Below are 72,089 nucleotides of genomic sequence, written 5' to 3'. Positions count from 1 at the left end.
TTTAAGTAATTTTTAATAAAATTGAATTAATCCTAATAGCAGTTTGCTTTAGCAAAAGTTTACTTCCCAAAAGTTTCCTTGAATATTTCGTCAAATGTCTGTCAACTTCAGACTTTTCCGTTTTTGACGACAATTGCTATATAATTTTACGTAAATTTACTACCCGAGTTAGAATGCAAATTTACTTCAAAAGTTGACTAGAAAAAATTTGTAGTAAATTTTCAGGCAATTTTTTATGTCAATTTATTGTTAATTTGATTTGAAAAATTGTAAAGTATTTTTTTACCGTCAAATTGTAGACGTTTTTATTTATAAATTTGCTTACTTTCTGAAATGGTAAGAATGAACATTACCAATTTTTTTTCCTAGTAAAAAATTACCTTTAAATTGAGTAATAATTGACCGCAAATTTTTCTTTTCAATTTTTGCTGTTAAATTATCAGCAACCCATACAAAGTTTGGAAATCGGCCCTAGATCAGGCCATTACTAGGCCAAGAATGTCGATTAATGGCTCAGCAATGGCGATTTTTATTGGCCGATAAACGGCTTATAGCCGGAATGATAACGTCGGCCCATTAATGGCGCTCGACTATCAGCCGATTAATGGCAGCCAGCAATCGGCCAAGCAAGCAAATAAATTTAATTTTAAAAAATTGTTATTATTATTAACCTCGTAAAATTCATAATCATTAACGTTTAAATTATCTAAGGGAGGTAAATGATGTGAAAAAAACTTGGTGGAAATTCTGCTGGACCCGGGCGCGAACTGTCGTCCTTCTGATTGCTGGGTCTGAATGATAACTACTGGACGAACTTACCAATATTGAATTGATACTTTTATATGATCTACTTATCCATTCTGCTACAACCACTCGGTTTTATAAAATATATAGAGCAATTGAATTAATATTTTCAATCATTAAGAAAAAAAATTAATGATTTCGTACTATTTTGATTAAAATTTCATAATTTTTAAAGATAAAGCTTATTAAATTTAATTGATTATTTATCGAGAATCCAGTTGAATTATCTTACTCTACCACTATTATTTAAAATGACATTTTCTTTAACAATTTGCTATACTTATTTTTTAATTAAATTAATTTTTATAAGTAAAATGATAAAACTGCGGTTGTTGATTGCAAATGATAACAAACTAAAAAATATATTCATTGTTAGTTGTAAATAACTGTATTCGAAAAATTAAAATATTTATTAATTGAAACTTAGTTTAATTCAAAAATGAATAATTATTAATTAAAGGAAACTACAATAACTAGTTATTTGAATAATTGATAATTGATTGGTAGATTTTTTCATTTAACAAGAATCAATCATGGACCACTGATTCACCAACAGTAGCCCAAAGTTGCGAACCGATAATCGGCAAATCGTGTGTCTGGTGTTTCCTTTAAAGGGATTACGGGAAGTCATATTCTGATATGAAACCAGCAATGCCATTACATATACATTCAAAAATTTTAATAAAAATTCATTTCGATTTGACTACGCTATCATGATAAAAAATTAAATGGCTGCTGGTAATTAACCAGGTTTGGGCCATTACGAATTGCCAATGCTTGGTCGAGCGATGGCAGCTACACATCGGCCAACCTACGGCATTTTCTCCATTAACGGCAACTTTGTATGGGAAATTCGGGCAAAAAATTTCAGGCAATTTCAATGTCAAATTACTGTCAATTTCAAGCTAAAGTAGCTATCAGGGTGGTTTTAAGTTTTTACCAACTGTCAAAGACCCTGTCAACTGTCAAAACAGGTTACATGAGATAAGTTGGTTACACGCGAGTTTTCGTGTAAATAAATAATACATGAAATTGATAGAATACTAAATAAATAAAAGACACTTGAAACAGTTTATTTGTTTTGTATTTCGTAAATAATTACATGAATTTTTTTTTTTAGTTTTTGATTCAGAGATTTTAAGGAAAATTGAATGCAATATTCAAGCTCTAATTAAGGGCCAGTTTCTCAAACCGGATTTATTTTCAATCCGGGTTAAAATTATTATTGCTGGCATATCTATATATGATTAATTAATGTATACTAGCAACATTGACCCGGATAAAAATAAACCCGGTTTGAAGAACTGACCTTAAATTCCGAAAATAAAACCGATGAATCCTGATTAAAACCAATGAATTCCAGTTGCAAATCTTTCGGATTAAATCGGAACTCAGTGGCTTTAATCGGAATTTTGGATTAAAAATCTTTAATGTCATATGCCCAAGTTTATAAAATAAAAAACACAGAGTATGGAACTGAAGAAGAAAATCAAATTTTAAAGAAAAAAAAAAAGTATTTTTCTTTCGTTCGTAAATTTACAGATGAATATTTTTTTTACATTGTGTGATCGTAGCTCTTATAAGAAATACAATTGTCTACAAAATCAGCTGTTAGGATTATTTTCATACAATCTATCAAAAATGAATCATAGAACTCAAAATTTAAATAAAATAGAATCCTTGAAGACTTTTTTTTTTATTTTTATGTTTGTTTGTAACATTAAATTATTATATAATCTGTCTTCTCATGACCATTTAATGCAGCAGGTCATAACTTTTAAATCCTAATTTTTTTCTAGTTACTATATAAAAAAAACACAAAAAATCTGGAAACCGATTGACCCTACGGGCCAGCCCCGAAACTTCCCGCTGTTTTCGAGTTCCTTCAGCTCGAAAACATTATTGCCAATATAGGTTTAAGCTCTCCAAGCTTGTGAAGGCTGGGCCGCACCTAACGAAATCTCGAATTTAAGAATTCTAATTACTTTCGGAATATTTATGGTACTCGGATGATGAAAATCTTCCGAGGAAGTTCGTCTTTTGCTTTCAGTCGGAAACTAAGAAAATTGCTATTATGATAATTATTTAATTAATAATTAGAATTCTTAAATTCGAGATTTCGTTAGGTGCGGCCCAGCCTTAATACCTTCGGATACTTTTTTATTTTAGTAAGTGAATTGTTATTTTTAAAATTTTCCATTGCCGATATCATTCAAACTAATTTTTCAAGCCCAAAAGAGTTAAGTTGGGTGAACGCCGAATTCCCCTCGTGACAAAATCCTCTGAGCCGATTTCCCCATGTGACAAAATCCTCTAAGTCAAATTCCCTTCATGACAAAATCCTCTGAATCATAGTCCTCTCGTGACAAAATCCTCTGAGTCAAATTTCCTTCGTGACAAAATCCTTTGAGTCAAAGTCCCTTCGTGACAATATCCTCTGAGTAAAATTCCCCTCTTGACAAAATCTCTGCAATCAAAGTCCCCTTGTGACTAAATCCCCTCGGTCAAAATCCCCCTGTGACATAATTCTAAAATTCTCTGAATCAAAGGGTTAGATATCTGTAGAATGGTAAAAAAAACTTAATGGAAGTGAAAATAAACGTCAATGACATGGAATTTGTAATGTATACCTTATTAGACTGTTTCAAAGGAATCGACTATTTGTTTTTTTCTTAGATATATCGAAAATATTGTTGGAAATAACGAAAAAGAGATACTGTGAAGGTTACAGCTCTTAATATCAATACTAAGAGGTGCCGCATCACAAATTTAAAGTTTCTATTTTATTACCATGGTGAAAATTTTTTGTTACAATTTGGAATTTTTTAACTCATCAACGGATTGTCACATTTGTAAGACCGTAGAACATTCTTTAGGAAATTGAGCGCTCTACAAAAAAGGTTTTATGTAATTTTTCGACAAACATTCTCCTTCGAAAGTTATTTGGGGTTAAAGTTAGATTTATGATAGTTTCTAACATTTTTATAATTTTCTGACGAAACTATCAGTTTTATCAAAAAATGTAATCAGACCTTTTTTTAACTTCCCGCTAAGAAAATCGACGATTTTCGAAAAATTGGGAAGTTATTGTTTTCACCCCGATTTTCGAAAGTCGAGTTTTCATCAGATGTCGACGTTTTGAGGTCTTAGGAAGCTATTCTGACTATTTTCAGAATGATGTCCGAGTGTATGTATGTATGTCCGAGTGTATGTATGTATGTATGTATGTGTGTGTGTGTGTGTGTGTGTGTGTGTGTGTGTGTGTGTGTGTGTGTGTGTGTGTGTGTGTGTGTGTGTGTGTGTGTGTGTGTGTGTGTTCGCGTGTGTGTGTGTGTGTGTGTGTGTGTGTGTGTGTGTGTGTGTGTGTGTGTAAACTCTTTGTAACTTTTTAACTAATGAATCGATTTGGATGGTTGAGGTGGCAATCGAAAGAACTTGTTGGCCCGCAACTTTCCTGAAAATTTCAGATCATTTGATTAAGTAGACTCGAAAATATTGGCGAATTAATGAAAAAAAAAAATTTTTTTTTTTAGTTTTTTAGTGATTTCTAAGAAACGACTTGAACGATTGATTTCAAAATCTAATCAGCTCTAGAACTTTATAAGCCGCGTCGAATGCCACCTTAACCATCTCAATCGGTTAATTTGTTCGAGAGATATCGATGGCGAAAGAAATGGTAAAAAACGTTTTTTTTCGATTATCTTTGAAGTGACTCATCCGATCAATTTCAAAATCTAATCGGCCGTAGAGTTCAAGAAAACGCGCCGATCGCCACCTCAAACGTCAAAATCGGTTGATTAGTTCAAAAGATATCGGCGCTTAAAAGTTACAAAAATAACATAAAATGTTATTTTTTCCGGATAAATCAAAATATAATGTGCTAAAATGTGTCTGAAATCATACCAACTCTTTCTCTTTATAGTCTCTTTCGATTATCAGATAATGTCATATAACTTGTTCCTTAGTTTTAAAGATATCGTCAGCAAAAAATTGAAAAAAACCAGTCGTTAATGTTTTTCTCGGATATTCTATCTATTAGTGCTCTGACCTAAGTCAAAACTTATTCAAATCACGATTTTGATCACTGACATTGATTTCTGCCTCAATACGTTTATTTCAGAGAACATAATCAATAATAAAAATTTAAAAGCCGCTTCTTCATTAATGATTTTCGATTCTTAACATTTCAAACTCTAGCATAAAACGTAACTTGTTAGAGCTTAAAAGGCTCATAATAAAATATTGCATGTAACAGCATTTTCGAGCTCGAAGAGCTCGAAAATATATTCGCAGTGATGTTTTCAAGCTCCTTGAGCTTGAGAACAGCGGGAAGTTTTGGGGCTGGCCCGCAGGGCCAACCGACGCCCAGATTTTTTATGGATCATTTCATTTCCTTATGAGGATATATTGTGAATTTGTTCTAATTTTTTAAGAGTCGTGAAATATTTGCACTGATGTGAAATTTTACAAATTATTGATTTTTAGCTGATTATAAAATTATAATTATTCAATTTCAATAACTGAAAATTAAATTCGATCACTATATAATTAGTTGTCGAACTATCGACGTTCATTTATTTATACGAAAATATCAATTCTTATTATTAATTTGGGTCATTTCATGTCAAATCGATCAATGGTTCGAATTGATTACTTTCAATTTCAATGAAATTGATGAGAAATCGATGACAAAAAATTTCAAAAAAGGTGTTTTTTTCACATAACCCTTGTATGAAATGAAGACGGATCCAGGTTGGGTTAAAGATTGGTTTAAAACTTACTAATTTTGGGCCAATTGGCTTAAGCCAGAAATTGAAGCGTGGTCCAATCTTGTTTGAGTATCCGGATGATAACTTCATGTCAGGCCTGACACTCTATCCTGGTCCAATATCGAGTGCCAGTATTATGTCAAGTAAACTGTTGGTAAATAATAAAGCACCTAATAGTTATTAAAAAAAAATTGAAAAAAAAAAAAAAATAAAAAAGTTACATTGGTAATCATGTGCGTGATGGTAACATATGGAGGTAAATTTGGACATAGAGAAATCGAGTAGACTGATGGAAATAATTTTTTTTGCATTTGCTGGGTCTCGAACCTGATCCTTTATGGCTGCTAGGCAAGTTTGTTATCCACTCATATAACAATTTTTTTCAATTCTTGAGCAAGTCTGCTCTCAAGATCGATAGGTGCTAGTGTTTTTTTCTACGTATGTGTCTTGCTCTATACTTGTGACCAGACTTAAATTGTTAGCCTAGTGCAAGCCTTACACAAGAAATTCATGACAGATTATAACTCAATTCTGAGGAAGACTATAGTTTAAAATAGTTACGCATGGGTTGCTCAAGATCTGCTCAAGGCTCAAAATTGACCTTGAGCCCTGAGCAGATCTTGAGCAAGCCATGAGTAAAAACCTACTGTAAGTTAATGGTGCAAAAAATTCGTCAGATACTGTTTCATTGCACGTGTTCAAGATATCTTTAGTATTCTTGCGTACGATAGCATGAGCAAGACATACACAACTCTTGACATAGGTTATTTGATACACGGTCTTGCGAAAGACACATACGTAGAAAAAGACACTAGCAGCTAGGGGTCTTGCTCAAGATACTTACTCCAGAATCTTGCTCAAACGGGTGTTACTAGAGCACTAGGCTGTGAGGCTATTCATCGAAGCCGGAGGTTTTAAAGTACCATTTGTTATTTAGCTTTCTACTAATTATAAGATATGTGAAATTTTAAAATAATATAAGATCACGATATTTACCGCTTAAAGTTATTTAAACTAAAATAAAAATAAAATTCTTAGCAAACTCGAACAAATTTAAAAGAAAATTGACTTGTAGGCCGAGACTAGCAAACCCAGGCTCGGTCGTCAACGATTGTCTGGCTCTTGGGCCAAGGTTAGCAGCCCAAAGCTCGATCGTCAAAGATAGACCGACTCTTGTGCCAAGACTAGCAGCCCAAGTATCAGTAGTTGAAGATTGGCCAACTCCTGGGCCAAGACTAACAAACCGAGGCTCGGGAGTCAACGATTGTCTAGTTCTTGGGCCAAGACTTTTAAACTGAGGTTCAGTAGCCTAATATTGTGCCAACACAAGTCCTGTCGTAAACAATATTTTTCTTTGAAATGCCCCGTCAATGGCCACCGATCACGTCAAAATTGGTTGATCCGTTCGAAAGAATTCGGTGCCAAAAAATTTCAAAAAAATGGTTTTTTTGAAATAACTTCAATATTTTTGCTCGGATCGTTTTTGATGTAATGAATCAACTATTAGTGCTTAAAAAATTACGTTAAACGCCGCCAAGTTCGTCAAAATCGGTTGATTTGTTCGTGAGATATTCTATTTTAAAAAATTAAAAAAAAAACGTGGTTTTATAAAATAATTCATCAATTCTTTATAAGATCAGATTTCGTTCTGAGAATTTTACTTAAGCTCTCTTAACTACGCCAAATGCCGCCAAGCATATCAAAATTGGTTGATTTGCCTGAAAGTTATTGTGATCCAAAGATTTTTAAAAAAGTTTTTTACTGAATACAAAATAGCCTTGGACCCTGGTTAAAAAAGAGAATTAAAAAGGATTAAGCCATGTAACGTGGCCATTTAAGAGAGGATTGGCAGTATTAAAAAGGATTAAAAATGTTGAAAAATTAATTCTTTTTAATCCTTTTTAATTCACTTTTTTAACCAGGGGAGTTCGATGATCTCAAAAGCGTATAACAGTTCCATCTAAAGCTTGGAAAGCTCAAAATTATCGTAATAAGTGAAATTTGGAGCGCTTTGCATTTGAAATAAGCGGAAAGTTGCAGGGACAGCCTGTACACCGAAAGATTGGAACCCGACTGGTTACTGTTCTGCACCGTACTGAGTCGGGTGCAGAACAGTAACTAGTCGGGTTTCAATCTTTCCGTGTAGAATGAAGCGTCTTGCAAATTTTTTTAATAATAATCAATTAAATAATTTTTCGAAAAACAAAAAATATTTAATTTATTGACACAACGAACAATTAATAATTAACTAGAAACCTTTTTTCAGTATCCGTAAAAAAATTTTATGATATGGTTATATCGAAATTTCTAATATGTCTATATGTGGCCTGATATGCGCATATATAATTTTTCTCGCCTCCGGGCGGAATGCATCAACTTCGTTTTACAAAGCGTGAAGAAAGTTGACGCTTTCCACCCGGAGGCAAGAAAATAGTATACACTCCACGGAAAGTAAATAAGAAAGCCTCAGATCACATGTTTGTTGATCTCGGATTCGCCTCGGCCAACAATTACATGTCATCTGAGACATTTCATACTTTACTGTCCTAGGTGTGTAGTATATTATTATTTCGCCTCCGGGCGGAATGCATCAACTTCGTTTTGCAAAGTGGGACGAAAGTCGACGCTTTTCGCCTGGAGGCGAGAAAATAGTATACACTCCTCGGGAAGTAATTAAGAAAGCCTCAGATCACATGTTAGCTGATCTCGGATTCGCCTCGGCCAACAATTACATATGATCTGAGACATTTCTTACTTTACTGCTCTGGGTGTGTAATATACTATTTCATATGACCATATATGTCTTAATATGAAAATCGGCCATATTAGAACATATCAGGCCATATATGACCATATCAGGCTAAATAATACTGATATGACCATATGGTCTGATATGTGCATATATAATATTTGTATATGGCCAATATCAGGACATATATGGTCATATCTGAAAATTTTTTCACGGGTACTCTTTTTAACAAGAAAAAGAAATTTAGACCCTTCAGAAAGGTTTTACATAATTCATTATATATCATTAGGATCGATTCTCAAAGTGAACTCTTGGCTACCATACTCTTCATCTATTGTATATTCTTCGTCGGTGCATTGTGTTGTTTCATTTATTTTTTTATCTCCTCTGTACGATTCACGAACTACAAAATCCACCAAATTAGTAAACTCTTCATCACCTTCTATTTCTATTTCTTCTATCTCTCTTTCATTTTTATTTTCCGTCTCTTTTCTTCTTTCCTTTTTCTCTGTTTCTCCCTCGTCTATCACTTCACTTCTTTCATTCGTCTCATCTTTTTCTTCTGTTTCACTTTCCATAGAATCTGATTCGGAAATTTCATTGCCTTCTTTTTCTTTTTCCATAGTTATTTTTTCCTGGATCTCTTTTTCGAATTTAAACTCTGCATTGAAAAGAAAATTTGAGTTATAAAATCATTCATTAACCACTTACTACTCAAAAGATGAAATAAGGGAGCAATAAAAATTAAAAATTATTTTGTGATTTTTGACAGGCTGTATTGAAGTAGAAGATTTTCTGAGTTTTTCTCGTAAACAAATGGAAGTTATCAAAAAATTAAAGTGCACTAGTTTATCGAGTAAAGCATCGGGTCTGTGACTTTGTTTGCGTTTAGGGCTTTTATCTCAGAGAAAAGCTTGAACAAAATTATCTGAATACGGTTCTTAAGCGAAATTGTAGGCAGTAAGAAACTCTTTTGAATTACTGACAGTTAAATTATGTCAATTCATATATTTTTTGTGTATGCAAGTCACCAAAGTCAAATTTCTACAGAATGAACATGTTTTGCGCATTTTCCGGTAGAACGGTTGAAGTGCCATCAAAACTGTACATAAATTTACTTTAGAAAATTTCATTTAAAAAAAGCTCTTTTGTAATACACTTTAAACGTATCGTTTATAATATATAGAGCACTTTATAAAATACTTTGAGATATATTGATTAAGTGGTAAGTTGTATTAATTTCTGAAATGAATTTATAAAATGCTCCATATCATTTAAACGACGCGTTTTAGCGCTTTAATGCAAAGGTTCTGTTTTGTATCTTATTAAATTTTCTACACTAGACTCAAGATCAGTTGTTCTGTCACTCTAACCCAGAGAGGAAAGTACGGCGGGACGAGGCTTGGCCCAAGTATGTAGAACCTCGGCCCAAGCTTGTAAGTCAGTCTTGGCCCAGTCTTGGTAGAAGTCTGGAATGATAACACGGGGCCAGTCCTGGTTGCTAGACCTGGCCCATGCTTCGTTGCCAGACCTGGCTCATACATCGAGGAAACGAATAAATTTAATTAAATGCAATTCTTATTATTATTAACCTCGTAGAGTTCATATAATCATTAACGAATAAACTATCTAAGGGAGGTAAAAGATGTGAAAAAAACTCGGTGAAAATCCTGCTGGGCTCTAGGCGCGAACTGTCGCCCTTCTGAGTACTGAGTCCGAACGATAACTACTGGATGAACCTACTAATGCTGAACTGATACATTTATATGATCTTCCTATTAAACTATAGGTATAGCCAAACTTGGGTAATCCTACCTTGGCCCAAGTCTGGGTTGCCATTGGAGGGCCAAGGCAGGGGCACCCAGTCTTGGCCCAAGCCCGAGTAATTATTGTAATGGCCAGGACTGAGAACCCAATCTTGAGCCAAGCATGGGCCAATATAGTTGTGCCAAAGCTAGGTTCCCCAGTGCTGGGCTTTTCTCCAGAAAGTTACGAATAAATCAAAAGTTACAAAATTATAAATGAATTTCAATTATATATATTTACTTCGGGAAAAGTTCACGTAGTTCTTTACTAAATCCAAAAATTCCAATGGAGACAGCAATTTTTCATGCAACTGCCGATATAGTTCGATAAGTTTACTGCTTTTTTCCTTGTCAGCCGACCTGATTTTTTGAGTTACTTGATTTTTTTTAATTGAATCGAACTGTTTATAACAGCGATTTTGTAAAGCAATAAATTTCTCTGTAAGAATATATAGTTTTCAAATTAATGTATAAAATATTTGTTAAGATTTAAAATACTGTATGAATTCTTAAGACGTTCAGAACAGGGCCCTTATTGTTCATACCGAAAGTGCAACAAAGAAAATGAAAAGATATTAATATGAGAATAACATTTAATGATGGGAATTAGAGGGAAGCATAAGAAGAAATGATATCAGATCAATATTTTAAAATAGAGTGATGAAGATTAGTTCAAGAGAAACTAGAATGAAAACTTTATTTTTAGAAGTATCGCAAAGAATTCAAAGAAGTAAAAAATAAAAAAAAAAAGAATGAAGAACAAAAAATGGACGTAGAAAAGTTGTCAGCGAGTTGGGAAAAGAGAATGAGACAAATTTTGAAAAATAACAAGATCTAAAAAGGTGATGAAGCTGAAAGAAGTGATTTTAGGCCAGTTTAGTTTAGCAAAACCTGACAGTCTCAAATTAGCGTGATCATTTGCGAGCTGAAACAATTCAGTGCTTGAATAAATTATAGTATATTGTGTGACAAGGGATGAAACAAGATGATTTCAGACTAGGGTGAGGTTGGCTGCCCGAGCCGCAGTCAGAAATCGTGTTTTATCCTGAGTCACACACTATATTTTTCATGATTACCTGCATCGAAATTTCAAGATCCAGTGTCAGCAGCCAGTGAGAAACAAGTTAATTTCAAACCGATGATAAGGAGAACTGTTAGAGAATGAGAAATATGTGATTTACAGTCACTTGTTAAATAGTAAATAATACAAAAATATTATTTTCACTCATTTTTTATTAATTTTATTTGGTTAATTAAAACTGTCACTTAAAAAATGAAATGAGTAAACTGAAGTGACAAGTAAACAAATGAGAGTAATAAGGCTGCGAATGAACATTAAATATAACTAGCACAGGGCAGAAACAATTGTGTTTCTTCCCAAAAGAAGAAACACGCATGTTTCTGCCCGCTGTGAAGGGATTTGTGGATTACGAATTTGCTAGCAGTTGTTTGTAGCATCGGCTTGAAATTAGCTTGTTTCGACGGGCTGTAGAGACACTGAAACTTCAAGTTTCGATGCTGGTATCATGAAAACGTTATTTTCACTCTACTAATATCCATACTGTAATTTTAGTCATAATAAACTTCAATACAATTAACCGTGTTAGTATTATAAAGCTATTTTACCAGTAATAACCCATATAACAATCTTGTTCAAGGCTTGAGAAAGCCTGTTCTCAAATTCGATAGACGTTATAACACTATAGCGCCTTTTCCTACCTATATGTCTTGTTGCAAACACTTGTGGCTAGATTTCGATAGCAAGTCTAATGCAAGCCTTACACAAGAAATTTGTGCCAGATTATAGCTCTATTCTGGTGGGAGACTACACGGAAAGAAAAGTAGGCGCTGCAACAGGACGCAGTCCTGTGGGAGCAACAGAACAAAATCCGGTTGCAGCAACAGGCTTTTTCTTGTGGAATCAATAGGATGAGGAACAAGTTTCATGTACCAATTTTTTTTGGTCAGTATAATAAAATTTCAAAATTTGAAAAAAAAAATTCAAATTTTGAACGAAAATTCCAATTTTGAAAAAAAAAAATTAACTTCGAAAAAAAATTTTATTTTTTTTCCAAACTTTAAATTTTTTTTCAAATTTTGAAATTTTATTATATTGATCGAAAAAAATTGATACATGAAACTTGTTCCTCATCCTATTGATTCCACAGGAAAAATCCTGTTGCTGCAACAGGAATTTGTCCTGTTGCTCCCACAGGATTTGTCCTGTTGCTGTAACATGAAAATCCTGTTGCTGCAACAGGATTTTGTCCTGTTGCTCTCACAGGACTGCGTCCTGTTGCAGCACCTACTTTTTTCCGTGTATAATTGAAAATAGCTGCTTATGACTTGCTCAAAATCTGCTCAAGGTTCATAATTAACCTTGAGCCTTGAGCAGATCTTGAGCAAACCATGCGTAATACCTGTCGTAAGTTACTGGTGCAAGAAATACGCCAGAAACTTTTTAACTTCCCCTTATTGAAGATATCTTAAATATTCTTGTGTACAATATTCTAAACAAGTCATGTACAACTCTTCATCATGATTTCTTGCTACATGGTCTTGCGCAAGACCAATACGTAGAAAAATACACTAATGACTAGGGGTTTTGCTCAAGGCACTGGCACCAGAACCTTGCCCAAGCATGTGTTACTTGGGAATAGCCGTGTTTTAACCAACTGCAGATATGAAAATTTTGAGTTTTACACTGAGAGATAAATTATTATTCAGACACGGATTTCTTAGCTGATGAATTAGTTGAAATTAAATATTTACATTTATTAGTTTCATGATAGAAGAATATCAAACTTGCTTTCAATATGATATGTTAACTCACAAATTACTTTTTATCATTAATGCAATATAAGTACTATCTTAGTGCACGCTCTTTTGTTCGCCAAATAGCTGTTTGCCCATTCAACTGTTTCCACGACATTTGGGTGCGTTAAACGATTATCTGCGTGCGACAAGTAAATTTGAGTGCGAAAAGTAAACTCACTTCGTTCGTGCGCTCAACTTCGCTCTCGTGGGCAATCGACAACTTACCGCACTAGTTGTACAATATACTATTATTTAGACTAAGTAAAACCTGTCTTGATCAATTTCACCAATTCTTTAGACACGAAAATAAGCTCTTGACAATCATCAAGAAAATCGATTTTTGTGTAAAGGAAATTTTTTAATAGAAGTATTTGTTTTTTCTCAGTGCAGAACAAGTAGTACAAGATATGTATAGTTTCAAATTGAATGAAAAATATTTTTCTACGATAATCACGAGATAGCAATAGTTTATGGTGGTTATGGGGTCGTTCCGGTAGACGGATTCTTATGATGATTTTTTTCTACACTTCTCATAGTGTCTTTAAAAATCTGTAAAAATTACAGAGGGCACACGGAACTCGAAGTCATAGCTTTTAAGATTTTTCCACGAAAATCACGAGATAGCATTAGTTTATGGTGGTTATGGGGTCGTTTTAGCAAATGGATTCTTATGGGGATTTTTTTCTACACTTCTTATGTCGTTATTAAAAATCCCTGAAAGTTACAGAGGACACACGGAACTCGAAGTGGTTTTTTAAATTTTTTTTATGCGATAATCACTCGAAAGCATAAGTTTATGTTGGTTATGGGGGTGTTGTAGTGAATGGGCTACGCTGGTGATGAGTTTTAGATCAATTATATGAAAATATTTAATTCTAGGAGGGGATTTTTTTTTTTCATTTTAAAAAAATTGTTTCTCGTTGGATAGCTACGTTGAGAACATCAGGTTAATGTCGATGCAGAACAGTAACCAGTCGGGTTCCAATTTTTCCGAGCGTCTTACAATAAAGAATTATTTACCTATAAACTGCCAAGGATTAAGATGTCGACCAATAACTTTATTGACAACAGCATTGTGGGATTCCGCAGGGTTATTTGTTTTTCTTTTATTTTTAGCTTGGGACCATTCTTCGGGTTTTACTCTTTTGATCCACTGCCTTTCAAAATATTTGAAAAATTCTTGCATTTTTCTGTTGATATTATTGTCCTTTATCCTGTCTTTAATTTTTTTATACATTTCAGCTATGTATTCACCAGGCAAAAAAGCCAATGCCATTAACGTCTGCAAGATTGAAGAAAGTTTCTGTGCAATTTCTTTGGCTTCTGTTTCTTTGCTAGTTTTTTTATTTTTTGTAATTTTTTTTTTACAGTTTTTACCGAGAGCCTGTACAAAAAAAATATAATAAACTAAATTAATTCCCCGTAAGTAAATACGATTCACGGAATTTAATTAAATACACTGATAAAAAAAATAACTTGGGTTAACAAGAAAAAATTAGTAAAGCGGTTGACCCTACAGGCCATCCCTGCAACTTCCCGCTGATTTCAAATAAAAAAACTCCCCAAATTTCACCTTTCACGACGTTTTTGACCCCTCCAAGCTCCATGACAGACTTTTTTTACGCTTTTGAGCTCTTCGAGCTCAGAAGTTTAGTTTGTATTCAGTAAATTTCACGCATTTTTGATCTAGTTTGCAGCAGTTGGCGCAGTTGTCCAAGCACAAAGCGATTATCCATTGCTTGCTAAACGATTCAAGCAGAAATTTTAAAGTTACATGAGAAACTCACTTCTTCGGAATTTATCGACTGTTTTTGAGGTTAAGAGCCGATTAGATTTTGGAATTGATCGATACATTAGTTTAAAGGTTATCGCAAAAAAATATTTTTTTGAAAATTTTATTTTCGAGATTTCTCAAAATTTACCGTGCCAAAGTGATTCAAATTTACATGAAATCTACCCGACTATAATTTTTCATAAGGCCCTGACGAGGTCTTTATCAGGTTAACCTTATTTCAAATAAGATCTCGATCAGGATATCCTGATGAGGATCCTGATATGGATGTGACGCTTAAGACCCATGAGGTCCTTATCAGGATTGCCTCATCAGGACCTTAACAGGATACCCTCATCGAATCCTTATCAGGATTACTTTATTAGTAATTATTTAAAAAAAAAATATTAAATTGTAAAAAAAAATAAGAGTATTTTAATTCGGTCGAGAATGTTATCTATTGTATTGAGAGCATTAATTAGAGGAAGCAAACATATTTTTTATTGATAAAAAAATTCCCTTGAAAGTGTAAATATAATATCCATTATGATGTCAAAGAATAACTGATGAAGAAGTAAAAAATCTGTGCCACAATGATTGACGTGATTTTTATATAATATTCTTTTGTACTTTGTCTAATTTTTAGCCTATAAATAAAATATTTAAAGGGATAGGATAATTTTTTGTTTGAATAAGGATATCCTGATGAGGCCCTGACAAGGAACTCGTCAGGTTGACCCGATAGCAAATAATTTTTTTTTTTGAATAAGGATATCCTGATGAGGTCCTGACAAGGAACTTGCCAGGTTTGCCATAATAAGGCAAACCTTATATCAACCTGATAAGGTCCTTATGGTACTCTAAGCAAATCAGGAAGAAATTCTAGTCAGGTAATGGCGGAAAAACTCTTTCAAATGCTGTAAACCATATTTCAATCGGTCAAGCTGTTCAGAAGTTATAAGGAATTTACGCGCGCGCGCGCACACACACACACACACACACACACACACACACACACACACACACACACACACACACACACACACACACACACACACACACACACACACACACACACACACACACACAGATAGACGGACATCATTCTGAAAATAGTCAGAATAGCTTCGTAGGACCTTGAAGCATCGACATCTGATTGAACTTCGATTTTTTAAAATCGGGGTGAAAACAATAATTTCTCGAATTTTTCGAAAATCATCGATTTTTTTTAGCGGGAAGTCGAAAATCTTAAACCAAGACTACCATTTTGAAGAAAATAATTTTCTCGAGTCAAGGGAAAAAATTTCTTGGCTCGAGTGTAGAGCTTAAACATATGAATAAATTATAAATAAAGAGCTATGGGAATGGTCTGCAGTGTAAACCGTTTTTCAGATTCTTCCTATTTGTACAATATTATAAATAAAGACCTGAAAGTAGTGGAACATGCAAAATTGTATATTTGCATCAGGGAAAATTTGCAAAATTGCTTTTCGTTCAGCAAGTTCGAAATCAGTGTGAAAGGCAACTGATTCAAAATGGGTCAGTTCTGGGCAAATCATTAGAAAAATTTCTTCTAATACTTCCACATAAGCTTCCGTTGACTTTGATTCCATTAACGCATACGCGATTGGGATTGCCTACATTAAAAAGATAAAATTATTTGGAACGTCATAATTATAACTAAACAGTAACAAGTTTGTTTCGTAACAAAAAAAAAGCAATTAGTGAACGAGCTCCGACCGCTCGTTTTACTTCATTTAAAAAAAAAAAAATTTGAATTGTAAAATTCTATCAACACCTGATACCTAAAGTATTATTTAAATGAGTTTTTAATATTTAATGTTTGAAGTTAAATTCTAGTAGTGGTTTGTAACGGGGTAAAATTTATTTATCATCAAGGAAAATCGTAATTTTCCGCGGCTGGTCAGTTACCCGAGTCGTAACCCTTAAAGAGTATCCGTTTCAGTTTCTCCACTTGTCGCTGGGCGCGTTAATTAAAGAAGCTAAGACGTCAGTCCCAAATTTAATGAAGTGGGAAAGCCATTTTCAGTAAATGACAGAATTAATGATATATAAGTACAGGACAGAAGCTGAAAAGAGATGAGTCAGTTGAGCCGACAAGTTAGACAGATCGACGCACATCTTCCCGTGAATCTTACCCAGGAAGCAGGAGACTAATTAAATACCGAGATAATTTTTAAAGATATCGTGGGTATCATTGAGTACAAATGTGTAAAATTGAGTGTTAACAAATCAGTGTCTCCGATAAAATAAATTCTTGGCAGGAAGGCCAGAAATTACGAAATTTAATTCAATTAATTTCTCGGCAGGAAGACCAAAAATTATAAATTTTGATAAAATTACATTTACAGTAGGAGGGCATAAAATTATAAATTTTGAAACTAGATTTAATTACTAGAAAATTAAGACTAATTAATTAATAAAAACTAGAGTAAATTAATGTGTGGTGTAAATACTTAAGAGCTTAAGCTTTAACTTATGTTAAATTTATCTTTATTGGAATTTGCCTAACACTTTAATCTATTAGTCTCCTTTGGATTTTTTTCTATAACGTAACCATTATGATATTTTTTAAAAAATATAAAATAGTTGAAACATTTCTTTAGAATCTAAAAGAGCTATGTGAAGGGAAAATTTTCTTTAGGAAGTCTAAAATGAGTGATGGATTTCCGTTTATTATATTCGTTTCATAATAACATCAGATCGTAGTTTTTAAATGGTTTTCATTAATAATATAAATTTATAAACAAAGGGGTATAGTTGCTTACATGATTGTATCGACAAATTGGTAAGCACAATAATTGACGAGATTTGATGTGGGACGGAATAACATCAAAAGTCGCATCCATGAAAAATTCAGCATTGTCGTCCATGTCTTCTATTACTGTCATTATAAAATCTCGATCAGCAAAAACGATAGAATTAGTACCATCAGTAGCCTTAACGTGGATAGCAGAAAATCGGCCGTTGTTATAATTTAAAAATTTTTCCCATCTTGGATTTTTTAATGACTCGACAAATTCCAGGAAAGAATTAGGTGTTGGTGGATTAGTTTTCAATCGTTCGCGATACAACGTCCTGCTCACGCTTGAAAAAGACATGGATACGTCAGGATATCTAAATGTTGAATTTTTATAAATAATTAGCTACTCAAAGAAATTAAAGGAACAAAAAAAATATAAACTTTTCAGTGATTTTTGACGGGCTGTATCTCAGTGAAAAATTCAAGGATTCAAAAAAAAATATGATACTGAAGTTAGCAGATGTCTAACAATTTATTTATTTTTTTTTTTTTAGACGATTAACCATAAAAAAAAACGATATTTGAAAAAATTGCATCTGCAGTTTTTTAAATTTTCTACATGTGCATTAGGGTGCGTCATTTCGGAGCAACATTTTTTTTTTTTTTAGTGCATGTGGAAAAAATCATAGTTGAACACAAAAAAAAAATTTCGCGCAAGAAAAAGAATTCTATGTCGATTACAGACCTAGCTCATTGAAAAATTCGATTTTCCCATTTAAATAACACGGGAAAATTTTTTTTTTTAGCTTTAAGTATTGTTAACTCATTAAACAAATCGATAGATCGAATAGACTAACACAAATTTTTGTAGGAAATTGAACGCTCTACAAAAACGGTCTCTAATCATTTTTCGATAAATCTATCTGTTCAAAAGTTATTGAAGGTCGAAGTAAAGTTGGAGATCTTTTTACTTTTTCGGCGAAACTATCAGACTTATCATAAAATGTTGTAGAATCTTTTATGTTGACAATTTCGTTCTCTACAAATTATTATCCGTAAAGTTTTTTCGAATTCCGCATTATTTTCTATTTCTTTTCATTTTAATTTCAAGCTGTTAAAGAAGTGGTTCTGATCGATTTCAAGAGCTCGACATTGAAACGGAAATAACTAGAAAACAATGCAGAATTTGAAAAAAACTTTGCTGATAATAATTTGTAGAGAATAGAACTGCTAACAAAAAAGATCCTACAACATTTTGTGAAAAGTCTGATAGTTTCGCCGGAAAAGTAAAAAGATCTCCAACTTTAGTTCGAGATCCAATAACTTTTGAACAGATAGATTTATCGAAAAATGATAAGAGACCTTTCTTGTAGAGCGTTCAATTTCCTACAAAAATATGTATTAGTCTATTCGATCTATTGATTTGTTTAATGAGTTAACCATACTTGAAGCTAAAAAAAAAATTTTTCCCGTGTTATTTAAAGGGAAAAATCGAATTTTTCAATGACCTAGGTCTGTAATCGACATCGAATTTTTTTTCTTGCGCGAAATTTTTGTTTTTGTTTTGAACTATGATTTTTTCCACATGCACTTAAAAAAAAAAATGTTGCTCCGAAATGACGCACCCTAATGTGCATATTTTTATTTTATGTTTTACAATTGATTTGTTGAAACACAAAAATTTAAAAATTTTTAAATGTCTATTAACTTCTTGGAATATCAGGTCAAAAAATTTTATGAGCCACGGTTCTCACGCAATCTGAAGAAGAGCGCGAAAAAACAATTTTGCCAAATTTTTAACCTTCTTTTTTTTGGTCCACGCACACACACACACCCACAACACACACATACACACACACACACACACACACACACACACACACACACACACACACACACACACACACACACACACACACACACACACACACACACACACACACACACACACACACACACACACTGACATCATTCTAAAAATATTCAGAATAGCTTCCTAGGACCTCAAAACGTCGACATCTGATGAAAACTCGACTTTCGAAAATCGGGGTGATAACAGTAACTTCTTAATTTTTCGAAAATCGTTGATTTTCTTAGAGAGAAGTTAAAAAAAGGACTTTTATAAGCTTTTTTGGTTATATTCTCGGTTTAGTTAAAGTAATATGTGTCTTTGTATTAGTTATCGACAGGGGTTGTTTAAAATGAAAATTACATACTTAGTCATCACCCGGTCAAAAATGAATCGAATGTTTTCATTTGAACATTTGACCTCATCCTTTAATTTCTTACGAATTAATTCTTTTTCATCTCCATGCTCAACTGGATCGTGATTATGTTCCTGTATCTCGGCAAACGTATTGTTCTTATGCAATAGTGCTTGTCCAGGACATAAGATAGGATACTGCGGTTTGATATTTTTGCGATAGTTGCATTCAATAATCCTAAATAATAATAATTATTATTTTACTTTATAAAATTTCATCTAAATATTACTTCTCTTCTATAAGGACTTACTTCATAAAATTATATAAAATTTTATAATATTTCATAAAACTTTAGAGAATTTGATGTCACTATTGCATCTAGTGTGGGGTAGCATTTTGTAAAATTTGATAAAATTTCACACAATTTTATAAAGTTTATTACAAATTATTATAAAAATTGTTAGAAATTTAAAGTAAATAGACAAAATTTTCAATGGCCATAAAAAAAAAAATTTCATTTTTGCGGAGAAAATACGGTGATAAACAAATATGAAAATTATATTATAAAAAATATTATTGATAACCTAATATATACAGGGTACCCCCAGAAAAATGTAGAAAAAAAAAAAAAATTCTGAATACTGAATAAAATTGATTTTATTAAAAGTTTTTGTAAGTTATTTACATTAAGAAAAATTATATTTTACACGATTATTGGATGCAAAGGAAGATAAAAAGTTTTTAATAGTTTTTATCATATTACAAAAGTCTTTAACATTTTTCGACCGGCACTCGAATCTTGAAAAGGTTTAACGAAAAAAAATCTAAATTATGCTCAATTATATCTACAAAAGTAATTTTGGGATGGTTATAATAGGTTTAAAAAAAAAAAATTTCTTTATAAAATTTTAGAAGTACGTCGTTTTGCCTACCCCCGTCGACCCTTTCTCTTACATATTTATATATTTATATTACATAATGTGATAATTTTGAATTTAATGTTTTTAAACTTTTATTTTGTCAACTATCAATTAAAATTAATTCTTCATTACTCAACGAAAAATTCAAAGGTTTCGCCATTAATTCAAAAATATAAATCATTAAAAGTCAATAAATTTAATTAATTTTTAAATTTCATGTCGATTAAACATTCGATAAAATTTTACCAGGCCATTTTCAGTATAAAATCTAATAAAATTTTATAAAATGTTAGTACTCAAATTTTATAAAATTTTGTAAAATTTTGTAAAAACTTACTGTGCAATTTCACCATCCTCGAGAATTGTAAATTTCTTATGAGAGTACGCGTAACCTCCGAAGGGATGTTTTTCCAATCGTTTTTTATATTTCTTCTTCGGTGGAGCATCATCATCACGCGAAGACGGACCAGGTTCATCAGACATAATTTATAGTTTGACACTTTTTTTTATTTATAAATTTATCACTACAAGATTTTTTATTAATAGTGTATTTATCTGGGTCACTTAATAATAAAATATTTTTTTATTGAAAAGCAATAAACAAAGTGCTACTATGGTAACCAAGTCTCGATAACCAGACTGTTAACTTGAGTAAACATATGATATAAATATATTTAGTGACAGTATTCAAATGATACTACATTCAGAATTTTCTATAATGAATTGAAATTTAACCGCAAATAACTTTCGAAGGAAAAGTTTATCGAAAAATTGCATGAAACCTTTTTTGTATTATAAATTGGTATTATAAATGTGACAATTCATTGATGAGTGGAAAAATTTCAAATTGTGACAAAAAGTTTTCATCATGATAATCAAATGGAAAATTTAAATTTGTGATGCGGCACCTCTAAGTATTAGATAGTAATAAAAAAAAAAATCATAGAAATTATGCTAAAAAAAAAAAAAAAAAAAAAAAAAAAAATCAGTATTCTAAAATTATGAATGTAATATTTATACTATTGCTAAGAATGCTATGAGGGAAGGGAATCATAGAATTTCTATGATTATTTTCCGATATCAAAATTTTGGAAACTGCTAATAGCAAATAGCAAATATTAAATTCAACTCCACCGTCCTTCTTACAGCATTAAATATTGAGAGCTGTAACCTTCACAGTATCTCTTTTTCGTTATTTCCAACAATATTTTCGATATATCTAAGAAAAAAACAAATAGTCGATTCCTTTGAAACAGTCTAATAAGGTATACATTACAAATTCCATGTCATTGACGTTTATTTTCACTTCCATTAAGTTTTTTTTACCATTCTACAGATATCTAACCCTTTGATTCAGAGAATTTTAGAATTATGTCACAGGGGGATTTTGACCGAGGGGATTTAGTCACAAGGGGACTTTGATTGCAGAGATTTTGTCAAGAGGGGAATTTTACTCAGAGGATATTGTCACGAGGGGACTTTGACTCAAAGGATTTTGTCACGAAGGAAATTTGACTCAGAGGATTTTGTCATGAAGGGAATTTGACTTAGAGGATTTTGTCACGAGGGGAAATTGGCTCAGAGGATTTTGTCACGAGGGGAATTCGGCGTTCACCCGTTAAGTTTTATGTTAAAATTTGGAATTTTTTGATTGAGTTATACTGGCACGAATTCCTTGTGTCAGGCTTGCACTAAGCTTGCAATTTAAATCTGGTTACAAATATCTGCAGCAAGACACATACGTAGAAAAAGACACTAGCACCTGTCGATCTTGAGTGCAGACTTGTTTAAGAATTGAAAAAGATTGTTATACGGGTAATAGGGTATTTCATATTTAGGCGATTTTTTTTTCTGTCTGACATGAAAAACTAACAATTCATAGAACAAAAAAATATTACCGCTTGAAAAAAAATTATAAGTAAATGAGGAGCTTAGCGCATTGAAAAATTCGATTTCCCGTTTAAATAACATAAGAAACAAATATTTTTTAGTTTGGAATTTTTTACCTCGGCAATGGCTCATTGTACGAATAAGCCAACCACACATTTTTGTAGGAAATTGAACGCTCTACAAAAAAGTCTTTTATCATTTTTTGGTAAATCCATCCGTTCAAAAGTTATTGGAGCTCAAAGTCAAGTTAGAGTAAATTTCGAGATTTTTTTACTTTTTCTGTGAAACTATCGGACTTATCATAAAATGTCATGGAATTTTTTTGTAGACAATTTTATTTCCTACAAATTATTTCTGATAAATTTTTTTTAAATTCTGCATTGTTTTCTAGTTATTTCTATTTTAATGTCAAGTGTGGTCTCAAACATCGAAATCGGTAACTCAGCTCGAACGATTCAGTGATAAAAAATAACAATTTACTTAGTTTTTTCTTGGATAAGGCATATTACAATTCCTCATAGGTTACGAAACCCATACCGGCCCTTTGGATTCAGTGTTTGATGATTGCTTCATAAATTATTGTAATGTCGATTAGTTTGGAAGTTATGGATGTTAGAAATTTCCACGATTTTTTGAAAAGATCAGTTTTTTTTTCAATTTTAAAGTTCATATAACTTTAAGACTAAAACTTATTGACGATATCTGTAAAAGTAATCTTAAAGCTTGTTGAAGAAAGTTTAATTTTTGTCCTTAAACTTAAAGTTTTGATTGTTTCTTTCATTAATTTTATATCCTTTAAAATTTGAATGGAATCAAGAAAAGTAGAAAATTTTTTTTCATTCCTGATAACTTATGCGTTTCACATTATAATCCAATCCCATTAGTTTTATTCTATAGTAAACAAAATAATTTTCAAATTTCGCAACTATTTCATGTTATGAAATTATTCCTTTCATTATTTACAATATTTTAAGAGTACCTGCACTATATATATACATATATGAATATACACAAGCTTTAAGCAGACTTCAAATGTAATACATATCAATAACTCGGTCTATACATATAACCACACTTACTCAGCACTAGCTTGTCAATCCGAGATTTTAGTATTACGTAATTAAATTCATATTGCTCGTACATGTACATATAAGTATACTAACAAATTGTTAGTAACAATATTTAACAGGTGGAGGCACCTGAGGCCACTGAGGACATAACACAGTTTGCTTGAGCAAAAGTTTACTGTACAAAAGTTTCGTTGAATTTTTCGTCAAATTTCCGTCGGACTTTTCCGTTTTTGACGACAATTTGTATGCAACTTGTTATTTAATTTGACGTAAATTTACTGCCTGAATTAGAATGCAAATTCACTTTAAAAGTTGGCCAGAAAAAAGTTGTCGTCAATTTTCAGGCAAAATTTTATTTCAATTTATGGATAATTTTACTCAAATATCCTGATAGCCACCTTAACCGTGAGTTAACTTCAAGCTACAGCCGTATTCTGAAGCCAACTTAAAGTAAAGTGTTGGAGAACAGTTACGGTTAGCAGTAACCCTAATAGCCACTTTGCATTGAAATTGACGGTAATTTAATATTGAAATTACCTGAAATCTGCTGCCCGAATTAGCAGACAATTTCACAGCAAAAGTTAAAAACAAAAATTTGCGGTTGATTTTTCTTCAATTTAAAGGTAAACTCCCTGATAGCCAGAGTTTCTGATCAGAAAGTCGATGTACCTGAGTTGCGACCAACTTGACGACAAGTTGTCTACAACTTTCAGCTTGTGTAACTGTTAACTACAAGTTGGCTACAAGTTGCTCAGAAACTTGGCGACAATCTACTGCCGCAACCTGTCACCAAGTTTCTGAGCATCTTGTCGTCAAGTTGGCCGCAACTTATGGAAATGCCAACTTTTGCGGCCAACTTGGCGACAGGTTGCGGCAGTGGGTTGTCGACAAGTTGCGGCCAACTTGGCTATCAGGGCTTTGACGAAAAAAAACAGTCGGTAATGTTCATTCTTACCATTTCAGAAGGTAAGCAAATTTATACATAAAATTGTCTACAATTTGAGCGAGAAAATATACTTAACAATTTTTCAAGTCAAATTAACAATGAATTGACATAAAATTTGATGAAAATTGACGACAACTTTTTTTTAGTCAACTTTTGAACTGAATTTGCATTCTAAGTCGGGAAGCAAATTTACGTGAAATTGTAGAGGAAGTTGCATACAAATTGTCGTAAAAAACGGAAAAGTCCGGTTGACGGAGATTTGACGACAAATTCAAGGAAACTTTTGTAAGTAAACTTTTGCTAAAGCAAACTGTGATTTTAGGGTACTGCTGTATTCTGAAGTCGACTTAAATGGAAGGGAGAGCAAACAGTTACGGTTAAGTTGACAGTAAATTGTCTGTAAACTTGAATTCAATTTGAAAATAAGTGTTACTGTTAGACAATGACGTTAAGTTGATTGAAACTTTCACTTCAAATTGACGGCAAGTTCTTCTGTCAAATTACATTCAGATGACGGCAGTTGATTTGCACTAACTTACACGCAGGTATTATCCAGCCAAGGCTTGCCAGAAACTTGTCGTTTAGTTAACCGAAAATGTTTCACTGCAGAACTTACTGCGCAACCCTAAGCACAGTTTGCTTTAGCAAAAGTTTACTTTACAAAATTTTCCTTGAATCTTTCATCAAATGTCCGTCAACTTCGGACTTTTCCGTTTTTGACGACAATTGATATACAACTTGCTATACAATTCAGTTCAAAAGTTGCCATTTTACCCATTTTTTCACTATGAGGCCCCTCTTCTAGAGTCACAAGTAAATTTACACTGCACCCTAAATTTTTGTTCGTTTGTGAGGATCATAATCTAGGTCTGAGCAAATTTTTTTGCTGAGATTTGAAAGCTGTTAATGTTAAATAATTAGAATACTGTTGTTCCCACTCAGTATAATTATTTACACATAGCTGTTTCTTAATAAAGTTTTGGGATGCTTTAAAGTCATTTTCACGATTAACAATCGATATCCATAGAAAAAAATCTCCTATAAAATTGCTCAAATAGTTATTTTGGCCTACCATATCTTTAATTTTGCCATCAATCGATTCTAATCGATTGTTTGTGTAGTTACCCAGGTTCCCTCGCATATAGTAAGTACACCATTCTTCTCGGTTATTGTGCCAATTGGAGTTGAAATAATCTACAACTTGCTTAGGTGCCATTGTTAATAATTTATTATAATGATCATAATATTCTTCAGTTCAAGCATTAGGAAATAATTCCTTCAAAACTTTACGTTCAACAAGATGTTTATCGGTCATAAAACAATTGATTCTACTGCATGCTTTTCGGTTTTCATTTTTAAAGGTCTCAAGAAACCATTTCATTGATAGATAATCTTCATGAGCCAATAAAGCCACACCAGCTATTTCGCTTAAGTCGTCCGAATCTTCAACAAGCAAGAGCATCAAAGATAAATTAGTGTTAAAAAGTTTATAAGTCCCGTCCAAAAAGACGACCTCGGGCCACGCTCGGAAAAAAGATCTCATACTATGAGTTGAAAAGTAAATTCCTTGATACTGTTTATTTTTGTGAAAAATATGAACATCAGCACCTATAACAAAAATACATTCTATAATAAAATTGATGAAAAATAAGGGAAATAAGTAAATTGGATGATATATGTGATTTATTTATGATAACCCGGGAAAAAATGATTTTGCCTAATCATATATGATCATGCATAATTGTCTATATATGATCAGATCCAAAAATTGGCCAGGTCTGATCATACATAACTTGATCTGTTTATACATGATCATATATGATTATATATAATCATGCATGAACGAATATAGTCATTTTTAAAATCTCATTTAGAATATCTGTAAATTATTAATTAAGTAGTTTAATTAGGATTTATTGTCTTCATCAATATCAATGTCGGTTAAAATTAAATAAAAAAAAAAAAAAAAAAATTATTAACCATCGACAATTATTTTACTACGAGGTCACCCATCCAATTAATGTCCAACGCCGATGCTGCTTAACTTTGGTTATCGATGGTTTGTAGTCTGATCCTCTAGTCTGTTATACACTTACAATTAAGAAACGTTTATGGCATTACTTAACTTAAATAATCAAATTGATACTTTATACTTTTAAATTACTGCCGAAATCTTTGAACATTTTTTAAGTATTGGGGATTTAAGTTTGATTGATAGTTGACAGAATAAAAATTTAATAACATTGATATTAAAAAATTGTCATATTATTTAATGTATATAAATATTTAAATATATATATATATATATATATACATATATATATATATATATATATATATATACATATATATATATATATATATATATATATATATATATATATATATATATATATATATATACATATGTATATATATATATATATATATATATATATATATATATTTAAATATTTATAGGTTTCATATCAATGAAATCTGTTCAGATTTAATCATAGACATATATAACTACATATAGGTTTATATCAGTCACGTCTGATCAGATCTAATTATATATAGGCCTATATCTAATTATATATGGGTTTGTATCAATCATGTCTTATCAGATCTAATCATGTATAGACTTATATATGATCATATATGGGGTTATAACAGCTAGGTATAATTATATCTGATTATATATAGACTTATAGATGATCAGATCTGATCATATATAGACTCATATATGGTTATATATGGAGTTATAACAGCCAGGTATGATTATATCTAATTATATATAGACTCATATATGATCAGACCTGATCATATATATACTTGTACATGATTATATATGGGGTCATAACAGCCAGGTATGATCAGATCTAACTATATATAGACTTATATATAAATAGATCTGATCATATATAGACTTATGTATGATTATATATGGGGTCATAACAGCCAGGTACGATCATATCTAATTATACATAGACTTATATATAATCAGATCTGATCAGATCTAATTATATATAGACTTATATATAATCAGATCTGATTATATATAGACTTATATATGGGCTTATAACAGCCAGGTATGATCAGATCTAATTATGTATGGGGTCATATATAATTATATATAATTATATATGACCCCATATATAATTATGCATGATTATATATAACTTCATATATGATTATATATAATCATATATGATCATATATATGAACATATATAATCATATATGATTAGGCAAAATCATTTTTTCCCGGGAAATATGAATGTGCTATGACATAATCATTTCCTCAAAAACAAATATGAACAAATGATGACCTTACCCTTAGATTTTAATATTTTTTCTACGGCGTGTAAGTCGTTAGTCGCTAAATCTTTATTTTTCATTTGAATATTTGATAAATCTTTTATCCGAATTTTAACATTTTTTTCAAGCATAATTTTATTTTGCAGATGTTTCTTAGAACACTTTAAGTCCATAACGTTTACAGCCATTTTATGAGTTTCTGGCGACAACCGCCTGTTTTCAGGTAGATCTTCTATATACGCCTGAATCAAATATAAAATTTTTTATACACTATATATATATATTGTAGTGATCGGTATCTTAAATTAATATCACTTATACACTACAATGATAACACACTTAAATTATAAATAACAACACCACAATTAACAGCAGTAAAGAAAGCAAGAGAGAGCAATATAGTTTATTGAGATACAATGTTTGCTGTTTAGTTGTCAATATAAGACTGAGTGACTTTTGTCACGTATCTATAAAACAAGAGAAGAAGGCATTTGTTTTCTAGCTATTCAAATATTTAAAAGATCAGTTTCACATTCGTTACACTACCCCCTTCTCAATAAATTATCGTCCCGATAAAAATTGTGTTGGAAGAATCGAACTTAATTGAAATTAAAACTATTTACAATCTTCGTTCGATTCCGCTATGGTCCCAACACACCCTATCTATCACCCTACAGGGAAAAAAACACCATAGCCCAAAAACAACCCTGTAGGCTAACGCAAAGATAATAAAAAAATAAAAAAATAGTCTATAGATTAATTGAGCTAAGAATTGATAATAATAAAAAAATAAAATATTCTGCTAAGAAGTTAATCAGTGTACGTGACTCTATTTATCTATTTAACGAATCAAAATAAATAAAATTAAAAATGTAACCCTCCTCTTGATTGAATGGACCTTCAATGGGAATGGGATCAGGTACGGGATGGGAACAGGAACTCCTTCCTTTCCTCCTTGAAGGACTAGGAATGGACTCCTTCTCTCCTTCCCCAATGAAATTGGAAATATTATCTGCACATAATAAACAAACAAAACGAGTATCTCCAACTTTTTATTAAATTTTATAGCTAAACATATTTCATCGTTACATCCTATTATTTATCAATTTTTAATTATAAACTTTCATTATCGTGATCAATTCAATAATTTCGATCTTATATGCTCAATGTTCTGCCGTTCGATTCATCCAGATCATTCTCCGATATGTTATCTCGAGCTAACATACCAATGATTCTGAATAACACACGTTGCAACGAATTTTATTTTTCTCCCTAAAAGCTCCTCGGAAACTCTCCAGGGCATCCACCTATCTCTCAGAAGTCGTGGCCATCAACAAAAGAGAAATGTCGACTGTGTCAACTCCGGATGGATCCCAAAGCTCCAGTCAGGTTGCTCTTAGCCATTGATAAGTCCTCAGAATCAAACTTTTGATCCTCGTTGAGCTCACTTAGATCAAAAGAAATATCCAGTCTCCGATCAATGACTGAGGAATCCCGGGAACCCCGCAACGATTAATCGTTCAGGGCCCACAGCCAGACTTCCCTTCAGCTAATATACTCAAACCCAGAACATTTCCAGTCCTTATAGAATCCCGGGAATCCCTCGAATAACGTTACCACCGAGATCGTTCAGAGTCCTCAGCCAGACTTCTTTCAGAATCTCGGGAACTCTTCAGCAACGTCTACAGTGTGGCCATTCAGGGTCCACTGCCAGATTTCTCCTAAGGACTATACCAGTCTTTAGCAGTCGTTCAGACATCTTCAATTCTATCAGTTTGCAAGATATCCTAGACTTACTAACTGACTACAGAATCCCGGGAACCCTTTACAACGTCTACACTGAGATCGTTCAGGGCCCCAGCCGGACTTCTCTTTATTTCTTCTTATTGATCACAGTACGGTGCAAGACGGTTTATATGCACGATTTTATATTTTCCTTTGGGGATTTTTCTGATTCTATAAACTACGTTATTTAGCCTATTTTCAATTTCATAAGGACCCTCCCAATCGCATTGAAGTAAATAAATTTTTAATTATTTTGGTTATATCGAGGTTTCTTATTTTGTTGCGAATTGTGTTGATTATTTATTTGTGGATTTCTACAATCCCTCATGAAATGACCTTGTTTATTACAATTCCAACATTTACGATCACTATTATCAAATTCTAGCTTTCTTTTTAAATTAGTTTTATAATTATCTAATTGTTTCAAATTATTATCTGGGTGAATTTTATTTCTTTCCTCACTGTCAACTAATTTTGAAATTGATTCTAATTCTAAAGCTCTTTCTAAAGCTTTATTTAATGTAAAAATTTTTTCGGATCTTAAAGAATATCGTATTTTTTTTGTCTAGTAACCCACTAATAAATTGTTGAGAAGATTGACGTTCAATCATATCATCCGTTAGATCGGGATATGCGAGACGAGAGAGTTTGTCTATTGTTTCAGCAAAGCTGTCAAGAGACTCGTTAAATTTTTGTTTTTTATTTTGTAATTCATTTAAATAAACATAAGAAAATTTTCTTTCTCCGAATCGCGATATTAAAATTTCTTTAATTTTGTCGTAATTTTTTAATTCATCTGACGATAATTTGTCTAAAATTGTTTGAGCTTTTCCTCTCAATGAAGCTCCTAAGTATGACGCTTTAATTTGTTCTGTCCATCCGTTATGATTTGAAACGATTTCAAAATGTTTTAAATATCTATCAGCAGACACAGAAGCATCAAATGTGTTTGGTTTAATTGAGTCAATCGGTTTAAAAACAAATGATGGGTTTGATGTCGCGATTATTTTCGGTTTGTTTTTATCAAATTTTTCGCCCGATTTATATTCTAAGTTTTTATTTATTTCCGCGTCAACATGAATTTCCGCGTCAACATTAATGTTCCGAGGAGGAACCGCATCAAATGTTGTGTCGCGACTACTATTATTATTATTATTATTAGTAAGGGGTACATCACCGGATTTGTTCCTTTTTGATGTGTCTTCTAATTTATCTGCAATTCTGCTGAGAAATCCTTCCATCCTGGAGAATTTGGATTCCAGGCTGTCGAACCTCTTTTCATCCTCTTCTCTCTTTTTCTCATCTTCTTCACTCTTCTTCTCCAAATAGCATGTAATGTGCTCGCGGAACTCCTCTAGTTTGTTATCAAGCTCGTTTCTCAGTCTATTGTCCCGAGCGTCTTCGATGATGTCCGAAACATCATCGGCAATTGTTTGCCTTGTCCGTCGTGGCATAATTATTTATTTATTATTATTTTTTTTTTTAATATGTCACTTCACTCACTTACACGCACTTTAATATTGTAAAAAAAATATTGGCAAAACTTATTTAATTCATCACCGAATTTACTTAAATTACTACACGCCCTTCAATATTCACAAAACTTATTTGATTTATCACTAAATTTATTTAAATTCACACACGCACTTTATCATAAAATAAAAATAATATTTTTTCACTAAACTCGTTTAATTGATCACTGAATTTACGTTTTTTTTTTTTTTTTTTTTTTAATATCGAAAACACGATCGTTTCAAATCTTTGTCTTTCCCGTCGCGTCGCAATATTTTGACAGCTATTTTTATTTTATATTTGTAAATACACACGAAGGTTACGCGCACTTCTGACACCAAATTGTAGTGATCGGTATCTTAAATTAATATCACTTATACACTACAATGATAACACACTTAAATTATAAATAACAACACCACAATTAACAGCAGTAAAGAAAGCAAGAGAGAGCAATATAGTTTATTGAGATACAATGTTTGCTGTTTAGTTGTCAATATAAGACTGAGTGACTTTTGTCACGTATCTATAAAACAAGAGAAGAAGGCATTTGTTTTCTAGCTATTCAAATATTTAAAAGATCAGTTTCACATTCGTTACAATATATATATGTTGAGAAAAATAATTCCGGAGTTGTAAGTAAATATTACTCGATTCAAGTAAATATGTCATTATTTTAGTGAGAATAATATATTTTCCTGAATGAAATAAATTATCATTTCTAATTAAATAGCTATTCTTAAATTAAATAAATGTGCATTTGACCTAATAAATGTTTTCTTGATTCATACTCTCTAATCATGAATTAGTGAAAATAAGTGAGAATAATTATATAGAATTAGTAAAAATAAGAATATTCACTAATTCCAAGTGCAAACCGAGCCACTAATTTCAAAAAGTTCGGATTAAACGAACGTTTAATCATTACCACAAGATAGTAGAAATGAAATAAATTGAAAGATATGAAATGAATTAAAAAATTGAAATGTCAGGTTAAATGGATATTATTATTTCGAATATTGCAGTGGACGAGTGGGCTCCAATGTTTATACCTAAAGCACAAGCAATATTTCTTATGCTATCATTGTTAGTGATCACCATACCATAATTTTCTCACTATGTACTATTTCAGTCAAATTATTTATAAAACTACTATGCATGACCTAATAACTCTAAAAACTGAGTTTTTTTACCATGTTACATAATATTAATTTAAAAACAAAATTCTCAAGGCAAGAATAACTACGTTAGAGAGAAATTAGATAAGGAGAGAACATAGAGCCATTAAAAAAACCTAATTCTGTGCAGTGTAGATCAAGAACTAAGCAAAGAAGTGTTTACTGACATACGTGGTGAAGTTGCAAGTGAAAAAATTGAGAGTGTGGTTCTAAATATCATAAATGATAACCTTAGTAACACTGTAATCACGATGGTGATAGTGACTGGCTGGAATAAAATTCTAAAGAATAAAGCCAGCAAGCTAAAAAAGGCATTCAAATATTCCTCAACTGTGACTTAACATGAAAAACAATGAAAAGGTAATTCAAAAAAAGATTCTAGATATAGCAAGTAACGAATTTCGCAGAGGTGACAATACGATGTTAAACACGGATTTCTCGAAGTCTACGATACCAAATTTTTTTGGGAGGATGAGACAAGTCTACTTCCATTTCGTGATAAAGTATCCGATATCGGCAGTCAAAGTAATCAGATGCATCAATAATTCCAGTTTCGTTCAAGAGTTCAAGTATCAAGACCATAGTTCTCAAGTAGACGACTACATTCACTGCCCAGGTCTCCATGAATAACAACAGTATTTATTCGCATGATCTCCGTATACGGCTTGGTCGAAGACCCAGCATCATATTCTGGAATGGAAGGAGAGTAAGTAATCTTTTCTCTCTAGATAGCAATAACTTCCTCACATTTTTTTAGGATATTTATTTTTCGGCATATTGGAAACTTTGGTGATATTGTTATTGAAACTACCGTACATCTTGTTATATAACACGCATTCAGTCATTAGTTATGAAAGATCACGCCGTAAGCACATCCAGTGGTGGTGTTACCTTATTTTATGACAAGGAGCAATTGACAAATGCAAGCATTTTGAAGTTGAATGGTGTGTGAATAAATAAAAGAACAGATTAATAATCCTATCGGAAACCTTATAAGAGCTCAACCGAAAACACCATATAGAAACTCACATAGGAACCTAGGGTAGATTCTCATCTCATGGATCTCTTTAATAGGGTTATCTTTAAATGTGAAATAAAATTTTTCTTTATAAAAATATCAAAAATAAATAAAAAAGCGACCATCCTATACTCAGTTATGTTAATTTTGTCATTAGACTACAAAAATTTTAGTAAATAAAACTAATCAATGCATTTCATATATCGTCAGATTCATATTATAATTTCCGAATTCTGTTTCAAATTAAAATTTCATCATCAGGAATATATACAATTTTCGATTGAAGGTACCATGAAATCCTTTGTTTACGTTTGTACAGATAGTAGAGTGATAAGATTGTTATGACCAGAGTAGAGATCACAAAAAATTAATAATAATAATGATAATGAGATAAAGACGAAATTATTCATAAATATAAAAGAACGTAGAAATAACTAATAAAAATACTGAGATCCCTCGGATGAAGGTATGTCTATGTATATAAAAGATACGTGTATATATTTTTATTGGTTAGCAAATTTGTACGACAAAGAACTTAAAAACAATAATTAAAACAGTATACATGCATATATGTATATGCGTATTGAGGCTTATCATGTTATGACCAGAGTGGAGAACACAGAAATCCAAAAATCAAATTTCATCGTACTCCAATATAAGAAACAATTGCGGTAGATAAGCAGTGTTATTGTCACCACAGCAGCCCACTCCCGGAAGGAGGGGGACAATACGCGTAACGGTGAGATCTGGAGTGGTGATAACTGTGTGCGTTCCTCTATATTCAGATGTAATTTTTATTTATTGAGAGTAAGGATACGGGTATTATTATTAATATTACGGTGACAACCACTCGAGCACATCAAAATTGCAATTATAATTTGCATCACCTGACGAGGTAAACTCTGAACACGCTTCACAAAAAAACTTATTCCCCATGAATACATCCATCACGTTTAATAAAACACTAAACCGTAGTCGTAACTAAGCTAAGGTTTTGATAATGAGTGTGGATATTGGTCCGATCCCGTGCTGGCACGGGACACGGGAAAATGGCACTGATCTGAATAGTAACTGGATAGAGGATTCTTATAGAGCTATACTTGAAACAACGGAGATTTTTGAAGGGTTAGTCAGCGCCGCCTCATTTAGACGGAGGTACTAAAGTTTATTTCAATGCGCTTGCGCGCTTTAAAAATGTGAATGTGTAGTTGTAAATGCATGTGGTGTTAATTTCAGAATGATCGGTAACTTACTTTGCTCGCCAAGAAATTTTTAAAGTTTCTGACAGTCATTTTCCAATACAGGAATAAATATTTTAAAAAATTAAAAATATTTATCATTTATGAATAAGTTTTAATTTATAGTTATGAATAATATTTAAAATGTTTCTTACAAGGTATTGTAAGAAAATAAATGAGAATATATTTAAAATTATAAGCTGGACTTACAAAGTACATTCTAAAAGCTTCAAGAAAAGTATGAATTTAATTAGCAAATAGTAACAAATTTTCATAGATTACTTGTAAATGTTGATTTACAAAATTATTTGATGAATTAAAAATAATCAGTAGCTTTATGTAGTTTCTATTATTAAATCTTAGACAGGCCTGACTTATAACTGACATAATCTCCAATATGACTTCGATTAAAGTCATAGGCCTGTGATAAAAGCATAGATCTCTTGTTACATCGCCCAGGGTTCGTGTCTCGGTGCCGGGTTGAAAAGCAATTTTTTTTTTTCAGAATATTTATAAGAAACCTAAAAGTAACTCTTAAAATGTTAATTTGTAAATACGAATTATAATTTTGTACTAGGGGGAGTAGTAATTAGTAAAGGATGGTAACTTTAAATTTTCTTCCAATTCATTTATTAATCATTATAAAATTATTAACAATAAGTCTAAACAAGATTAAATTCTTTGTCTAATCATTTTTATCAAGTTACGCTCGGAGTAAAAGTTTATTTTGAAGACAATAAATACTGATTTAACTGAACAATATATATATATGATACTGAGTCTGGTTTTAACATTTTCACATAAATAACTGACTAGATTTCCGACTAGAAAAATTTTGAAAAAAAAAAGATTTACAAAATAATCATCAAACCATTTAAAAAAAATATATGCACTAGATTAAAATAATGTACAATTTGTTTAAAGAACTACTAAGAGGTGCAAGTTCATCTTTTGTTCTTTTAATCAAAGTTAACGAATTAACAAATAATACTGAAAAGCACAGTGAAATTTACTTAATTTCAGAGTTGATTTGCTCAGTTTCCAATCGGAAAATTAGTATAGTTATTAAGATAGTCAGTTGCAAATACAATAAAATGTCAATACAATTGTTTACTTTTATTGCTTGCGTAACGTGATAAGAGATGTAGCAATCCACAAATTTTTCTGACCCGTTGTTGTTTAATTACATCTTTACAGCTTCTCTTACACTTATTTATTGTTGAGTGTCATGATAAAATGTATATTGGGAGGCCTTCGGAACGGCGGAATTCGGAAACTGAAATAATATAAATAACTAGTAAAATTTTAAAACAATTAATCGATGATACATTTTCTCTTTTGAGATTAAAAGGAAAAAAAAATTGTTAATGCTATGAAACATTACACTGTAATTAATTTAGTGAAAACAATTGGTAACAATTATCACAGTCAATATTTTATTGAGATAATATAAATTTTATTATTTTATGAAAATAGTCAGTCTTTAATGCTTAGAAATATAATTTTTAACAATATTGTAAATAGCGTACGCTACGAGTAATAAGTTATTAACATATAATAAATGGCTATAATTGTTTGTGATTTGATTGTCTACGTACAGTCCATATAACAAAAGACTAAATTCTAACAGTACTTATAACTAAAAAGTATAGCAATTGACTTTTTACTTTGAACTACATAGCCTTTGTTTGTATAAATAAATATTTAAACTACTTAGATTTCATTGGTGAGCCCAAACAATTTGTCTTGTTAAGAAATGACGAAGATTAGTACCAGTTATTGATAATGCGCAATTTTTGGTTTGAGAGTACATTCTAATTTCGATGTAATGCCTTAAAATACATTTTATTAATATAGAACTATGGTCGGTACGATTTTCTAAGACAAAGGAATCCCGAAAATGTTGTTGAAGCTCCGGGAAAAGTATTTCTTTGGACAGGAGTAATTTTTTATAAACTGCGGTTGCCAGCACAGCTGGAAAATTATCTTCTGCTGGTGGTTTACCATTATTTATATTACACGCCCTTCGGAATAATTCTTCAGCGGTACTACAAATAACTATTACACTTTGCGACGATATTATCAAACCACCGCGAGTTTTTACTTGTATCAAATCTAGTCCTCTGTCGGATTTCACTATTTCATTACAATACTTTGTTTTTTTACAGCTTTCAAAGCATTTGGAACAATTTACAGTTTTATCTAGTTTACGCACAATAAAACCGGCAATGTAACCTACAACATTTAAAGAAAATTCGCTTAAGCTATTACCCGGCATTGCCCAGTGAAAATCTAAAAACTCTTCAATGTCGTCAAAAAGTATATTTGATGAATTACCACAACTATTAAGGCCATACTTTTCCTCAGTAGCTACATTATTATCGACATTATAAATATTAGGATCATATCGATCTAATTTTGCGATTTTTTTTTGACCAGATGAAGTAACATTTAAAATTTTGGTTTTGTCCATTATGCTAGCATTGCCAGTGCGTACTTTTACTTCATGGCGTACTAATAGGCGCTTGTATGCCGCAATAAATTGTGCTGCTGTAGGGTTCGGACACCAACCACTTCTTGCTCGAATTGCAGCAAAGAATAATTCCAGATGATCTTGACTCAATTTGTATGTTAATAAATAGCGTAATGGCCCATTTTCCGGTTTAACATATCGATCAAACATCATCATTGTAGCGATACAGCCTGTACATAAACCGATGAATCCAGTTTTCCTTTGACTTAAAAAGATGGGTATTGTAACGCTGGGGTACGTTATCCTGCACTTACTGATGGAAGGGTGCAGTTCGTGGGTCAAAGTTTGCCCTGCTAGCTCTGAATGAAACTCTGACTTCTTGAATTTAATTTAATAATGCCTTAGCAATAAATTAATTAACCCGAACTGGCCTTACAATTCTAAACTAATACTAGTACTTAGCCTAAGATTGAGTTCGGAGGTGGAAGTTGTCCTGGATGTCCTTGGACAGGCGTTGGTTGACCCTGGGAAATCTTCTCCTTGAACCTTGATACTGATCCCTAATGTATGGGCTAAGAAGACCCTTAATTGTCTAATGTGGACTTTAGGAAAGCACAGGTGAATTCACTCAACACTGGTTTCAGTTATTAGTTTAATTATTTATTGAACTAATAATAAACTAATATGCCACGTCGCACACACACACACTGGTTACCAATAACGTTACTGTACTTAACGGTACAGGGCTTTCTACTAATTTACTCAAATAACCGCCTTCGGTAGAGCAACAGATATGAGTTATTATTTATTACAAACAAATGTGATGTAATAAATACAGGATAATTTACTGAACTAATTACCGCGGACACTAGACGAGTTACCAACAAATATGAGTTAAGAATAAATTAATAAGCAGTAATGACGATCAGCGAACAGGTCATTTACTGCGCGACAATTAGCAATGAATATGAACTACTTGTCTACTCAAAGCTAACGACGAAAAAGCTCCGGTCGCACGTTAACGCGCTCTTTTATAGACAGAACTGTCGCACTAGTCATGTGACAGTTCTGTCCCGATGACAAACGGAGGCGTACGATGCCAACATCGTAACACCACCCTCCTTAACTTTAACCTGGGTAGTGTCCATGATAAAACCGACAATTTACTGGTTAAAGTTAATCGCAAGTATTTTACGCCGACAGTAACTTTTCATTCATTCATTACAACATTATTTCATTCATACTGTGGCAAGAGATACTGGCCTTACAATAACTCTGGCGAGTACCTCTTCAATATCAAAATATAATTATCTTTAATTAACAAGCATTTATAAACTTTTTAAGCAAAATATAAGCACTGTTATACATTTTATGATTATTATAAATATTATCACATTTAATCAGTACTAGACTCATCAATGTCCTTTTCTATTCACTACTTTGGTGCGTAGAAACAAAAAATAAATAATAAAGAATACAAACAAAAAAACTGAATAGAACACTACTGTGCTAATACTGGTGTGTTCTTTTAGAACAACACATAAATAATAAATAAATTGGCATGATTTACATGCATTAATAAATCTGAGCAATTTTTCTGTAATTAATTACTCTAGTCATAAATAAGTATTTCGAATGTACTATGTGTTTGACAGTAAAAAATAAAAAGTCAAAGAAAAATAATAAACTAAAAACCGGTTTATAATATAAATACTATTGTCTTTATGTAATACTGGTTTCTTGAGCAATCTTGATAACACTGTCACTTATCACACGTACATCAGGTCACGTCCGGGAAATGTCTTTAGGGCGGTAAAATCTGATATGCCCCTCGTGCAGCTTGTGTCATTTCGACTCTGGTTCGGCATGTTTGGCACGAGTCGTTCATGAACGGATCTTGTGTAGAACAATGGCGACAGTAGCCTCTCATCTTTCTGTAGCCATCGGTGTTCCAATGCTGGTACGGGCACGTGTTATTGGTGTGCCCTAGTCTTCGGCAGTTGGTACAATAGCACTCACCCCTGAGTTCATTCTGGCACTTGTCATGGGTGTGCCCTTTTTCTTTACATTTGATGCAACCTGGTTCTGGTACCGGAGCCAACCTGGTTTCGATGGTCTGGGTTGCAATAGTCCTGGTAGACTTTGATGCCGTTGACTCGGTGATTTTCTTTACCAGCTCTCACCATTCAACTTGGGAAAGCATGTTATTCAGGTTGGAGTCCACAAACTTGAGGTCTCGCCCAATTATCATTTGGCATTTTACCTTCATTGATGGAATGGGAATATCTGGTGTTTGTACTGCAGATATTTCTGGTTTCTCAGGCATAGCTAGCACTGAGTTTTTCTCGTGATATACTAATACATTAGACAATCGTCGGTGAAAGCCGGCCGCTAGTGTAATTTCGGTCGTCACTGGGATATCAAAATTGAGATATGCTGCTGGTGTAGCGAATACGGGATTGGCCCAGTAGGAATTCTGATCCCCAACTCTCCCGTGGAATCTACAGGTCCTCAGTAGTTGTTGATCTGCTTTCTTTTCTTTTGACGTCTCTTTGCTGTACAAGAATCTCCCAAGTTCTTCCATCCTGTGAAAGAACTATCATTAGACTGTGCAATGTACTAGTATTAGCTTATTTTAGAGATTACAATTTTATTTCAATAAGACCTAACCGACTCATTGTTCGACTTTAGGTACTTTACGGTTTGATCTGCGCGGTATTTTCAAATCATTAATACTAAATTTACCAATAATATTATTATCTTTATCACAGACATTTACTAAACTGTTTGAATAAAAACTATGTACATATAATGGCCCTTTACGAGGAGGCGCAAGCTTACCTGCGAATCCATCAACCTTTTTACTCAATTGTTTATTTTTAATAAATACCTCGGCACCAATAACAATATTAATGTTAGGATCTGGTACCTTCTCATCTTGTCTGTTTTGAGCTTTGATCATGAACGACTCGATGTAGTGTCTTAGCTCATCGATTAAAGATAATACCGTAGTTCTATGGTCCGGTTTGTTTAATTCTGTCAGAACTTTTTCCCCGCGGTGAAGGTCTAAATACCGAGGATCACGGCCGAAATTTAAGTAAGCTGGGCTTACTGTCAGCGAGCTGTGAACAGAAGTATTATAAGCATAAACAAGTTCTGGGAGATTTTGGTCCCATCTGGAATGTTTATCTGTAAGAAAAGTTCGAATTAAAGATTTTAAATTTCTGTTTATTCGCTCCACAGGGTTAGACTGTGGATGATAGGTTGGTGTCAGTTCATGTACTATATTATTAGTCTGTAAATATTCAGAAACAACCTTATTGACGAACTCAGTCCCGTTGTCAGTTACAACGACTCGTGGATAACCCCAACGATTGAACACTGAGCGTAAAAAGAATATTATTTTACTACCGGTTGGTTCTGATATTGGCTGGACTTCCAGATACCGTGAGTACATATCGCATAACACGATCAGATGTGTCTTTTGATGCTGCGACTTAGGCAGTGGTTCCACTGTATCAACTGATACACTTTCCCACAGTTCAGTGATTGGTCTGTGCCCTGGTATCACTTGTGGTGGATTAGTATCTGGTTTTTGTAATTTACAAACAGTACACTGGCTCACATATCTGGTTACATCGAAGTACATATTAGGCCAATAATGATGACTGGCCACGTGGTGATACGTCTTGGTTATTCCACCATGTCCGGATACTGTTTCGTCATGCGCCTTGCTGATAACTGACTTGCGCTGTTCTGGTTTGACAACTAGTTTCCAATGCTCCGGCGCATCGTCAAATAACTGCGTTGGATGCCGTGGTCGATAATAATATAGGTCATTATCGAGGAATTTCCATTGAGGAAAGCGTGTTGGAGTAGCCTTGACCTCGTTAACTTTTCTGTCGTACCACTGTTGTACTATGTCTTTTACTCGATTGACCCTCTCAGCCTCAGGTTCAATGCCCTCGTAAGCTCGGGAGAGAGCGTCAGCCGCTTCGTTGCAAATGCCTGGTCTGTGAACTATTGTTATTGTCCACAGAGAATATTCTGCTACCCACCTTGCTAATCTTCCTCTCGGTTTCTTGACGTTCTGAAGCCATTTCAGACTCTCATGGTCGGTGACGACTGTCACTGGATATTCTTCGTAGAAGCCTCTCAGTTTTTGGTACGACCAAATGACTGCCAGGCACTCCTTTTCTGTCGTGGTGTTATTTCTCTCATGCTTGTTCAAGGATCGACTGATAGCAGTGATGTGATATTCTCGGTCTTGGCCCTTTTGTGTTAATACGGCACCAATACCGGTATTACAGGCATCTGTGTAAAGTATGAAAGGTAAATTATAATCAGGTACCGTTAATGCTGGTGCATCCAAGAGTAATTTCTTCATGCAAATAAAGGCCTGCTGTTGCTTAGGCCCCCATTCCCATGTTGCTTTCTCACTGGTAATGGATGTGAGTGGATCTTGGATTTTTGCGACCATTTTCATATGTCGACGATACCAATTTACTATCCCCAAGAACCGTCTCAGCTGTTTTTTATTTACTGGTTCTGGGTAGTCTCTTATGGCGCTCAGCTTACTGGGATCTGGATGTAATTCATTACCCTTAATGATGAATCCCAGATATTTCATTTCTGCAACACAAAAACAACATTTTTCTCTTTTGATTAATAATCCTACCTCTCTGAAGACTTTGAATAAGATCTCCAGGACTTGTAGATGAATTTCAAACGTTGGTGTTGCTACTACCCAATCGTCCATGTATGGATGGATAAAATTAATCCAATGGGCTGGTAGTTCAAGCTGGCGTAATGTCTGTTTCATTGTTTGAATTATCAGGTCCATATTGCGCTGAAATGTTCCTGGTGCAGTTGATAGACCGAAAGGCATTCTTACAAACTCGAATGACCCCATTCCTTCGACAGCAAACGCCGTGTACTTACGGTGTTCTGGTTTTATCGGAATCTGATAATATGCATTTGTACAGTCAATGATACTTCTATAAGCACCTTCTCTGATGACTTCCAAGGACGTATCGATGCGCCTCATTGGATAGTTGACCATTTTCATTATTTTATTTAGCGGTCGATAGTCGATGCACATTCTCCATGTCTTGATGTCGTCCGCGCTTTGCCCTGGTAGTAATTTCTTTTTAACCATCACCGGCTGGAAGCTCCATTCACTGGTACTTGCCTGTATAATTTTCTGGTCAAGTAGTTGCTCAATGATTTTGTGCAATGCTTCTGTTACCTTCGGTGACCTCCTGTATGGCTTGACGCGTATTGGTGTATATGTATTTAATTCAATTTCATACTCGACTCCTTTCAGAGTACTGAGCTCAGCTTTGTCCATTAATACAAATTCCTGGTCTAGAAATTTAGTTAATTTATCTTGTTCGTCTACGTTCAAGTGAATTGATCTGATTTTGTTACCTGGTTGTACTGGTTCACAAACCTTTGGATGATCGTCGTGTTTCCATGTCCACGTCATGTTATCGGCACGTAGTTGTATCCCATTATCCATCATGAATCTCATCCCCAGGATGATATCATCGGGCATCTGGTCGAATACTTCAAACCATGCGTGTACCTCGGTTTCTTCAATCTCGAACGCAACAAATATTCTCCTAAGACTTTGTATTGCTGAATTATCTGCTAAAATAAATGAGTTTTTAGCGGTATTGAATTTTATTTTTATTATATTAATCGGGATTTTACTGGCTATATCCTGTGTCATGAAATTTCTACCTGCACCTGAGTCGAACAATGCTGTACATGCTATTTTATTTATTTTTACAACACACGTAAAATGTTTACTTACGCTTAATTGTACTCTTTGATTTACATTAGCTCCCTCAGATACAGTAATCAATTGTCGGATCGCTGGTTTAGGTACTGCAGGTGTTTTTTCCTTTGTAGGAGACGGCACGTAGTAGTCTGCGCCGCAGCATTTAGCTATGCAATTACCCATCACGACACTACTTTGGATACCATTATTAATTTTATAATTATTGTTTATATCAGACCCGGTTTTATTTAATTCACCGTTGTCACTTTGATCTGACTCGGCCGTTGACTGATGGTCGTCTGATATCTAGTCACTTTCTATCTCCATGGGCTGGCGGGATGGGTGGCCTCCCCCCTCCTGCTCCGAAGCGCAGTCTGCTAACGTTGTCGCGAGTACGGGACACTGCGTATATCGCACTCGCTCAGTTTTTTCTACAGCTACACTGTTTTGCTGTTGCTCCCACGGTGAAACATCGCACACAAACATCAACTCTGTCCTCTTCGCAATCCCTGGTTTTATGTCCACCTTTCATTCCACAATTCAAGCACGTGTAGGTGCCTCCTACTGATTTACTCGTGCCTCTTAAAGTGTTGGACCCAGATCTATTGTTGCGATCACCTGATCTTGATCTTTCTCTGTAGTTGTGCTGGTTTTTCCTCTCGAAGACGACGTTGATTTTTTTATCATCGTCTTTTTTATAATTTATTGATTTAATTTTATTTACAGCAGTTCTCCTGCTTTTTCTTTTTACCCTGCATATCGTTGTCTCCTCTTCTTCGGAACTTGACTCTGTAGATTCATTCACTGAATCTCTTGCTGTTTGTAGCCGACGTACTGGTGTTTTTCTGGCCTCTTTTACTCTACGGATATCCGCTACCCTGCTTTCTGCGATCGATATTAATTCAGCGAATTGTTTATATGTTGTTGCCTTTTGCATTGAATTCAATTCTCTCTGAATTTCTATGTTCAGCTTTGGTTTTATTATTTTCAATTGTTTTGCTGTTGTCATTGGATCTTCTAGCTCAGCGAATTTGCTTCTCATGTGTCTCACAAATTCCTGTGTATTTTCATTTTTCTTCTGGTATATGCTGAATATTTCCTGAAGTACTTCCGTGTCTAGTGTCGTTTTGCAGAATGCCACATTAAATGATTTTTTTACATCTTCCCAGTTCGTCCATGTGTTAACATTTTGTTTAAACCATTCTTTTTGACTGGCTATCGCTATTTTCAACAGATCGATTCTTTCTTCGAATTCCATTTCCTGTTCACTGCAGGTTTCAGTGAACGCTTGCAGCCACTGTTTAGGATGTGAATCTGCTGTATACTTGAGGTTATTACTTCTTATCAATATTTCCATTGATTTTATTTTATCTGCTCGTTTTTTCATATTATCTTCACGCGTATTATACGTAGTATTTACTGTATTAAATCCCTGGTGACCTTGATATTGGGTTCTCTGGTCTGGCCTGTACGTGTTTTGTATATTTGGTCCGTTGTGCGCATACATGTGAGGTTGCGTGTACTGCAATGAATATTTGTTGTGATTATTCATGGGCACGTTTCCCTTCTCACGTGATCCCATCTCTTGTTGCGTTTTCTGGTATATTTGCGTTGAGTTTTGAATTCCCTCCAGATCTTCGGTGTTGTTCCATAGTTGTACATCCTTTACTATATAATTTATTATAGAGTTTTCCCAATATCCAACATCTCCTTTTTTTATACCTAGTTCTCGTTCTAGCTGTTCTACGTGTTTGCGGCTGGTAATTTTTGGCATAGATTCGATTATCTCGATACGAGCTGTCAAGTTTTTTTCTGCCTTTACTCTTCTTATTGTCCAATTAATTATGTCAGCCATCATTTTGCACCAAATTGCATTGTGTACTTGCAATTCTTCCGTTTGTTTGATATTTGACATGAATATGTCCCTTTTGACTTTGTCTAAACCCCATACTCTTTCCTCTTGTGTTAGAGTTGTTACATTCAAAGTTTGTTGTGCTGTTTTTGGGACTGCGTGATTATTTCTTCGGTCTCTAATTCTTCGTCATCTTCGGGCGATTTATTGAAATTATATTGGTCTGCTGACATCCATTCACCATGTCTTATGAATGTCAGGGGTTTTGTCAATATTCTGTCTTCCGTAATTACTGGTATTTTTTTCGGTCGATTTATTTCTTGTGGTTCTGACGTCTGTTCGTCTATTTGGTCGAACTTGTCCGTCCTGTCTGGTTTTTGATTCTGGTTGTCGTGATTTACTGTTGTGTTTAAGTGATGATGGATTGTATCTTTCACTTCCTTCTTTATTTCTGCCATCGATTGGTTCACCATCGATCTCATTTCTGCTTGAAGTTCTTTTGTATATTTCCGTGTCTTAACCATTTTGAATAAACAGAAATTTAAATTCCGACGCGAAATAAAAATGAAAAAAAAAAAATAAAACGAAAAGAAAAATAAACACAAAAATCAATTAAATAATAGATAACGTTTCAACAACGTTTCCTCGTTGCGCGCTGACCAAAATCTCCGTTGAAATAAACCTGTTGACTTACAATAATTCTGTATTATTATTCGCGATCACGTATGTGGATTAAAAATTATTTTATATGCAAAAAAAAATGAAAATAATAACTACTGGTACAATATAAATTTTAATTTATATTTTTCTATTTATTTTACTGTTAAATTTTAAATAAAAATAATTAAAATCAATACCTTTTAATATTCAAGCACGTGGATAACCTGAATTTTATATATCGTAATATATTTTAATTTACGATTCTATGTACGTTTATTACTCATATTAAATGTATTTTACTACTTTGTAATATATTAAGCGTTTATTGATAACTTTTTTAATAAACTGCTTTTATTTTATTTATTTACTGAAGAGCAAAAAAGATTTTTTCTTTAAAACGTTGTGACTTGTGATGCGTAATAAAATATCTGTCAACAACTTTTTTATATGTTTCTTTGTCTATTAAATGCGGTTATTTATTACCCTGGTAGGTGGCGGTAAATCAATGATTTGATCACTGAGTTTCTACTATACCGACAGTAAGGTTGATGAATTCCTAGGCGATCTTCTGAAACAGATAATTTGAATTTAAAATTTTTCCGCGTTTGCGGATTATCGCCTAATTCGTTTTGTGTTGATATTCTTGTATTACAATAATAAGTTAATCGTATCAATGAGTCAACCTGGCTGTTCGGGTATTTGTCTCGTATTTATATTCTTGTTTTTAAGTCGAGTTGTAATTTTACTTTATTTAGTAAAATTTTAAGTCTTTATTTCCTGTTACTACGAGAATTTTTATTTACGCAGCTGCTATTATTCTGTGTTTTTATATTTAGATTTTAATCTTTATTCAAATTCTTTTGTAACTTATTTTACTTTAAAATTTACTGGTTTTATTTGTATAAAGACTTAATTTTTTTCTATATCCGGTGTATTATTTGTTTAATTTAACAAATATTTTTTCTATTTTATACTTAAATTTAATCTTATTATTAAGTAAATTACAAAATTACTTATAATTAATTTACAATGTTAAACACTGCACTGTTCACTTCACTTAACAATTTTATACTTAAATCTATTTCCGGTTTACGTTAATTCTCAATTCCAACGGAATTTTTATTTTTTCTTATTTGAGAAATTAAACTTGAATTATTTTCTACTGATAATACCAGAAGCGTGTTTATATCACCTTTTCTTTGTTTGTTCCCGGGCGAAAAGAAATTTCTAGAAGAATTTAATCCCGGGTAATTTTTCTTTTGATTCTCTAATTTCTAGAGATAATTTTAAACAAAACTGTAATTTTTACTGAAAAATTACCTAAAACTCTGGTTTTTTTTTAACAACAAAAAAAATTTAAGCAAAAAATAAACTAAAAATGAAAAAAAAGATTATATTTTTAGAGCGAAAAATATAGAAAAACTGGTAGTGTGCGTTTTCTTCCTGATAAAACGCCTAAAAAGGCAAGGCCTTGGGAATTTTCGGGAACAATTTCTCGAATTGAACCTGCTTGATACTCGACAATTCTTTGTCCGGTGTTCTTATTTTTTTATTTCGTGGACTCAACTCGAAATTTATTGATTTTACGTCCAAAAGATTTAACTATACAGTGATTAATTGAATTTATACAATTAAATGGTGTTAATTTTTGGCTTAATTAATTAATTATTAATTAAAACCCGTTGGGCGCCAGTTGTAACGCTGGGGTACGTTATCCTGCACTTACTGATGGAAGGGTGCAGTTCGTGGGTCAAAGTTTGCCCCGCTAGCTCTGAATAAAACTCTGACTTCTTGAATTTAATTTAATAATGCCTTAGCAATAAATTAATTAACCCGAACTGGCCTTACAATTCTAGACTAATACTAGTACTTAGCCTAAGATTGAGTTTGGAGGTGGAAGTTGTCCTGGATGTCCTTGGACAGGCGTTGGTTGACCCTTGGAAATCTTCTCTTTGGACCTTGATACTGATCCCCAATGTATGGGCTAAGAAGACCCTTAATTGTCTAATGTGGACTTTAGGAAAGCACAGGTGAATTCACTCAACACTGGTTTCAGTTATTAGTTTAATTATTTATTGAACTAGTAATAAACTAATATGCCACGTCGCACACACACACACTGGTTACCAATAACGTTACTGTACTTAACGGTACAGGGCTTTCTACTAATTTACTCAAATAACCGCCTTCGGTATAGCAACAGATATGAGCTATTATTTATTACAAACAAATGTGATGTAATAAATACAGGATAATTTACTGAACTAATTACCGCGGACACTAGACGAGTTACCAACAAATATGAGTTAAGAATAAATTAATAAGCAGTAATGAGGATCAGCGAACAGGTCATTTACTGCGCAAAAATTAGCAATGAATATGAACTACTTGTCTACTCAAAGCTAACGACGAAAAAGCTCCGGTCGCACGTTAACGCGCTCTTTTATAGACAGAACGGTCGCACTAGTCATGTGACAGTTCTGTCCCGATGACAAACGGAGGCGTACGATGCCAACATCGTAACAGTATCAATTTCGAAGAATCACTGGGACTTCTCACTTGAAGCTTGCTTAAATAGTCTAGTTCAGCTATTATTCTTTCGTGCCAAATTGACTCATTACCTTTGGTTAACGGGCTTTTAAAACCTTTGCCCCAAGGATTACGTACATTTAAATCATCAATGCACAAATAAGACGCTTATTATTTTTTTTATATTCTTTGCTTTGTAATGATAAGGTCAGGAAACATTCTTCTGAAAATCCGGGTTCAGCATCAATGCTATTATACCACGAACGAAGATGACTGGGATGAGGTAAAGCATTTGACAACGATTCGCGAACGGAATCATACGCTCGAGGTGAATAAAAGTGTAATGTTAAAGCGAAGGATCGCAATTGTGGTGAATACTTATCTTTTGCTATTGGACCTTTTATGTTTTTACTCATGCGTTTAATTAACTCACATGCAGTGTCACCAAAGCTATTTATATCATACAAACCATTAGAATGCTGCTTGGACTGCTGCAACTCTTTGACCACATTCTTCAAGTTGCTGACCTTGATTTCGGATCGTTTCTTACTCTTTATTAAGCTTCTATTTTTGATCGCCAGCCGCAGATTTTTTTCAATTACACAATTCAGATGGCGTTTCAAAACGTCCGGAGACAGTACGTAAGAATGATCGTGATCCAAGGCTCTTAATTTGTCAGATAATGATATAGTCTAAGCTAAAATATATAAGTTAATTAATTACTTAAGCTTCATTTTTATACTTAACATTGTTAGCTTTTAACAATTCCTGCAGTCTTACCTGTATTCTTTAAATTAATAGGCTGAGGTACAATTGCGTCATAAGTAGTCTGTTCTAAAACATGAAACAAAAATTGAAAAGTTTGAGAGCTAACAATTATTATGATTCACCTTTGTAATTATTAAATAAAATCAGTATGAAATTTAAAATACGTACTTTTCTTTGGAATGGGTTCATTTTCAGATAAATCAATCGAACTGATTGATTTATCTAAAGGTAACTGAGTGTTACTGAGAAAATTTGGAGCAGTATTCTCTTCATTGTTATTATTAAATAAAGTAGGGATACTACCTCTTCGACGCCGATATTGTTTATCGCGCTTATCTATACAAGTTTCTTTGAAATGATCCGAGCATAGAACAGAGTATTGAGTTGGTATCCAATTAGACCAACCCATATTTGCTAACCACTGTTTTTGCTCTTTTTCATCCGTAGGAAATCTAAAAGTTTATAAAATTATTGATTAAATTTTGTCAAATCATATTATTTCTCTACTTAAAAAAAAAACTTGAAAAAAATAAATTGAAATAATATGTAAATCATTTGTTACTCGAAGTCTTATAATATACTTTATTTTATAAATTGTACTTACTTGTGAACCGATCTTCCCTCATTTAAATTTGATAATTTATGGCAATATACACAGCGTCCCATTTTTCCTTTATCTTTCACCGTACACTTTCAATTATTATTTAACTATTTATACTATTTATTTTTGAAATATAACCTATATGAACACTCTTTGCAGCCTTCGGTTTTACAAATAAATTTACAACTTTATATTTTTTATTTCATTTATTTTATATAAGCTATGGCTTTTTATGAAGTCTGACTTTATTATTTTCTTTTGAATTTAGAATTATTTATTTCTACAAGCACGTTTTATAACTTTTGACTTATTAATAATATTCGTACTGATGCTAACACGTGCTGTTGGAAACTTACTACTTGTTGCTAGTCAATAACCTAAATAACCAACCTCAAATATAACCAAATTGGTAACTTACGGTTACACATATATTCACACTTACACTGATACGTTTAAAATAGCGCAAGCGTGCTATCATGAAATTTAGTACATGGTCTAAATGCGGTGGCGCTAATATACCCTTCAATGAAGGACAATGGCGTCTCATGGAATACTCTATCTAGTTACTATTCAGATCAGTGGAAAATGGTCATTTTTGGCGAAATTGCGCATGCGCACGGGTAATTTACCAAATGCTCCGAAATCTGACCGTACCCGTGCTCCCATGCTTATTGACACTGTGTGCGACTGCGCACAGGCAATTTTGAACGGCGCGATAAAAGTCACTAGATTCAAATATATTACAAAAATATATTATTTAAAAAAAAAGTAACGATATAGTATTTCGTAAGTAATTAATAATAAAAATTACATTTTATACTAAAAAATGTAATTATTTCAATAGAAGATTATTTAATTATTAAATTATTTTTTATAATTCTCTGATCTAATGAATATCCACAATTTATTATAAATCATAATTCAAAATTTGAAAAAAAATAATTAATGATAATAATGAATAAGTAATACATAAATAATAAATAACAAAATATCATTTTATATTTTAACATTTAACCAATAAAATCAAAAATTTTATTAAATATTTAATTTTTCTTTAATAATCCTTTGATCTATTAAATATTCAAATTATATTTATAATAATTTGATATTAAAAAAAAACAATTATTGATAATAATGAATAAGTATTACATAAATTATTAATAATTAAAAGTACATATTATACTTTAAGATTTAACCAACTAAATAAAGAATTTTATTCGTTATTCAACTTTTTTTTTACTAATCCTTTGATCTATTAAATATTCAAATTATATTTATTATAATTTGATATTGAAAAAAACAATTATTGATAATACTGAATAAGTATTACATAAATTAATAACAATTAAAAATACATATTATACTTTAAGATTTAACCAACTAAATAAAGAATTTTATTCGTTATTCAACTTTTTTTTTAATAATCCTTTGATCTATTAAATATTCAAATTATATTTATAATAATTTGATATTCAAAAAAACAATTATTGACAATAATGAATAAGTATTACATAAATTATTAATAATTAAAAGTACATATTATACTTTAAGATTTGACCAACTAAATAAAGAATTTTATTAGTTATTCAATTTTTTTTTATAATCCACCGATTTAATAATCATTTAAATTATGATCTAAATAATAATTTTATATTTGAAAAAAAAAAAAGAATGTTAATGATATAATATTTCGTAAGTAATACATAAGTAATTAATAATGAAAATTATACTATATAAATTTATAAACTCTTTTGGCAACTTGCACAAAACCAATGATTTTCTGGTTCATCCATCAAGTTGGCACATGTCCAATGACTCCAGAACAAACATTTATCGCTTTCTATGCTATTGCCAGTCCCCAACTCACTTTTGCACATTTTACACGTCCACTCAAGACTTTGGCGTTTTGTGTCAATTATTTTTTTAAAATGATTGAATGCATTCGTTTCAAAAAAGCTTTTTGACGATATCTGCTTCTATCATTTCACTTGCCAAAGCATCCGGAATATTTTCCGATTTTAGATGGTTTGAATCTATCATTCTGATTTTTTCTTTATTAACAACAACTCTGTCAATAACATTTTTATCTGTAAACATTAATTTTAAAATGTATATTTTTTTTAAAGCATCACTTAATCCTTCAAATGTTTTACTATTTTCGCCTGTTTGAGTTCCGGTAAGGCCAATAACACGGTTTTTTCGACCTCTACCACGTCCACGAGACCGACTTGTGTATATCGAGAGCGATCCAACTTTCGATTGTATAGTTCCATAATTCAGTGTTTGGTTAACATAATCATTTTTATCAGTCTCGAAACATGTCAACATTTTGATGAGTTGAAGAAGTTTATTTTTCTGATCGTTTTTATTAATCGTGGACTTAATATTGATTTCAAGTTTTGACAACAAAACACTGAATTCTTCATCAAAATCGATAGGCGAATCGGTAATAATATTTATATTATCATCCGATCCACCAGCAGCTTGTGGCTGAGGGGACGAGACTTCAACCTATTCGAAATATAATGATTAATTAATTGATTATTAAATAGAAAGTTTTTTAAGCTTTTAAACATTACAGTTTTTTTTTTTAAGGACATTCTTGCGTAAAGCTTACTATCAGATAAAAATTCAAATTTTATATCTTTTGCAAGAATGAATCAGTAATTATCGTTCTTAAAAATTTCATTGTATGTTATCAATCATTTTAAAAGTTATCAACGATTAAAAATCAAAATTTTAACACAGAGTCTTATAGGAAACTATAACTTTTTATAATTCAACTTCATAAAAAAAATATCATTAGAATGGACAGAGACAAATAATGCTTCCAAATATTCTCTAATTTATGCTAATGATATAATCGTGGAAAGAAATTATTTATTAATATTTGGGATGAAATGGATATGGGATCTGGTAATTCCATATTTGGATTTAAATTTTTGGATAAATTACCAAAACTACGACAAAAGTGTACAGCGACAAAATATTATCATGTACAATCTGTTTATCGAGGAATTCAGAAATAAATCACTATCAATTTAATCACAATAATATTAATAATATCCTAATGCGTCTTGGTATTTGTGAAGTAAATCAACATTCAAAATATAAGTATGATTGATTGTTATATTTTAGATTTACGTGTGATACGTTTAGATCAGCAGATTCAACTTCTCGACTATTTGATAATCCTGCAACAGCAGAGCTAGAGGACGCTTTGATATTGTTGAGGGGGCAAGGTTCATAATGCTAGTATGTTCCAGAAACTACCAGAATGTATTAGCTATACTAATGACCATTGCCAATCTATGTATAGTGGTTAGTTCTTACCAGTACACCATCCTAAACGGACGTGTATCTTGTATCTATATTCATTGTAATATACCTGTAATATACTTAACGTAATAACCACGAATACTAATATCTTATTTGTTAATAACCTGCCCGTCCTTATCATCAGGTTATGGGCCCAGATAACGTGGGTATCCCATTGTAAAGATCAAAGCGGTTATTAATTAAATAAAGTAATTAATTAGAAGCACGTGAAAAACGCGCGGGAAGCATCGAGAAGTTTCGATAGCGTGCAGTGGCGTGGAGTTCGTCATTGTGAGACACTAGGCGTAAGAGCTCGAACAATTTTGGCGGGGAAAACGTTGTGTGCTGTGATTAGCGTAAAAAGTTGATAGTGTCGATTGGTAGTTGTTAAGTGGTCAGTAATAAATGGCTTTTTCAATTAAAATAGATCCCCTTACCAGAGAGAATTACCGGTCGTGGAAAACACAGATGAAGGGTATTCTAATGAGTCATGAAACGTGGGAATATGTTGTTGGTGAAAAAACCAAACCCAGATCAGGAACAGAAGATATCGCAGCGTGGATCAAAAAGGACAGAAAGGCGATGGCGGATCTTTTGATAGCATTGGGGACAGACGAGGCAGCAGCGTACGATGACTTGGAGACGTCAAAGGAAATCCGGGATAAGATTAAGGCGACGTACGAATCTGGGGGACCGGCGCGAAAAGCGTACCTTCTGAAAAAGTTGACTTTGTCGAAGATGACAGAGGGAGATGATGTGAGGAAACACATCACTGAATTCACAGAGACAGTGAAAAGACTGCGAGAGGTCAAGCTGGAGATAGCCAATGAGATGTTGGTGATCTTGTTGTTAAACAGCTTACCAGAAAGTTACACAGTGTTCAAGACATCGATAGAAACACAGAAGGAGTTACCATCACTGGATGAACTCAGGGTAAAAATTCTGGAATACCAGGAGGGACATGCAGAACAACATGTCGAGCCAGCACAAGGAGCAATGTATTCGAGGCAAAGCCAGAGGAGACAACGTGGTCAAAATGGCGGAAAGCCAAAGTCGTCGAGTTCTCGGGACGAGAATTTTCGGCGGGAAGTCGAATGTTTCAAGTGTCATAAGAGAGAGCATATCGCAAAGAACTGCCCAGAAAGAAACAGAAGAGAATACAGTAGTGCGAGAAATGTAAATGAGTCATCGTTAAGTACCAGTGAACAAGCTATGTACAGTAGTAGTGGTAACGCGTGTTGGTGTATAGACAGTGGTGCGACCAGTCATTTGTGTAATAGTAGAAATAAGTTTAGTGAGTTTAAACCTAAACATGCAGAGTTGAGCCTGGCAACGGATAAAAACACTAAAATATTGGGAACGGGAAACGTTTCGGTGAAAGTGTCGACGGGTAAAAGACAAGTGGACATCGGGTTTAAGAACGTATCATACGTACCAGATTTGAGAACAAATCTATTCTCGGTGGCACGGGCCACAGATTTCGGACATACAGTGACCTTCAGGAAAACTGAAGCGGTAGTGGTAAATAAAAATAATGATGTGATCATGCGCGCGCAGAGACGCGGGAATCTGTACTTTATCAAAGACATCAAAGAGAGTGTTAACAGTGCCGTAACTAGGGAAAAACTAGGGATAGATAAGTGGCATGAAAAGTTCGGGCATGTAAATGAGCGAGACCTGAAGCTCATGGCCAAAAATAAATTGGTGTATGGCTTGGAAATAAGCGAAAGTGAAAAGTTATCAGAGTGCGAGGTGTGTATACAAGAAAAACAGACCAGATTACCTTTTCCCAAGACCAGCGAACAAAGAACTCAGAAGTTATTGGAAATAGTGCATTCAGATGTATGTGGACCAATGCGACATACATCTAACTCAGGGAAGCGTTAAGCAACGCAAGCTATACCAGAAATAGATGTCCGACCAGTGCGTTAAACGGATAAATACCGTATTTTGTGTGGTGGGGAAAACCACTCACAGTGAAACACATGCAAGTGTTTGGAACAAAGGCTTTCGTCTTGGATAAGACGCAAAAGCGCGGGAAACTAGAATCCAGATCAGTACCAGGGGTATTTATAGGATATGCATTTGCCTCGAAGGCATATCGTGTCTATTTTCCGAAAGATAGATCAGTGAAAACTACACGGGATGTGAAGTTTGTCGATCAGATTGGTTTTAAGGGCGAATATAAGGAAACATTTGAAAACGAGAGAAACATTGAGGTAATAGAGGAGCAATGCGAAGAGCAGTGTGATGAGCAGTGTGAAGAACTCGAGATGCCGAGCGAAGAGCCGGAGAAGCCCGAACCAGAAACGAAACAAGAGAGACCCCAGAGAAAGAGAGGGGCAACAAAGTCTTGGGAAGGCGTAGAGTTACCCAGCAAGAGAGGCCGGGGACGACCGATGTACATTCGGACAGGATCGGTAGGAAGACCGAAGAAAGTATACGTCACAGTACCAGACGAACAGAGTGGGGATGACCACGAAGCTGCTACCGAAGGAGAGAATGAAGGAATTGAAGATAATGCGATGGAAGAAGATGTTTTCGCATATCTGACAGTGACAGAAAATCCGACTACATGGAAACAAGCGAGCAAGACAGAAAATGCGGACTCGTGGAAGATAGCATTAGAAGAAGAGATGCTAGCTCAAATAAAGAACAAGACATGGGAAATCGAAAAGAGACCCAGAAACAGAAAAGTAATCGGAAGTCTCTACGTATTTTGCACTAAATCTGATGGCAAAGGAAAAGTCAGATTAGTAGCAAAAGGGTGTTCTCAGAGGCCAGGAGAAGATTTCACCGAGACATTTTCACCAGTAGTGAGGTCAACGTCGGTGAGGATCATGGCAGCGATCGCAGCGGAATACAATTTAAAAATTCACCAGATGGACATAGTTACCGCGTCTTTAAACGGTGAATTGCGCGAAAGTGTATACATGGAAGTGCCCAAGTGTATGCATGAGATTATCGAAAAGATAAGTGCGGGTGAGCCCATCGGTTTAGGCGGAAAGATAATACGCGACGGGAAAATAATAGAAACCGTAAAGCGCTGGAGAGAGGGCTTGAAAGCGGGGAGTGACAGTGTATGTGCTCTGAAAAAGTCGTTGTATGGGTTGCGCCAAGCCGGGGTTGAGCGGCATCGAAAATTAGTAGATAGAATTAATGTATTAGGTTTTAATGCAGTGCCACAAGACAAATGTCTGTTTGTGAACCGGAAAGGTGACAGTATGATGTATATAGCAATATACGTAGATGATATCTTATTAGCTAGTGACGACGAGGCCTGGATAGGTGAAATAAAGGAAGCGTTGTCAAAATCATTCGAGACTAAAGATTTCAGACTAGTTAGAAGTTGTATAGGTATCGAGTTTGAGCGGGACGAAAAGTCACGTGTGTTCTTGAGACAGAGACAGTATACCAGGGCCGTACTTAAACGTTTTGGGATGGATGAGTGTAAACCGATAGACACACCCATTGAGGCTAAAAGTAATTTAGTAAAACCAGAACGTGCGAGTGAATCAGAAATGAATAAATATCCGTACCAGAGTTTAATCGGAGCGTTGTTGTATCTCGCGATAACTACTAGGCCAGATATAATGTACGCGGTGAATTATTTAAGTCAATTCAATACCAATTACAATGACGAGCATTGGAAAGCCGCGAAAAGGGTTTTGAGGTATTTGAAGGGTACGATAGATTACGGGTTGAGATTTGAGCAAACCGGGCTAGCTCTATTTGCCGTTGTAGACGCTAACTGGGGAGGGGACTCAACGGATCGTAAGTCGTATACGGGGTATGGATTCATTCTGGCGGGATCTGTAATTAGTTGGGAAGCGCGTAAACAAAAGACGGTGGCGCTCTCAAGTACAGAGGCAGAGTATATGGCGGTAGCGGAGGCTACTAAAGAGGCCCTATACTTGAAAGGCCTGTTAGTAAGTTTAGGTATGCAGGAAGAATCAGAGACTGTCACGATACTGAATGATAATCAGAGCGCAATCAGTATGGTCAAGAACGATGTATATCACCAGCGTACCGAACATATAGATGTAAGGCATCATTTTGTAAGGAATAAGTATGCGTGCGGTGTGATAGACGTAAAATATCTGTGTACAGAAAGAATACCAGCAGATATGTTTACAAAAGGTTTGAGCGGCATTAAACACAGAAAATGTGTGAGCAATATAGGTATTGTAAATTAGTGTGTGTGAGCTTGGATTAGTATGCATGCACTATATACCTTGAGAGAGGGTGTTGAGGGGGCAAGGTTCATAGTGCTAGTATGTTCCAGAAACTACCAGAATGTATTAGCTATTCTAATGACCATTGCCAATCTATGTATAGTGGTTAGTTCTTACCAGTACAACATCCTAAACGGACGTGTATCTTGTATCTATATTCATTGTAATATACCTGTAATATACTTAACGTAATAACCACGAATACTAATATCTTATTTGTTAATAACCTGCCCGTCCTTATCATCAGATATTATTTTCACGACTCTAAAAAATGATAGTTGTTTAGTTATTACATTGATTAAGCCATGATAAAATATGGCCCATGTACTTACCATAACTTCATTATGTTGAATAATGTTCCCAACCACTTCATTTTTATATTTTTCAAGTCGTGGTGGCTGTAAAAATATTCATCAGAGAAAACAAGTTCAATTACTAAAACTTTGAACGGATATTCAGCACGTCTACATATTTATACTATATAATCTAAATACATTGTTAACATTCGCTCATAAGGTTGTTATCAATAAATTAGGGGTGTGCGAATACTTGAAACTTCGAATTATTCGAAACTCCGAACTATTCGATATTTGATTCGATTCAAACAAAATTTGCACACCCCTACAATAAATCTAAAAACTATATATGATGCTGAAATACTCGAGAAAAAATAATTTTATAAAATTTTATTATGAAAATGGCCTGATAAAACTTTATCCAATTTTATAAAATTCAAATCTAGTAAAGTTCTATACGATCTTTTAAAATCTCATAAAATTTTTTAAAATTATGCTGTCAAATTTACGAAACTTCATGAATAAAATTTTAAAATATTCTAACTTTTTGGACTTTGATCGAATTTCGTATAATTTTATGAAATTAAATAGAATCATTCTTTCGGTCGTAAAAAAATACTATGAAATTACACAAAATTATGCAAGATATCATGTAATTGCATAAAATTTTCGCAAATTGTATCAGGCCATTTTCGGAATAAAATTATTTAAAGTCATCTTTTCACAGATAGTATTCGTCGACATTTTTTTGGAGTTTTTGTTAATTAATACACTTATCCAAAAAATTAAAGGAACAAGAAAATTTTATAAATTTTTTAGTGATTTTTGACAGGCTGTATTTTCGTGAAAAATGATTGTATCGAAAAAATTAAAAAAGCACATTGAAGCTTGAAATCTCTAGTTTAAAAATCTTTCAGCAAAATATTTTTTTGAGCCACGGTTTTTGCGGAATCATAAGAAATAGGTCGAGACAAAATTTTTATAAATTTTTTGGTTTCGTTTTTTAGGTCTACGGGGCCGGGAAAAATTTAAAAAAAAAAACGAATTCATGGCTTGTTTAGAAAATTTATTCAGCTACAATTTGCTTTGTTTGTTTCTCTGTACGACAATTTGCTGCTGAGATATCAGCCTTTAAATAAAAAAGGAGCCTTTTGTCTTTGATTATTGATATCTCAGCATATAATAGTCACACAGTAATTTAAAGGGCGGTTTAATAAACTTGAATAAATCACCTACAAGCTCCATTTTCGAATTTTTCAAAAAAAAATTTTTTTTCATCCTTGATTTCCCTTTGAAAAACCTTTAAAAAATGGCCATTTTCTGGTTTTTTAGTCAACTCATCGCTACTCTGCAAATATTGATAAAAAAAATAACGTTGCCAGGTAATTTTACAGCTTAATGTACCCTCAAAATCCCTGGAAATTTTCAGATTGATCCATTAAGGGGTTAGGGGTACTCAGGGGTATGAAAAAATGATGATTTTCAATAATTTTTTTTTTGTAGTTAATTACTTTATTTGACAAAAATAAAAACATAGCTTTATTAGAACACGTTTCGATTTGACTTCACGAAAATTTCAAAAAAAAAAATTAATAATTCAAAAAGTTATCGCTGTTTTTGTAGAGCCCGTTCCTCCCGAAGTCCTTTGCGGTGATCATCATAAGTCCTTGGAGATTCATCTAAAATCAATCGGACAAGAAAAATTAGTTTTATTAATAGATAATCTTGTGCCTGATCGAAGCTTTTTTTTTTTTTTTCGAAATTAACAAAATGGCGGCCTCAGGAAATTTTTTTCAAATTTTCGAGAAAAAAACCGACAGTTTATTGTTAAAAAAAAATCGAAATTTTTGAAAAAAAAAAAAATCCTTCGATCAGGCACGAGTTTTTAATGTATTTCAAAAGTACAATAAATTTTATTGAAATCTACCGAGCAGTTTTTAAGTTACAGTGATCACCAGTTCAGAAAACATAGTTTTGAGAAAAACGCATTTAAAGTTTTGCTATGGATTTATGTCGAATTATAAGAATTATTTAATAACTTACACTGAGTCATCTATTCCTGGACCATATAATAGCTCTTCAGCCGACATAGCAGCTTCCAAAATATCGATTTGCTGGTGCCTACGTTGCAATCGACCTTCTCGGGTGTTATCATTAGCGCGCTTATCTGCTACTTTGATACGTGCAGCATCCATTCTTTCTGCATACCGATGAGAATTAGGCCCACAATTAAGTCCTAGTGTATTCATCAAGACTAATAATGAATTTATACCCTCATTAAATATACACATAGCAACGTATGCAGCTATTTGTACGATAGTAAAACTAGTATTTACCGTTTTTGGGCATATTTTCCATACTAGTTGGTTAAAGCTTTCATTATTATTCTGATTGAATCCACCTACACATCTTGAAAGTAAATTTTCATTACTAAGATCTTCGTATATAGGCTTGATAGCTTTTAAAACATCAGAAGGTAAAGGAGAATAATCGTGAGAAAAGGTATCAAGCTCTCCTCTTGCTTCAGCGCGCTGGTAAGAGCACCAAGATTCTTCGCCTTTTGGACACATATCATGATTCGGTTTTTCATCACTCGAGCCGTAGTGATAAAAGGTTGCCATTATAGCAGATTTCATATTTTCAACAGGAAGGAATATATTCATTTCCACAGTTATTACATGCAACTACAATTTTGAATCCCAGCCCACGTGTACTTGCTGTTTGAAACACTACATTTCCATCACATTTTTTACATTTTATAAGAGCAGAAATTGCAGTGAATACCTGAATAAAATTTATTATTCGAAATTCAGTACTGCTGTCTTCAGGTACATCATCTTCAGTGTTTTGTTTTAATTTTTTAGAAGATGTACTCTGAATACTTTCATCACGTTCGGCTGTTTTCGGATTAAAAACATTCTTTCTTTTGACTGAACGCGACTTATTAATTTTTTCAGAACTCCGAAGTTCTCTTGAAACCTTTCTAGAATCACGTCCCATGGTTAATAATTTAATTCACTTGAGAAATAATTTATCACAAAACTATCGACTGATCAGTGCAACGACTACAGGTATACTGGCAACCAAAAATTATTTTTCAGTTCTTGTACTACCTACAAATTGTGAATATATGTAGAAGGATATATATATATATAGAAGGATATATATATTTATATATCCTATATATATATATATATATATATATATATATATATATATATATATATATATATATATATATATAATAATAAATACATTAAAATGGGGAGATATTCATGACAATGAAACCCGAAAGGTCGGTTGCTTGCAGCTGTTTCTAGCTACCTGCTCTCGAATGCCACGTAGCACCCGAGCGTCCTTTGGTCATTGTTAAATAACTCGAAAAGAATTTGTCGGATTCACTTCAAATTTTCACACAATATTTTTAAAATATTATACTTTAAGAAAATGCAAAAAAAAAAAAATCGATTTTTTGAAAATTCTGACTACCCCTAACCCCTTAAACCGTTTGTCCGGTCCGATTGCTCAAAGTTTTACAAAACAATTAAAGGAACAAGTTTTGTTCCTTAATTTGTGTAATCATTACCAAAATGGAAAAATTAATTTTTTTCGGATTTTCTTTCATTTTTGCGTTAGTTATTCAGTAAATGTAAGGTAAAGAGGAAAAAAAAAAATTTTCCAAAAAACGAGACCAAACAAGAATTTTTTCACATTTTTATTTTTTTACGTTTTATTCGGAGGGTTATTTTTTTTTTTCGTTTTTCGGAAAAAAAAATTTTTCTTTTCTTTACCTTAAATTTACTGAATAATTAACGCAAAAATGAAAGAAAATCCGAAAAACATTGATTTTTTCATTTTGATAACGATTACGCAAATTACGGAACAAAACTTGTTCCTTTAATTGTTGTGTAAAACTTTGAGCAATCGGACCGGACAAACGGTTCAATGGATCAATCTGAAAATTTCCAGGGTTTTTGAAGGTACATTAAGCTGTAAAATTACCTGGCAACATTATTTTTTTTATCAATATTTGCAGAGTAGCGATGAGTTGACTAAAAAACCAGAAAATGGCCATTTTTTAAAGGTTTTTCAAATGGATATCAAGGATGAAAAAAAATTTTTTTTTTGAAAAAATCGAAAATGGAGCTTGTAGGGGATTTATTCAAGTTTATTAAACTGCCCTTTACATTACTGTGTGACCATTTCTTGCTGAGATATCAATAATCAAAGACAAACGGATCCTTTTTCATTTGAAGGCTGATATCTCAGCAGCAAATTGTCGTACAGAGAAACAAAAAAAAGCAAATTGTAGCTGAACAAATTTTCTAAACAAGCCATGAATTCGTTTTTTTGAAAAAATTTTTTCCTGCCCCGTAGACCTAAAAAACGAATCCAATTAATTTATAAAAATTTTGTCTCGACCTTTTTCTTATGATTCCGCAAAAACCGTGGCTCAAAAAAATATTTTGCTGAAAGATCGTTAAACTAGAAATTTCAAGCTTCAATTTGCTTTTTTAATTTTTTCGATACGATCATTTTTTACGAAAATACAGCTGTTACATTCTGGGGTATTACCCCAGAATAATTAAAAATATAAACAAATTTATATTAATAATTTAAATGTTCAGGTTTGACATCATTAGGGTATCTATCGACCCCAGGCGTGTCCGTCGTCGATTATAAGTGATTAAGAATTTTTCACTAAATATTTGATTAGGGTTACATAATAAATGGTACACCACATTTACTAAAATTAGGTATCTTTTAATTAATAAAATATTAGGTTGAGTCAGTCAGTCACCGGACCGAGATCCGGTGACTTAGATGTTCGTCGGCTGACTGCCTGTTCTGTCTCCGCAGATCCAGTACAGAAAATTATAAAATTATAAATTGTCCAACGTCGCATCTCAGGTTACCCTAGCGAACGTCGTCGAGGCCTGGGTCTCATGCCTCGTCATGAGTTTAGACTACGGGCCACGACGGTGTTCGCGGAAATCGCTTATCTACTGTAATTACTTTGATGGAGAATTTTTCTTCACCAAAGTTTTATTATATATTATCAAAAGAAATTTAAAAATTTTTATTTAAATATAATTAAAGCCAGAACGTAACACAGCCTTCCAAAAATCACTAAAAAATTTATAAAATTTTCTTGTTCCTTTAATTTTTTGGATAAGTGTATTATCAATAAATGAACTAATAAGCTATTTTTCAAAAAATTTTGTGTAGAAAATCAAAAAAACTATGAGTGAAAATTTTCGAAATAATTGTTATAATTATATACGTCTTCGATAAAAATGATACTGAAGTTAGCCGACGTCTAATAATTTTTGAATTTTTTTTAAACAATAAAGAAAAAAAATTTGAAAAAATTGCACCGGTAGTTTTTTAAATTTTCTGTATGCATATTTTTATGTTTTGTTTTTATGTAATTAATTTGTTGAAAAAAAAATCCGAAAATTATTAATTGTCTGCCAACTTCAGGATCAACCGATAAAACTATGGTTTTTTATTTAAAAAAAAAAAAAAAAAAAAAATATTCTGATGTCTGCTAATATCATTTTCATAGCAACATTCAAAGTTAAATTGGTTTTTGTAACTTACATCAAACGGATCATGATCGTGATTCGGTATAAATTGGGTGACTTTTAGATGTCTCTTATCTTGTGTCGTTCTAAAAGCTATAGCCGCTGGACAGAGTACTACTTTTAATCTACAGACAAAGGGTTAAGTTTCAATCAGTAAAAAAGTTTAATTATAACCAACTTAGTATTAAAAAAAATTGCATAACATACCTAGGATTTTCTTTTTTAAATTGTTTCAAAACTGACGGTTTAGGATTAACGCTGCGCCTGTAGTACTTTTCATCATAAATTAAACGCACATTAAAGTCTTGGCGAATATTTTTTAAAGACTTAAGCGTTTTACTATTCGCTGTCGAAAATTTATAGTGCGTAGTTGCCGAATATAATTCCATTTTTTCTTTAATGTCGTCGTAATTGTCGAACAAATCATTAATTTTAAATATTGATTGACTTGAATCCATATCGATTTAGATAAATTTTTACTTTTTCCTATATACTAATCAAGACTAAAATATGTGCTGCGCTTCTATGGTGAGAAGTTCTTGACGCGTTCGGGTGGTACATTTTATACTTGTAAGTCTGATACTGAAAGTTTATAACTAGACTAGATGGTGTTTTAGAATAGAAGTAAAGTTTCATGACAAGTTGTACTGATGATTGATAAAGTAGGTTTCGAAAGCATACATTCTGACTATACCCAAAAATGGGTGCGTCGCATTATTCCAAATCGCCAAAATGCCGAATGAAACGCTTACCGTCAGAAAATATGGTAAATAAGTTCCAGAAGTAGACAATAGGTGGCGACAAATAACCTATTGCTGAAAGAAACGCGCATTATTCCGAATCGCCAAAATGCCGAATGAAACGCTTACCGTCAGAAAATATGATAAATAAGTTCCAGAAGTAGACAATAGGTGGCGACAAATAACCTATTGCTGAAAGAAACGCGGCTTTATTTGACGAATTCAAAATGATAGCGATGTGATGAAAAAAAGCCAGGGGATCGTTTGAATAATATGCAAATATGAAATGGAGCTACGAAAAATTTAAATGCTGTAATGAAAATATAGAATAAAATAAAAAAATCAGATTGCTAAACAGCCGTACGACAAATTGTTTTATAAGTAAGCAGAAAGAAAACTAAGTGAGGCATTTAGGTTAAATTAGTATGCCTGTTTAAATGAAACAGACAAATGCACTTGAAACTACAAATAAAAAAGTCTGTTCAAAGCAAACAGAGGTGTCTGGATAGATTAAACAGACAAGTGCTATTAACTTACAAAATAAAGTCTGTTCGAAGGAAACAGAAGTGTCTGTTTGGGTTAAACAGAAGTGCCTGTTTAGACTAAACAGACGTGTCTGTATGGACTAAACAGACGTGTCTGTATGGACTAAACAGACCAGTGCTATTTACCTCCAAAATAAAGTCAGTTTTAGGAAACAGGAATGACTTTTAGTTTCTAAACGTTTTTTTTTATTTAGATTACCACTTTTTCACATATTTTTTGTAATACGTCATCTTCAAATAAATTTTTAACCCTTTCTATATCTTCAATCTGTATGTCCATCTGTTCTGTCGTCAGTTTACTCAAGTCAATGGCAGTTTCCGTAAGTTTATAGTCCATTCCGTCCATATTAATGTTTCCCAGTTTTTCTGATTTCACACACAGACACTTCAAAATTTCCGCCCGTTCTCTTGGAGTAGGTTGTGATGTGGAGTCGCTCGACGAAGACTTCGGCAACGCTCTCGTCACTTCCGCATTGTTATTTTCATGAGGTTTTTCTCTTCTACTCTGTCCCTCATCTTTACGAACTTCCTCGTCAGCGCTGCTCTCTTCATCCTCTTCTTCTTCATCTACTTTTCTAATTTTTTTCATTAATTTTTCTAAAAGAAAAATTTTTTTTTTTATTTTCCGTGGATTCTCTTTTAAGTTTTTTTTTATCATTTTCATCAATTTTTCAGTTTTCTCCTCTTCTAAACTTTTTCCATTTTCTTTTCTCTGTTCTTTTTTTTCGTATTTCTCGACCCAGCTCAATTCATTTGTATTTTCCTGTAATCATTCAATCACGACCGAAATCGTAAATAGTTTTATTCTTATTTCTTCTCTCTGACATTCATAAATCACAAAGTGTGTGTGTCCCTGATGAAAAAAAGCGATTTAAAACGATTTGCAATGTTAAATTCCTGTAAGAAGAGGGATACGAAAGTATTCAAGGTATTCAAAAGCATTAAAAAGTATTTAAAATTTTTTATTTTGAATCGTTTTAAATCGCATTTTGTCATCAGGGGTGCGCGCGCGCGCGCGTGTGTGTGTGTGTGTATGTATCTGTGTGTGTGGTTGTGTTTTCCTGAACAAAAAATCTAATTTGAAATGATTAGAGAAATCTCTTCTTCTACAAATTGTATCATATCATAAAATCATAATTTGGAGTAGTTAAAATAATTAAAAATTTTCAATTATAAAGATGTTATTTGACATTATTCAAAACGATTTCAATTTTATTTTCTCATTCAATGTTCTTTAATATGATTAGAGAGTTTAAATGATTTTTAACAAATTTAAATCATCCGAAACACCAGAAACAGCATTATTATTTTCTTATCTAAATTTTATTATTTTAAGTGATTCAATAGTTCCAATCATTCCAATGATTTCAAGTTTCTCGAAGAACCCGAAATTCTAATATTTTTTTTCATTCAATTCAATTCAAAATAATTGTACAATTCAAATCATTTTAAATAAGTTCAAAAGTGATAAAATAATGTTCCATTACTTTTTAATTTAATATGATTTAAAATAATTCAGACAATTTCGATTGAATCAAATTATTAATAGTTATCTAATCTCAAATCATTCCAAATCACATTTCTTCACAGAGCTGTGTGTATGTGTGTATTTTATCACAGTGGACTGTATTTTTTATTGCACGACTCTTAATGCGAAGCATTAGAGTGTGCTTTACAATCGAAAAATTCAGTTTGGCTTTTTTTCGCTATTGTTTTTACTGTTTTACTTTTGTTAGTCCACGGAGCTGCACCAAGTTACAGATAATTGGATAGAGAATTTAATAAAGATTAATGTTATTACTTAAAAAAAATAATTTAATGCATTAATTAACTGAAAAAACATTGAAATGTAAAAAAAAAAAAATTTTCCGTCAAGCAGTAAAAAAAGTGTCCGTAACCTGTAAACACAAAAACTCGCAAAAAAGCCATTGTTTGGACCACGTTTTTTTTAAAAAATTATTTTAAGGCCGAAGAAGAAGTGTGTCATAAATGGCAATTCGGCCCCGTTTAAATATAATTAATAAAAAGAACTTAACTAATTTTATATATCTATATATATATTTTTTACATATACTTTCGTCACACCAGTCGCGCCTGCACAAAAAAATACATCTGACTATTTTTCGGAGCGAAATTTAAAATTCTGGGGTAATAGAAAGGAAAAAAAAGTTCTCCTTGAAACTTTTATCGTACATTTTTCTTTTTTTTTGCAAATTAGCATTAAGAGTCGTGCACTTTTGGATTTACCAAACTTTTTTAATACATTTTTATTTTTACCTCGCCTGGTTCATGATTATGATTATTGTTCCATTTCCTCACAACAAATAACTTTTTTTTATCGTCCAAGCTAGCCTTCAGTACTACTGGACAGCCAGTCTCTTCATGTCTACAAATAAAACCGTTCGAATTCTACTTAAAAATTTTTAGTAATAAATTAATATTCATTAACATTAAATCAATCTATGTTTATTTTTAAATTTAAGTTTGTGATATTTTAAAATTTTATGTATAAACATATGACCCTGAAGTTAGCCGACATCCGACATTTTTAAAATTAAAAATTTCCTAACTTTAGGAAACAAAACTTTTTTTGGATTTAAAAAAAATACTCGTGTTTATTTTTTCAAAATTAAGATGATTATTTTTTTAGTTTAGTAAAAAAATAATTATCTTCGCCATAATTCAAAAATTAAATTTTCAATCATTTATTTCTAGGTTCTAAATTGATACGAAAATCAAAAGCTTGCTCTGTTTACCTACCATTTTAAGAAATCTACACGAGTATTTTTTTATTTTTTCGATTATCAATTCTAATTCCTGAAGTTAACCGACATCAGACATTTTTTAATTAAAAAATTCTCTAACTTTTGAAAAAAATTTTTTTTTCTAAATTGAAAAAAATAGTCGTGTTTATTTTCCCGTAATTTAAACGAGTAATTTTTCAAATATTAAAAAAAATTTATATATTAGTTATAATTCAAAAACTAACATTTCAATCATGTATTTTTTGATTATAGATTATTATAAAAATTAAAAGTTTGCTCCACTTATTTATTATTTTTCGAAATCTACACGTGTATTTTTTTATTTTTTAAATTTTAAATTCTATTTTCTGAAATTAGCCGATATGTGGCATTTTTAAATTAAAATATTACATAACTTTCAAAACAAATCTTTTTTTTTTAAATTATTAAAATTATTCGTGCTTATTTTTCTGGAATTTAGACAAGTAATTTTTTAGTTTTGAAAAAATATACTCATAATCCACACGGAAAAAAAAAATAGGTGCTACAATAGGACGCCGTCCTTTTGCAGCAACAGGATAAAATCCTGTTGTGGCAACAGGATTTTTCTGTTACATCAGCAACAGGACACATCCTGTGGTAGCAACAGGATTTTGTCCTGTTGCAGCACCTATTTGTTTTATCTTTCGTGAAGCTATAGTTCGAAAATTAACATTTATTCTAAAATTATAAACAAATACAACAATAAAAAAGTCTGAATTTATTTTTAGATAAATAATATTTATAATAATAAACTTTTATAATAGAAGTACCAATTTCATTAATAGTTTTCTTACATTCTAATGTTAAGTAATACTATAATACATAATAATATAATTTAACCCAGGTAACAAATTTTAAAAGTATAACTTACATAAAATATATTTAGTATTCAATTTTGAGTAAACAATATATTTAGTAAACAATCAAAAAATGCCACATATCGGCTAATTTCAGAAAATAGAATTAAAAATTTGAAAAATAAAAAATTACACGTGTAGATTTCGAAAAATAATAAATAAGTGGAGCAAACTTTTAATTTTTATAATAATCTATAATCAAAAAATTACATGATTGAAATGTTAGTTTTTGAATTATAACTAATATATAAATTTTTTTTAATATTTGAAAAATTACTCGTTTAAATTACGGGAAAATAAACACGAGTATTTTTTTCAATTTAGAAAAAAAAATTTTTTTCAAAAGTTAGAGAATTTTTTAATTAAAAAATGTCTGATGTCGGTTAACTTCAGGAATTAGAATTGATAATCGAAAAAATAAAAAAATACTCGTGTAGATTTCTTAAAATGGTAGGCAAACAGAGCAAGCTTTTGATTTTCGTATCAATTTAGAACCTACACTGAGAGAAAAAACAGGTTTTCGGAACTAGGAAAACGTAGTAAAAAAACATCTCAGCTATAGGTTTGTTAGTATCTGTAACTAAAGTGTAATAGTAAACAGTACTACAAAAAAGTAGTCGATTACACTATTATGAAAACACTACGATGATACTAGTGAACATGACTGTTCTGAGTTGGATAATTTAAATTAAAAATTACTAGTCAGCAGAACTATGTTATTCATGTAAACTTAACACTTTATTTTAAGTTAAGTTAACTACTTTGGGCTGAGTCTATTAAATTAAAAATTTATAGTGAGCGCAACTATGCGATATGGTAATAATTTAATATTTATATCAAGTAATATCAACCAATTGAACATAGTCATTCAGATTTTGTGTATATATTGTCTTTCGAAATTTTGTTTTGATTCGAAAACCATTTTTTGTTTGTTAACTGGAGAGTATTATTTATCCTTTTTTTTTTTTTTTGAGAAAAATTATTCAAGGAATTATTAATGTCATTATGTAGTTAAGCATCTACTATATGACCACCAAAACAGGTACTTGTCACTCTGTCAATTAACAGAGGAATATCCATGCCAGAATGGTCTTCAAGCATCGTATATAAAAACTCTGAAATACCTATCTAACCAGGGACAGCACAATAAGTTGGCCAACCATCTAGTGGCGAGCACTGAACTACTTCCACTGCTGCTTAGCATCGGTGACTTTCTCCTCTTCAATATACATCTTCTCCCAACAAATTTTTCGGGAGAAGATGTATATTGAAGAGGAGAAAGTCACCGGTGCTAAGCAGCAGTGGAAGTAGTTCGGTGCTCGCCACTAGATGGTTGGCCAACTTATTGTGCTGTCCCTGGTTAGATAGGTATTTCAGAGTTTTTATATACGATGCTTGAAGACCATTCTGGCATGGATATTCCTCTGTTAATTGACAGAGTGACAAGTACCTGGTTTGGTGGTCATATAGTAGATGCTTAACTACATAATGACATTAATAATTCCTTAAATAATTTTTCTCGATATTTAAAAAGAAAAAGTATTTTATTAAGTCAAAATTTTAACTGATACTATTAACATGTAGTAGAGCAAATAATAAAAATATTATTGTCAGTACTACTCAAGCTTCAGTAGCAATAACTTTTTTTTCGAAGTTATATCAACTACTCAACATTAACTAAGCCGAAGTAGTTACTAATACTATTTCAATTTGTTGACGCGACTATGAAATGTAGTTATTATTACTATTACATGTTAAGTAGCGAAGACTATTTTTTCATAATTGTTATAACCAGGTAAAAATGGTTCGTAAAGAATAGTTGGTGTTACTATTTTGTATTAGTTTTGAGCACTACTGTGTAGTACCAATGACTACGAAAACTAGTTTACAGAACTAATATTTAATAGTTGTGACGTCGTAGTTCAGGCTACTATGCATTTTTCTCTCAGTGTAGAAATAAATGATTTAAAATTTAATTTTTGAATTATGGCGAAGATAATTATTTTTTTACTAAACTAAAAAAATAATCATCTTAATTTTGAAAAAATAAACACGAGTATTTTTTTTAAATCCAAAAAAAGTTTTGTTTCCTAAAGTTAGGAAATTTTTAATTTTAAAAATGTCGGATGTCGGCTAACTTCAGGGTCATATGTTTATACATAAAATTTTAAAATATCACAAACTTAAATTTAAAAATAAACATAGATTGATTTAATGTTAATGAATATTAATTTATTACTAAAAATTTTTAAGTAGAATTCGAACGGTTTTATTTGTAGACATGAAGAGACTGGTGTTACATTCTGGCTTATCTATTAATCAGACAGAATATTTTTAATTTTACCAGGTTGACGTCGTTAGGGTGTCGATAGACCCCAGGTGCGTCAGCTGTTGACCTTCTTTTATTTTATGCAAAAAAGTTTATTGACTTACCATGGTGGGGATTATGGGCCCCATAAGTCGGCCCGAATAATCCCTTGATACGACCTCTGGGTGCAAACGAGACGAGCTTTGAAGACTCGGTTCCTTCGTAGAGGAAAGTAATCCCAATTGGTCGATCAACCACCAGAGCTCGAAGGCTCAACAACACACGAGCTTGGAAGCTAAACAACACACGAGCTCGAAAGCTCAACAAAAACTTCTTCCGACTTAATTCTTGGACGACCTTCGGTAAGGTCCGCGATGACACCTCGAATCTCGCGACCGAGCTGTACCGCACATCCTGACCTCCTGCGTCATCGGCCTCGAAGCATGAATTTCGGATTCGGAAAGGAAACGTTCAGGCTGCCGGGATCGGCGCCCGGAACAGGTGAGAGTATTGGGCTGCCAGTAGCGGCGCCCAATACGAGGTATGTGATTTTTGGGCTGCCCGTAGCGGCGCCCAAAGTTTAAATAAGGAGTGCGTATTTAAATAAAATACGGATATATATTTTGCTTCAAGTCCGAGTGACAGGATCAAGCCAGCAGGTTTGTGTAGAGTTCTTAGCTCTACTAGATCTTGTGATCGACTACTTGTAAAACGACTGACTTTAATCGACTGACTTTTATCGACTGACTTGATTCCGTCGCTCCTTGGTATTATACATTTTCAAAATGTTAACGTTGCATCTCAGGTTTCCTATGAGAGAATCGTCGTGGCCCGAGTCTCATGCATCGTCATCTGTTTAGACTATCCGCGAGCCACGGCGACTCTCTTATCGCAAGAGATTTCCGTTACATTGTTGGCGGTGAATAAAAATAATATCGCCAACAAAGTAACGATTTATTAATTTATTAATTAATTATGATTATAAGAAGTGTCGAACCGTTTATTCGCCCACTGTGGCGAATAAATAATTCGAGACTTCAAAAAAAAAATTTCTAAAAATTTTTATTTAAATTTAATTAGAGCCAGAACGTAACACTGGCTGTCCAGTAGTACTGAAGGCTAGCTTGGACGATAAAAAAAAGTTATTTGTTGTGAGGAAATGGAACAATAATCATAATCATGAACCAGGCGAGGTAAAAATAAAAATGTATTAAAAAAGTTTGGTAAATCCAAAAGTGCACGACTCTTAATGCTAATTTGCAAAAAAAAAGAAAAATGTACGATAAAAGTTTCAAGGAGAACTTTTTTTTCCTTTCTATTACCCCAGAATTTTAAATTTCGCTCCGAAAAATAGTCAGATGTATTTTTTTGTGCAGGCGCGACTGGTGTGACGAAAGTATATGTAAAAAATATATATATAGATATATAAAATTAGTTAAGTTCTTTTTATTAATTATATTTAAACGGGGCCGAATTGCCATTTATGACACACTTCTTCTTCGGCCTTAAAATAATTTTTTAAAAAAAACGTGGTCCAAACAATGGCTTTTTTGCGAGTTTTTGTGTTTACAGGTTACGGACACTTTTTTTACTGCTTGACGGAAAATTTTTTTTTTTTTTACATTTCAATGTTTTTTCAGTTAATTAATGCATTAAATTATTTTTTTTAAGTAATAACATTAATCTTTATTAAATTCTCTATCCAATTATCTGTAACTTGGTGCAGCTCCGTGGACTAACAAAAGTAAAACAGTAAAAACAATAGCGAAAAAAAGCCAAACTGAATTTTTCGATTGTAAAGCACACTCTAATGCTTCGCATTAAGAGTCGTGCAATAAAAAATACAGTCCACTGTGATAAAATACACACATACACACAGCTCTGTGAAGAAATGTGATTTGGAATGATTTGAGATTAGATAACTATTAATAATTTGATTCAATCGAAATTGTCTGAATTATTTTAAATCATATTAAATTAAAAAGTAATGGAACATTATTTTATCACTTTTGAACTTATTTAAAATGATTTGAATTGTACAATTATTTTGAATTGAATTGAATGAAAAAAAATATTAGAATTTCGGGTTCTTCGAGAAACTTGAAATCATTGGAATGATTGGAACTATTGAATCACTTAAAATAATAAAATTTAGATAAGAAAATAATAATGCTGTTTCTGGTGTTTCGGATGATTTAAATTTGTTAAA

General features: G+C 32.6%; 4 protein-coding genes across 10 annotated transcripts; all 4 read right to left on the bottom strand.

The window, feature by feature from the left end:
- Positions 1–25,400: 25,400 nt before the first annotated feature.
- Positions 25,401–34,350, bottom strand: LOC130673533 (uncharacterized). Its single transcript, XM_057478565.1, has 3 exons — positions 34,189–34,350; positions 27,825–28,050; positions 25,401–26,117 (listed from the first exon to the last, which is right to left on the bottom strand). The coding sequence occupies exons 1-3, from the start codon at positions 34,243–34,245 to the stop codon at positions 25,765–25,767; spliced, it is 636 nt and encodes a 211-aa protein (XP_057334548.1). The 5' UTR covers positions 34,246–34,350; the 3' UTR covers positions 25,401–25,764.
- Positions 34,351–35,698: 1,348 nt separating this feature from the next.
- LOC130673526 (uncharacterized) lies at positions 35,699–48,912 on the bottom strand. 4 transcript variants are annotated; one of them, XR_008990901.1, is made up of 4 exons: positions 48,775–48,912; positions 48,619–48,672; positions 48,308–48,535; positions 35,699–35,815 (listed from the first exon to the last, which is right to left on the bottom strand). XR_008990901.1 is itself a non-coding variant. In XM_057478548.1 (2 exons), the coding sequence occupies exon 1, from the start codon at positions 44,710–44,712 to the stop codon at positions 43,219–43,221; it is 1,494 nt and encodes a 497-aa protein (XP_057334531.1). In that variant the 5' UTR covers positions 44,713–45,423; the 3' UTR covers positions 37,704–39,597; positions 42,831–43,218. The 4 variants fall into 4 exon arrangements, 1 of the variants encoding a protein (XP_057334531.1); XR_008990900.1 differs by lacking the exon at positions 35,699–35,815 and adding an exon at positions 37,704–39,597; XR_008990902.1 differs by lacking the exons at positions 35,699–35,815; positions 48,308–48,535; positions 48,619–48,672; positions 48,775–48,912 and adding exons at positions 37,704–39,597; positions 45,507–47,558.
- Positions 48,913–50,818: 1,906 nt separating this feature from the next.
- Positions 50,819–63,201, bottom strand: LOC130673546 (uncharacterized). 2 transcript variants are annotated; one of them, XR_008990907.1, is made up of 5 exons: positions 62,852–63,201; positions 62,661–62,769; positions 57,093–57,158; positions 56,878–57,024; positions 50,819–51,718 (listed from the first exon to the last, which is right to left on the bottom strand). XR_008990907.1 is itself a non-coding variant. In XM_057478582.1 (4 exons), exons 1-4 carry the CDS (start codon positions 63,100–63,102, stop codon positions 51,155–51,157), a joined length of 990 nt encoding a protein of 329 aa, XP_057334565.1. In that variant the 5' UTR covers positions 63,103–63,201; the 3' UTR covers positions 50,819–51,154. The 2 variants fall into 2 exon arrangements, 1 of the variants encoding a protein (XP_057334565.1); XM_057478582.1 differs by lacking the exon at positions 56,878–57,024.
- Positions 58,541–60,200, bottom strand: LOC130673547 (uncharacterized). Of its 3 annotated transcripts, none has more exons than XR_008990908.1 (3): positions 59,393–60,197; positions 59,100–59,292; positions 58,541–58,735 (listed from the first exon to the last, which is right to left on the bottom strand). XR_008990908.1 is itself a non-coding variant. In XM_057478584.1 (3 exons), exons 1-3 carry the CDS (start codon positions 59,412–59,414, stop codon positions 58,732–58,734), a joined length of 237 nt encoding a protein of 78 aa, XP_057334567.1. In that variant the 5' UTR covers positions 59,415–60,199; the 3' UTR covers positions 58,541–58,731. The 3 variants fall into 3 exon arrangements, 2 of the variants coding, with proteins under 2 accessions (XP_057334567.1, XP_057334566.1); XM_057478584.1 differs by having other exon boundaries at positions 59,100–59,310; positions 59,393–60,199; XM_057478583.1 differs by having other exon boundaries at positions 59,100–60,200.
- Positions 63,202–72,089: the final 8,888 nt, after the last annotated feature.

This window comes from Microplitis mediator, chromosome 8, assembly GCF_029852145.1.
Source record: "Microplitis mediator isolate UGA2020A chromosome 8, iyMicMedi2.1, whole genome shotgun sequence".
Taxonomy (NCBI): domain Eukaryota; kingdom Metazoa; phylum Arthropoda; class Insecta; order Hymenoptera; family Braconidae; genus Microplitis; species Microplitis mediator.
The sequence above is the reverse complement of the archived record's forward strand: the minus strand, read 5'-3'. Positions and strand labels throughout refer to the sequence as shown.

Excerpts from the sequence above, each read along its gene's own strand:
- LOC130673533 (XM_057478565.1), bottom strand. The coding sequence starts at position 34,245 with ATGTATTCATGGGGAATAAGTTTTTTTGTGAAGCGTGTTCAGAGTTTA. Across the intron at positions 28,051-34,188 it reads TTCAGAGTTTACCTCGTCAG|GCGTATATAGAAGATCTACC; the intron begins GTGATGCAAATT and ends TATTTGATTCAG. Across the intron at positions 26,118-27,824 it reads AAAAATATTAAAATCTAAGG|GTGCTGATGTTCATATTTTT; the intron begins GTAAGGTCATCA and ends TTTTTGTTATAG.
- LOC130673526 (XM_057478548.1), bottom strand. The coding sequence starts at position 44,712 with ATGTCAAATATCAAACAAACGGAAGAATTGCAAGTACACAATGCAATT.
- LOC130673547 (XM_057478583.1), bottom strand. The coding sequence starts at position 59,719 with ATGAATATATTCCTTCCTGTTGAAAATATGAAATCTGCTATAATGGCA.
- LOC130673546 (XM_057478582.1), bottom strand. The coding sequence starts at position 63,102 with ATGGATTCAAGTCAATCAATATTTAAAATTAATGATTTGTTCGACAAT. Across the intron at positions 62,770-62,851 it reads TTTAAAAAAGAAAATCCTAG|ATTAAAAGTAGTACTCTGTC; the intron begins GTATGTTATGCA and ends CTTTGTCTGTAG. Across the intron at positions 51,719-57,092 it reads TTCAACATAATGAAGTTATG|GTTGAAGTCTCGTCCCCTCA; the intron begins GTAAGTACATGG and ends TATTTCGAATAG.